This window comes from Lactuca virosa, chromosome 9 (genome assembly GCF_052849685.1).
Source record: "Lactuca virosa cultivar CGN04683 chromosome 9, Lactuca_virosa_CGN04683_v6, whole genome shotgun sequence".
Lineage (NCBI taxonomy): Eukaryota > Viridiplantae > Streptophyta > Magnoliopsida > Asterales > Asteraceae > Lactuca > Lactuca virosa.
Window position 1 is genome coordinate 75,242,516 of NC_136434.1, and position 72,089 is coordinate 75,314,604.

A 72,089-nucleotide genomic window follows, 5' to 3' on the forward strand; every position below is an offset into this window, starting at 1 on the left:
TTTGATATAAATTACATGCTATGTGTGCATATTGTCTGTATACTTGCCGTCTGTGCTGGGTGAAAGATTTTTATACATGTTTTAAATGATTTAAACTGTATATGTATTTTATATCTACAAAATGTGTTGGGTAAAACATGGGTAGATGAAATAGTTGCTGTGTGACAAAAATAAAATGATGAAAAGTGATATAGACCATGAGATAAGGGTGAGAGGTAAACCATGAGAGAAGCCTTTTACCCATGTGTTGGCCCCGTCATTCAGCAGAGTATGGATGACAACCACAGACTATTCTAGACAGTCCAGTGGACACTAGCAGGCTCGCAACCTGTAGGTGTTTTGAACTGTGTATTCACCAGATGTACTCTAAAAACCCATTGACATGTATTGCGAGTGGATTCTCGGAAACGATACTGTCGATAAACGAGATAAAAACCCATTGACATGTATTGCGAGTGGATTCTCGGAAACGATACTGTTGATAAATGAAATAGCCCTGGCAGCTATGGATTTAGTGCATGTTGAGCAAACCCTGCCAACTATGGATTTAGTGCCCGTTGAGTAAACCCTGATAACGATGGATTTCATGCCTATTACTTAGGATGATCCTTAGGAACGAATGAACAAGAAATAGTTGATTCTTAGGGTAGATCCTTAAGAGTAAATAAGATAATGGGGATGAGTAATTGGGTTAATTGTTTGATGATTAAACATACTAACTATATTATTGTGGGTTGAAAACCCTATGTACTCGCCAGGTTTCCCAACCTGACCCACTCAGTTTATTTGTATCACAGGTGTCGATATGAAGTTACATTATACTGAGAGATTTAAAAGAGATGTAGATCACTAGTGTAAATGAATGTAAGTTTTGTTTATGCTTATGTTTCTGTATTGACGATGACATCCCAATGTTTTAAAATGAATAAAAATAAATTTCTTCGGAAATGCTTTGATAACGTATTTATCATGTTTTTCTGGGAACAAATTCCGCAACATTTTCATTAAAAGAGGTACTCTGATTTTTATAAAGCATAAACAAAATCGGCATTTTCTGGCCGTGAAAATGGGGATGTCACAACAATAAATTTGAAGTTGAGTGACTATGATTCAGATGCGAGGTATTAGATTTGATTCAAAACTAACTGATAGTCATTACCTTTAATTATATACTAGTGATTCAAAATCCAGGTATTAGATGTGATTCAAAACTAACTGATAGTCAATACCTTTAATTATATACAAGTGTTTGGTAAAAGATAGTTTGAAGCTTTTAAAATATACAAAATTACATCTTTGTAAAATATAAAATAGAAACATATTTAAAAAAAGGTAATTAAGTAAATTCACAAAATTATTTAAAAAAAATTTTAAACGCTATTAAATAGTTTTCAGATTTGAAGTTTTTTGTTTAAGCTAAAAACGTACTTGTCATGTACCTTTTTGGGAGCTTTTAGTTTTAGCAAAAAAAAAAAAAAAAAAAAAAAAAAAAACTTCATCCGCTAGCACAAGCTTTTAACTTTTAGCCTAAAAAAATTTCAAATCCAAAAGTTGCTTCAAATAACATTTAATAAATAATAATAATAATAATAATAATAACTTCTGCTTATTATCACAAAAGCACTAAATTGCCTTCAAGAAAGTTGTAGGCGTATTTTATATTTTATAAAGATATCATTTTATGTAACTTTATTTGTTTTAAAAATTTTCAACTATTTTTTCCAAATACCATATACAAATAAAATTTACAACTTTCACTTAGTTTGCCAATATATGCACTAAAAGTTTAAAATTCTTGCTCCCGAACGAAACTTTTTTGAACTTTTTCTTAAAAGCTAAATCTCCTAAAAACTACATGTCGAAAACGCCAACCGAAACTCAAAGACAATGAGTTTTGAATTAATGATCCTGATCAGATTAAGCAAGTAGCAATCAAGCATTTCTTTGAAAGATTCACTAAGCCAAATCGATCAAGGCCTAAGTTCATCAGACCTAACTTCAAGAAATTACCCCCTCACATGGCCAAATTTCTTGAGGGTCCGTTCACTATAGATGAAATCAAATCGGCTATATGGGCATGTGGTTCGGATAGGGCACCTGACCCCGACGGGTTTTCTTTTGTCATGTTAAAGAAACACTGGGAGGTGGTTGGAAGTGTCTCACCCCCGACCGGCGGCGGAAACGTCGGGTTGTGCAAACGTGGAAAAATTGGATCGAGACATATATATATATATATATATATATATATATATATATATATATATATATATATATATATATATATATATATATATACAGAGAGAGAGAGAGAGAACATAACACAATAGTATAACACAATTTTTTTTTATTTATTATAAATTATTTGAGGATTACATTGTTAAAAAGTCAAGCATACAACCTAAACATTACTAGAAATGAGAAACAGACGGAACTAAACTTCAGCAAGCTTCCTTGAAGACCTCCTCCTCCTTGACACAACTATCCTACACACTAATCTCCCTGAGAATACATGTATTTTTGAAAACGTCAACATAATATTGGTGAGTGCACATGTTTTATAGTTTTCGGCTTTTATTTGGTTGTATTAATTTAAGAATCATTTTTCTTTTACAAAACATTTCCTAATGTATTTTATCAACCCTAACTTACTATCTTTTTAGGATATCTAACGATTTTATCTTATTATCTTTTTAAGATATTTTATAAATCCTAATTTATTATCTTTGTAGGATATCTAACAACCCTAACATATTTTATCTACCACTCCAAGGCGTCCCTGATGGTAGTCGGATATCTAAGGTTTTTGTAATGTATTACCATGAGCCCCTATAATCGATGTTGTTTGACTAATAATTTGCTTCGCCACGACGCTTCATCAGACGTTGAATAGTGAATAATAAGAAAGTTATCATGTTGGGATTGTAGCTAGCAATCGCAGGTGGGGGTTTCAATCTCTGTATAGATCTATACATATCTTCCTAATTCTCGCAAGATTAACGATTATAAGTGTCGGGGAAGCTGAATTTAATCAATGCCTTTGGATGAATGTTAATAGCTCATTAATGCATTAAACTTAGATATTTATCTTCTATCTTTTATCTTTCCTATAACTATCACAATATAAATCTTTTACCTTATATCTGATAATTATAACCTTTTGATCTAATAATTATTTGTTGTGTGTGTGTGTATATATATATATATATACACACACACACACACCATAATTAAGGTTATTTGAAAACAGGATATTTGGGCAGAGTAACATTTAGGTACGGTGCATATCCTTATATTTGACCAACATAACTTCTAGGTACCACGTTATCCTAGGGATTTTGTCATTATAACATCTAGGTATTATCTCTTCCTAGACTATCAGACATCATAATTCTTAGGCATAATATCATAGCTTACAACTAGGAAAAGTTTCTATAGCTACATGATCCTAGGGTTTTAAGCTTTATAAAATGATTTGATATTTATAGATATAAATATATTTTGATAAAACCATTGTCGTGAACTCACCCTAGTCGTGTGAAACTTTTGATGTAGGGTTGAATCGGGCTCGGGACTCCGGGGACCGCTCCAAGGGAAGAAGCTTTCGAAAATGCATACACAGTGATGGTTGAAGGTGTGCATAAGTGTTTCACAGAGCCTTCTATTTATAGTCATGGATTTGGAGTGCATGCGACACAAATATCTGTGCGCATCGGGCATGATGAACGTGGCTCCATCCAGATAATGTCACATGTCATTTCCCAAATTGGCCACGACACTAGCAATCTGCTTGAATTCGGTGTGACGTGCGCGGCGTGCAGAGACACGCACCTCGTGCGCATGAAAATATTTTGTAAAAATCACAACTTCTTCGTGCGAGCTCCGATCTAAGCCCTCTCTATATCTATCTGATGATCTCAATGGGTACTACAAATCTCCTTTAGGTTGTTTTAACTAGTTTTGACTTTTATTTTTGTGCCTAACGGGGGTAAAAATAAATGATTTTATGAAAATCATATCTCTCTCTTACGGATCCCATTTTCGGCAAACTATGTCTTAAAGTTTATATCTCACGGAATACTACTAAACTCCTTTTTGAACTTTTAGTCAAAATTCAACTGTCACACCCCCAAACCGGAACGGCGGAAACGTTCGGGGGCGGAGGACGTCATGTATAGTATCACAACAATTGAATAATAGTAATCGAAGCAACAACAATCATTATATTAATATTATAGTGTTTACATTACATTTGAATCATACACGATTGAATCCAAAAGTAAATAACAAGTAAAGACTCGAACTACTATGCTCCGTTTTCTTGAACCTGGTGCGTGTACCTGTCTACTAATGTCCTGAGAATACAAGTAGGTTTTGAAAGAGTATCAGCATAAAGCTGGTGAGTTCATAAGCGTTTTGTTTTAGGAAAACCGTTCTTTGTTCTTTGTTGAAGTACGTTATGTTCCTCCAGAAAACCTTATATTTTCTGATGTATTGAATGTTAAGTAAAAATGATTCTAACTAGTTCCTCCTGCAAGTACTTAGTGCATAAAAATCATGTACAATCCATATCGAACAAACAATCGACTGTGTGGTTCCGCCCCAAGCCCACAACCAAACAAGGAACATGAAAAGAGGCGGAGGCCACACGTTCCACTGGTTGTTGGATCCTCATGTACATAATCCTGAAGTATTCACTAGTTACTTACCAAGTTAATTGTATCTGATGAAAGTGTTCCTCAAGAAAATCCAATATTTTCTTATGAAAAGCGTGATTAAACCCATTCTTTCTATAACTTCTTGGTTCATACTAGTTACGCATAAACCAATATCGAATAGACAGTTAATTGTGTGGATCTGCCCTAAACCCACAACCAAACAAGGAACAGGGAATGAGGCGGAAACCACACAATCCACAGTCTATCGGATATTCTTCATACGTAACCCGGATGCATAAACTAAGGAATTATAGAATTAATAATGAATATTCGTTAATTGAATAATTAACCGATTGTTTGTAAAGTACTGGTGTTTACCCTAGAAAATCCTATATTTTCCCTATATATACGTTATTAAATTATCAGTTTCAAAATCGTAGAGTACAAGTATCTACCATACTTATCTTGTTTGAGCATTGTTCTGTTTGAAAACCCTTGTATGAAAACCTTTGTATGAAAACCCTTGTATGAAAACCTTTGTATGAAAACCTTTGTATGAAAACCCTTGTATGAAAACCCTGGCTACCACCAGTGATGTATTAGTCTTATTACATAAATAAAACTAATTGAAAACGTAGTGTTCTGTATCCTGAAAGTGTTGTTAATACCCTCCTGTAATCACCTAGTACATACGAGTTATAGAAATCTAGATCGAACAAACAGTCGATTGGGTGATTTTGCCCTAAGCCCACAACCAAACAAGGAACAGGAAATGAGGTGGAGATCACACATCCCACTGCAAGTCGGATGTTAATTTCATATTACCCTAATGTACATACTAAGTCATCACATAGTTACTAACCCTGTTGACTGGTTGTTAGGTTTATTATTACGTGAACGAGTCGTTGTTTCACCTGTGGATTCTTATAACCATACTATAGACGCTCAATAATACGACATACTCGGACGTACGTCGATAAAAATGACGTTTGTCACCCTCGGTTGACTGTAGTTAATAGTCAGGGTGCGGGATTGTCACTCCCGTATACATCTATACACAAACTCACGCTCTCCCTCCAAGAGACTCTGGTTACAAGGCGTCTCACACTGTAGTTCTCTCAACGAATTCACTAATAATACTATGAAAACCCTTTTATGTTATTAATATGAATCCTTATAAAATAATATCTTTTATTTCATAATTCATAATTTTTTTTCCTTTGTTTCTGAAAACTGTTTTCACCATATTTGTATCTTAATATGTTTTGTAAAAATGATTTCAAGTCTAGTAGTAACTATGTTCATCATGTTTAGTAAATTCTATGTTCAATGTATACTATCGATAGGAAAATATAATAAACCAATTTATATTTTTAACACAAGATTACTTGTGCTTTTACTTGTATCCCCCCCCCCCCTGAAAACATTAAAAACTCGGAAAAATGTAGGGGTATGAACTCACCGTTAATTGGGTGCAAGCGTCGAGTCAATGAACTGGAAATGAAGACCCTCGAGTTGTTGTATGCGACACTTAACGGAATCCTAATAATAGTTAAATACATATATATATCTAAATTAGCGATTTCGTTAGATAAAGTGTTGGAAAAACACTTGCTTTCGGTTAAGGAATGTTACCGGGACTTGATCGAATCGAGGGAACGGGTTTTTCACCACTTAGGAGGCGTGTACGGACGTGAACAAGGGTTTACGGCTGTGAAGAGTGGTTTACGGCCGACAGGCAGTTTACGGCCATGAACATGGTTTACGGCCTTTGAAGATTCGATGAGTGTACGACCGTAAACTCAAGAACAGGGTTTACGGCCTTTGAAGATTTGAAGATATGAAGTGTGTACGGCCGTAAACTCAAGAACAATGACGTTGGATTTCGATGTAAATGCATTCTAAATGTTCCGAAATGACTCCCAATGGTGATTCTCGATGATTTACTGAAGAATAAGGGCGTTTTAGGTGTTTACGGTCAAGGGTTTAGAAAGAGAAGGAGAGAGTTTTCGGCCAGCAAGCTCTAAATGAAGGGTAGGGACACGTATTTATAGGGGGTTTTCGTGGTCGGTGGTGGCATCCACCTGGCATTGACCGCAAACGAGTTTACGGCCGTAAACAGGTTTACGGCCGTGAACTCCAGTCAGGCCGTGATTTGTTGTATTGTTCGAAGGAAAACTCGAATTTCATGCGGTTTTGGTCCCTACTCGCATATAAAGTTCAATTATATAAGTAATTGATTTTCCAAACCGAAGGAATTTGACGAGACTCAATAAAAATTCGAATTTTTATTAACGGAAGTTGATTAGCGGTAACGGAAAAAGTTTCGGGTTGTCACATCATCCCCCGTTAGAGGAAATTTCGTCCCGAAATTCCGACACTGAATATGAATCATGAACGTGGAAATAGATGTGGGGTATCACAAGTGTCTCATCGGATAGCCACCTTTCTAGGATCGGTAGGGTACTTGGGTTTCATAAAACCCTCGCGTTCTCCAGTGAATTCAGATCCTCGCTGGTTGTTTCAGCGGATCATCACTGCTGTTTCTGATGTTTTGGTCTGTGAATGGTGTGTAGATTTAGCTTGCTCAACCATGTTCATCCAACTGATACAATTACCTTTTTGTGGTCCTGAGCAGCCTTTGTCCTGAAGTTCATGGTAGGACTCATACCTGGTTCATCTATCATTGTCTCGTGTACACAAGTCGTATATAATTTAAGATTGACAAGACGGTCGGATGGGTGGCTCTGCCCCAGGTCCACAACCAGACAAGGAACAGGAGATAGGGCGGAAACACACATCCTAAGTCAGTAGAATTTTAATTATATACCACCCTCACGTGTACATTTAACATTGATAGGCTAATCGTATCTGTCCCTAGCCTCTGTGCTTGAACTTGACTTGCTGCGCGTGTGGTATTTCCAAAATGATCTGCTGAGGGTGCTTAAGGAAGGTTACGGGTGGATACCATACTCTTCGCATGAGTATTTTTGGGGGTTGAAGCGAGATGAAATTTCGAGGTTCACATCTAGTTTGTCTTTAGGAGTGACGAGAGTTTTGTTATTCGGTCGGTTTAAGGTAAAGGGTCTCCTTGGTGACACATAGGTTTGGCATCGCGTGGACTCAGTTAGACTAGGTGGGATGACATCGTCGGATCGCGAGTTAAGTTCGTTCGGAGAGAGTGTTTCGTTAGAATATCGGTGCATCTGAGTGTATGTTTTTGGTGCTTTCTGTTTTGATCCTGATATTACTACTTCGATAGTTTTGTATTGACTTACGTGTGTATTAACTGTAAGATTGTTCTAGTGACTGATACTTGATATTATCTTCCCTATCTGGTCCCTCTATAATCGCTTGGTGTCTACAAGTTATATATAATTAAGATTGACAAGACGGTCGACTGAGTGACTCTGCCCTAAACCCACAACCAGACAAGGAACAGGAAATAAGGCGGAATCACGCACTCTAAGTCTGTGGGTTCTTAATTATATATGGCCCTAACGTTTACACCAAGTCATTATAGCTTACCAGAAAAGTATTTAGTTTCTATATAAACTATGTGCCTAGTTTAGACGAGGAAGAAACTATTATAGTTATGATTTGGTTGGGAAACGTACCGCTGTCCTCATATGGTTCCGGGGTGGACTCTCCTGCGGTGATCATTAGCACTCTTCCTTCTTCACCAGGGTTCCTGGCCAATGGACAATTTCTCCTGAAGTGTCCCGTTTCACCACATTCGTGGTAGGTCTGACTCACTTCGTCAAATGGAACCTGAGAAATTGGTTGTGTCGGTTCCCTACAGAAGCGGATGGCGTGTCCTCTTCGGAGGCAGTTCTTGCAATACAAATTCTGACACCTTCCGGTATGATAGAAGTTACACTTATTGCATTTAGGAAGGGTTTCGGCGTAACGATTGCCGGGTGCGGCTGGGGCTGGGGTCGGGGTCGTAGCAGTATAGGTTGTGTCTGTCTGTTGTTCCTCGGAGGGTTCTTGTGTTGATTGCCTCTTCTTTCTGCTCTCGGACCTTTGATTATCATCGCCTCCTTTGGTTGGCCCATGAACGGGGTCCATTATGCCTTGACGGATCCCATAGTCCACCAAGGTTCGAGTCAGGTGTTTGGCACTGTCGAATGTAAGAGGTTTTGCTGCTAATACGTTTCCTTGGATTGGAGAAGGTAGTCCCCAAATGAATCTTTCTACCTTCTTACTCTCCGGGGTAACCATCCCCGGGCATAGTATAGCTAAGTCGCTGAATCTGTCGGTGTAGTCTTCTATGTTTGAACCTGCCATGGTGAGATTCCATAACTCACGCTCTAGTTTTTGCACTTCGCCCCTCGGGCAGTACTCTTCCAGCATCATTTGTTTTAGATTCTCCCAACCCATTGCGTTTGCTATCGGGAGAGTAAATGACTTAACATGGCTATTCCACCATGTAAGGGCTCTGTCAGAGAAGGTGCAGGCAACAAACTTCACTTTGCTCCCTTCTGGGCACTCGCATAATTCGAAAATCGATTCCGTCTTTTCGAACCATCGCATTAGGGCGATAACTCCCCCATTTCCATAGAAGGACTTGGGTCCACAAATCATGAAGTCTTTGGACGAGCACACCTTCGTGTATCCGTCGTTAGAGTTGTTGGTACCACTACCCGATCCTCCGGTATCACTTGCGCGGATTTGAGTCATGACAGCTGTCACTGCGGCTGTTACTGCCGCCTGAAAGACAATCGGGTCATACTGAGGAGGTGGCGGTGAAGGTGCGTTTTTTTTGTTTTTGTTCGACTTCTTTGGCGGCATATTGCTGCCAAAAGATTTAAAAGATGACACGAGGGTAAGTCCTTGGATGTTACGAATCGAGTGTATTCTGAATCGAAGTTATCTTAGTTCTGAGTGTTTCATGTTCTGACGTTTGAAGCAATTCATAATAGAGGTCTATGCAACATAGACTTATGAATTTGATAGTGACTACCCTCTTAGTGAAGTTATGGAATCTGGTTTACTGTTACTTAACTGATATGATAAAGGCAATAAGCCTGACACATGGTGTGAGCAGTGTAATCACTAACTCACTAGATCATATTAGTTAGTTAATTAATAGTTATGACGTGTATGGTGCTCTACCACCTTGCGCGCCTCGGGAGGGGTTTCTGTCCTAGTTATGATGGTCCTGAATTCAGCTGTGAGGGTTTGTTGTTTCTGGGCTTTCTTATGGTTATCCTATTCACTGTAGAGCATGCTTCGGGTTTTACCATAGATCTCCATCACTTCCTGATGGGAGATTTGCATCCTCGTATGATTTCCTCTAGGAACCCTCTTTATGAATCCTCTCTAGTTCCTCCTTGATTCCTCTGTTGATGATCGTAGGGATGTGGTTGTCTAGGTGGTTCGTGCGAGAATGGGAATGTCTAAAGAATCCTATGAGATTAAGTAAACATTTCTCCTTATAGTTATTAATGATCCAGACTGGGTCCTCCTATAGTCAAGCAGTCCATGCGGGTTGTATATAACCAAGATTAAATAGACATTCGAATAGGTGATCCTACTCCAAAACCACAACCAAACAAGGAACAGGTAGTAGAGCGTAGATCACCAATTCTAAGTCTATAAGATGCCAATTATATATAACCCTGGAAGCATGCACTTCGCAACTATAGACATGCCAGTAAAGGTCTTTTAGTTCTCATTCAAGTTCGTTATAGTGCCTAAAATACTCCTATAGTATTTTATCTTTATGTTTTGTTCTAAGGATACTTTTGTATATGGGGTTAGGTAAGTTTTAGACTCGTTGCAACACCACCATCACTCTCAAACACATGTTGGTCATATCTCAAATAAATATAGTTGATAAGGTTATATTTATTCCAGATATGATTACATAACTGCTCAGGTTTAACTGTATCTGATGAAAGTGTTCCTCAATAAAATCCAATATTTTCTTATGAAAAGCGTGATTAAACCCATTCTTTCTATAACTTCTTGGTTCATACTAGTTACGCATAAACCAATATCGAATAGACAGTTAATTGTGTGGATCTGCCCTAAACCCACAACCAAACAAGGAACAGGGAATAAGGCGGAAACCACACAATCCATAGTCTATCAGATATTCTTCATACGTAACCCGGATGCATAAACTAAGGAATTATAGAATTAATAATGAATATTCGTTAATTGAATAATTAACCGATTGTTTGTAAAGTACTGATGTTTACCCTGGAAAATCCTATATTTTCTCTATGTATACGTTATTAAATTATCTGTTTCAAAATCGTAGATGTGACATCCCCTAATTTCTCGGCCAGAAAAGACCGATTTATTTTATGCTTTTTTAAAACAAAATCAGAGAAATCTTTTTAAAAGATGTTGCGGAATTGGTCCCCAAAACAATACATGATAAAAGTTTATCAAAACCCTTCTTTAAGAAGGTATATATTTTCCATATATATATCAAAACCTCGGGATGTCATGTTCCGATACAGATCAAAAGCATAAACAAGACATTATAAGCCTTACTACAATTATTTACAACTACTGGCCTATAATAAAAAATCTCTCATCGTCCTCCGACTATGCTCGGGGTCCACTACCTGTAATCATAAAAAGCTGAGTGGGTCAGGCTTGGGAGCCTGGTGAGCATATAGGGTTTTCAACCCACATTAATAATAACTTATTAAGTTCACCAATCAACAATAACCCTGATTACCCATTCCCGTTGTCCTCACTTTACGTCCCTAAACACCTAACACAAGGGACTTAGCCTAAGGAATATCATCGGGTTGGACACTACTGCTAAGGGGACTCCTCAGCCATACATGTCCTAAAGGCAACCATGAGGAGGATTGGAGTACGCCAATGAACATTTTGTTCATTAACACCTACAAGTTGTGAACCTGCTAGTGTGCCACTGGACTGTCTAGAAAAGTCTGTGGTCGTCATCTATACTCAGTTAGACGACTTCGCCAACAACAACAACAACAGCAACACCGACACCGAGGCCTCTCACCATTTTAACACACACCGACTATTTTGTCTACCCATGTTCTACCCAACATATTTGTAGATAAAATACATATACAGTTTAAAACTTGTATAAAACATCTGTTCAACAGTCACCTCAAATAAACAATTAATATATTTACGCATAACACGTATTTTAAGGTAAATACTTCATATCTATGTGTAAAGTGAAAGTAACTACATACTCACATGTTTTGATGAAAATCGGGCAGCAATTTGTTTCCTAAAACGACCGTTTTTAATAAAACTGGGAGTTTTATTGAGAAACCGGGCTCTGCGAAGGTCGGGCTTCGAAACCGAAAAGATAAATTTTTCGGGCTTCTCAAGCACTTCGTAGCGTATTCCGTGGGTTATATTTGATACTGGGGCTTTGGGGGATGATAAAATGAAAGAAATATGGGTTTAGGGGCTAAAATTGACAAGTTTTCAAAATATACCCGGGAGGTCTCGCACCTTCCTATTTATAGGAGCGAGCCTCCTGATCCAACGGCTGAGAAGGCTCCAGGTGGTGCAGATCCAAGGGCTCGCATGGAAGGCTCGCACGTGGGCTCACACATGGTTGCGCATGCGAAGGGGCTGCTGTCCTCTTGTGATTGGACCGAGGTCTAGGTCCGAAGTAGGAGGGTTTCGTGGCTTTATGCGAGGGTTCGGACATGTGATAGAGGGCACGCGTCGCCTTCTCACTGGACCGCTTCGGATCAGCTCTCCGGTTCGGATGACTCAGCAGCATTTCGGACACGTGGCTCGCATGACTCACCAATTTCGGACACGTGGCACGTTCTAAGCGAAGGTGACGTGGCCGAAGCCACCTATGCCAAATTTCTCGGTTTTCGCGCCAAAACTTCTAAAATCCATAACTTTCGCATACGAGCTCCGTTTTTGACGTTCTTTATATGCACGCGTAGGTAAAATTACGCTCTACAACTTTCGTTTAGACTTTGTCGGCTAATTTTGACTTTAATTTTTATATTATTATTTTTAACAGACCGGGACAGGAAATCCGTTAAAAATTCATAACTTCTTCATCCGACGTCCGTTTTCGTCAGACTTTTTACCGTTGTGCTACTAATGATGAGACCTTCGATTCTCGTTTAGGTCGTGTCGGCTAAAAATCACTCGATCTAAAATTCAAGTTTTTAGCTGTCTACTGTTAAGCTGAAACTTCGAAAAATCATAACTTCCTCATACGAAGTCAGATTTGGGCGCTCTTTTTATACCTACTCTCGGTTTAACGAACACTACGAGTTTCGTTTAGATCACTAAGGCTAAAAAGTAGTTTATCAAAAACTCACTTTTTACGACATTCAGCACCGTGCCGGTTTTGTCGTGAAACTTCGACAGGTCATAACTTCTTCGTTACAACTCGGATTTCGGCATTCTTTATATATATGTAATCATTGTCACGACCACTACAATTTTCTTAATAGATATCGGCTTTATCTAATATTTATTTTCGACACTCATTTTTATTCTTAATTAATTAACTCCTAGTAATTAAGCATAAAACACATAAAACACATAATATTCACATAATTCCTTTTCATTTCTTCAAAATGAGTTACAAAGGTTAACCTAGACTATCACCTCAATATTAATGCCTAGGCTAGAAACACGAGTGTTACAGTAGAGTACAAGTATCTACCATACTTATGTTGTTTGAGCATTGTTCTGTTTGAAAACCCTTGTATGAAAACCTTTGTATGAAAACCTTTGTATGAAAACCCTGGCTACCACCAGTGATGTATTAGTCTTATTACATAAATAAAACTAATTGAAAACATAGTGTTCTGTATCCTGAAAGTGTTGTTATTACCCTCCTGTAATCACCTAGTACATACGAGTTATAGAAATCTAGATCGAACAAAGAGTCGATTGGGTGATTCTTCCCTAAGCCCACAACCAAACAAGGAACAAGAAATGAGGTGAAGATCACACATCCCACTGCAAGTCGGATGTTAATTTCATATTACCCTAATGTACATACTAAGTCATCACATAGTTACTAACCCTGTTGACTGGTTGTTAGGTTTATTATTACGTGAACGAGTCGTTGTTTCACCTGTGGATTCTTATAACCATATCATGGACGCTCAATAATAAGACGTACTCGGACGTAGGTCGATAAAAATGACGTTTGTCACCCTCGGTTGACTGTAGCTAATAGTCAGGGTGCGGGATTGTCACTCCCGTATAGATCTATACACAAACTCACGCTCTCCCTCCAGGAGACTCTGGTTACAAGGCGTCTCACACTGTAGTTCTCTCAACGAATTCACTAATAATACTATGAAAACCCTTTTATGTTATTAATATGAATCCTTATAAAATAATATCTTTTATTTTATAATTCATAAGTTTGTTTCCTTTGTTTCTGAAAACTGTTTTCACCATATTTGTATCTTAATATGTTTTGTAAAACTGATTTCAAGTCTAGTAGTAACTATGTTCATCATGTTTAGTAAATTCTATGTTCAATGTATACTATTGATAGGAAAATATAATAAACTAATTTATATTTTTAACACAAGATTACTTGTGCTTTTACTTGTATCCCCCCCCCCCTGAAAACATTAAAAACTCGGAAAAATATAGGGGTATGAACTCACCGTTAATTGGGTGCAAGCGTCAAGTCAATGAACTGGAAATGAAGACCCTCGAGTTGTTGTATGCAACACTTAACGAAATCCTAATAACAGTTAAATAAATATATGTATCTAAATTAACGATTTCGTTAGATAAAGTGTTGGAAAAACACTTGCTTTCGGTTAAGGATTGTTACCGGGACTTGATCGAATCGAGGGAACGGGTTTTTCACCAATTAGGAGGCGTGTACGACCGTGAACAAGGGTTTGCGGCCGTGAAGAGTGGTTTACGGCCGACAGGCAGTTTACGGCCGTGAACAGAGTTTACGGCCTTTGAAGATTCGATGAGTGTACGACCGTAAACTCAAGAACAGGGTTTACGGCCTTTGAAGATTTGAAGATATGAAGTGTGTACGACCGTAAACTTAAGAACAGTGACGTTGGATTTCGATGTAAATGCGTTCTAAATGTTCCGAAATGACTCCTAATGGTGATTCTCGATGATTTCCTGAAGAATAAGGGCGTTTTAGGTGTTTACGGTCAAAGGTTTAGAGAGAGAATGAGAGAGTTTTCGGCCAGCAAGCTCTAAATGAAGGATAGGGACACGTATTTATAAGGGGTTTTCGTGGTCGGTGGTGGAGTCCACCTGGCATTGACCGCAAACGCGTTTACGTCCGTAAACAGGTTTACGGCCGTGAACTCCGGCCGTGATCTGCTGTATTGTTCGAAGGAAAACTCGAATTTCTCGCGGTTTTGGTCCCTGCTAGCATATAAAGTTCAATTATATAACTAATTGATTTTCCAAACGGAAGGAATTTGACAAGAATCAATAAAAATTCAAATTTTTATTAACGAAAGTTGATTAGCGGTAACGGAAAAAGTTTCGGGTTGTCACATCAACCAATCTCTAAGTACCGTTTTGACTTAATTAATTTTAATTACGCGGTTGATTTCTATTTTTATAAAATTCATAACTCTTTCCTTTGGAGTCGGGTTTTTGGGAATCTTATATCCTTGAGATCACGCTAACGAGTACTATCCAAGTATGTTAACCAGCTTCGGAAACGGAACAACTTTTCAGACGCTAATTGTTTAGCCTAATGGACCTTTTAACAAATAAATGTAATGGCACATTTGATTTTCATTATCAAAAAAATCAAATATTACAATAATACTAAGCTATTACATCTATTTTCCTACTATTTTCTAATGGTGATCAGTGACGGAAACCTCTATGTTGTCACAGGAAGTGATTCTATTTTGCATAAAAACATTTTGAATCTATTGTATATATTGACAATGGAGCAACTCATCTTTTATCACCCTCAATCCCAAGATCCAGGACCCGATCACTTAAGTGATTTCTGACCCATCAATTTAATTAGTTGCTTGTATAAAACAATCTCTAAGATCATGGCAGGGAGACTAAAGAAGGTGTTGCACTTGGTGGTCAGTCCAGTACAAACTGCTTTTATCAAAAACTGTTTTATCCTCGACGGACCTCTTATACTAAACGAAGTGATCGCATGGATAAGAAAGAGTAAGAAGAAGGCTTTTACTTTCAAAGTTAATTTTGAGAAGGCGTTTGACAGCCTCAGTTGGGAAAATCTAGACTCAATCCTACAATAGATGGACTTCGGAGCTAAATGGCGATCATGGATACATGGTTGTCTATCGTCAACAAGGGTATCAATTCTCATCAATGGGCCTGCGACATCAGAATTTTGTATGGAGTGTGGAATCAGACAAGGCGACCCACTATCACCCTTCTTATATATCATCATGGCAGAAGGATTACATATCACGATGGAGATGACAATAGAAAAGGGAATTTTTGAAGGTATTTAACTACCTTGTCAAGGTCCGATCATTTCACATCTACAATACGCAGATGATGTTATATTCATGGGTACTTGGTCAATTGAAAATGTGAAGAACTTGATCAGAATTTTAAGGTGCTTCAAATTATCATCAGGCCTCAAGGTGATAGTATATGGGTTGAGGTGATAAAATCCATATATGCTACAGACATTGGCTTCTCTAGACCCTCGCTAGCAAAGAGAAGGAAATGATGTTGGGGAATAATTGTCAATATACCTAAAATATTAGTGAAAGAAAACGTGACATTTTTAGACCATTTCCAATTGTCATCTAATGCCAATGGATCTGGTCACTTGATACATCGGGGGCATATTCGGTTGCATCTTTCAGAAACCACATTGATAACTCAATCCTTCCTCTAAGTGGACGGGGCATATTCGGTTGCATCTTTCAGAAACCACATTGATAACTCAATCCTTCCTCTAAGTGGATTGTCCTGGAATTCACTAATCCATGGAAATTTGAATATTTTAGCTTGGCGAATCTATCATGACAAACTTCTCTCTATGGCTAACCTCTTTAAATTCGGTATCAGCTTATCTAACTTATGCAGGATCTGTAATGGAGCCCCAGAAACAGAGCAGCATGTTTTTGTGGATTGTACAGTAACACATTAAGTCTGACAGCAAGTTTGTAAATGATGGCGTTTGTTGGATTTTCCTCTCAATTCGATTCGGGATCTATTAGATTGTAAAGCAAGGCTCGGGGGCAACCATAGACTGTCAAAGATTCACGAAGCTATAGTGTTGGTGTTTATTTGGGTGATTTGGAGATACAAAAATTTCAAAGCTCATTCTCCAAATCCAAATTCAAAATTGCATACGGTGCTAATTTATGAGGTACAAACACTTCTCTTGTTTGGATCAAAAGGGCATAATCTAATATGGTGGTTTGAATGGGGTCGTGATCCGATTTTAGAATGCTATAGCAAGCTATAAATTCATTTTCCTCCTTTATTTTTTGTTTTTGTTGTATTCTCTCTTTTTTCTATTTTGTACCTCCTAGCCCCTGGCTAGTTTTGTTTCAATATAAACACTTTGCCATTCAAAAAAAAATCTTTCTCATTGAACTCTATATTTCATTGAACTTGTGTAAAGTTCAATGAACTGCGAGAGTTAATGACAAAGTTAATACGAAAAAATGAATGTTGATGTATTGATAATGATTAATGACATCAACTCTTTGGACCATCGACCTTTTGTATCCAAATTCCAATTCTCTAATTTTCTTTTCATCTTACACAATTACAAGTATAGAAGTCAAAAAGAAAATAAACCAATCTGAAGGGTGAAAACTGAATGTAGGTTTATAATCACTTTTGAAAATGGCATTTAATTTTGCCGGATAATATAACATATGCAAATATCATCAAAAAACCATATAACATTTGAACTCTTTAAACAAGATTAACTGCAATTACCCGTAGTTAACATCAATTTACAGTTAACAATTCATGATTCTTTTGAATATGTTCAAATGATTCTCATACTTAATTGAAATAGCCATAGATAGTATAGTGACTTTTATTCTTTTAAAAACCTACATTCAGTTTTCACCCTTCAGATACAATACAAAAGATCCCAAATTAACACACAGAATCCATAAAAACTCAAAGATAAAGTCATTGTTGAGTCAAAGTTGTAACAATTTTACTAGTGAACACAGTATTAAGAAATTTACTGTGCACGAAGAACTTCAATCTCAAAAACCAAAGTTGAGTTAGGCTGGATGCCCCATGCAGGAAATCCACCAGCACCATAAGCATAATCAGGCGAACACTGAAATCATCAAATCAAAATGATCAAATTATTCTCTTTGTGGTAATAATTAATAAATCAAAATGTGATTTTTGAAACAAAAAAAGAATATATGAAATGTGTATGTGGTACCCTTAGCCGAGCAACTTCTCCCAATTGCATTCCCAAAACACCTTCATCCCAACCTGCAAATGTAAAAAGCAATTCAATTCAATAAATAAAAAAAAGTGTAAATTATTTGTGGATTATGTGAGATTTATAAGAATTACAACTTTTATATGATATCAAAAAGAAGATATGAATTTCTTATAATTGCAAGCAACAAGCTTTTTTAAACCAACTACTGTTTTTATACTTTGATTTCACAAGGGAAATCTTTGAAGATGTTCGTTTTATCCCTAAAATAACCCCAAAACTAGAAGCAAAAAGAACTTTTGATGATCATGAATTTAAGTTTCAGCATTAAATTACCTTTAATAACTTGGCCTTGACCAATTTTGAAGGTGAACGGCTCCTGCCCTGGATCTTTTGTGCTAAAATTACCAAGAACAAATCGTTAAACACACCTAAATCAAGAACAATTACAGAATAATATGGATACAAACAGTTCTAACCTCCAGAATTTCTGAGAAAGATCGCCGTTTTTCCCTGAAAACCACCATTAAAATTGAAAATTCAACAAAATCAGAATCAACCAGAATGTACATATACAAACTTGTAAACGAAATAAATTTAGGCATATGAACAGCTCCTTTACATCAGTTTAAACATATAAACATAAAATCTAGTAGTAATTTTTTATATTTTGAGAAAGACTGCGGATTTTTTCAAAACCTAAATTGACAAACATGGGCATACAACTAGACAAAATTTTCGATGCAGATCTACAGTTTTCCTGATCCAACGAACGACAGTTAAAGTTCACAAGATCGTAACGAGCATGAAAATACGAAATCGACTATGAATTAGACTGTTCGTGTGTGCGTGAATTAGGGTTTTACAGTTGGTGAGGATGGAGAGATCGAAGTTTACCGAATCCAGTACAGTGAACGGTGACATTTTGGCCGGGGGAGGGCTTCGGACCGTTTCCGGGTCGGACTACTTCCTTCTCCACTCCCATCTTCGGATCTCTTTTGCTGTGTTTCGAGGGTTTTGTTGTACTGACAATCGACGACTGAGAGGTTATTTATATATAGCAGGGGACGATGAGAGTGCACAATCGACGACTGAGAGGTTATTTATATATAGCAGGGGACGATGAGAGTGCACGCGCTCGCTGTTGAAAATAAGACTAACCGGAGTGGTTATACAAACCGAAGCAATTTGAGATGATGTGTTCGGAACGCGTGTACATCGCCCTTAAAGTCGGAGTGGGTATACAAACCCAATTTGAGATGATGTGTTCGGGACGCGTGAACATCGCCCTTAAAGTCGGAGTGGGTATACAAACCCAAGCACGGGTCGTGCTTCATGCGCGTACTCCGAGGAAAAAGTTTTGTTTTTGGGAGTTTGCTTCATTTAATACTCTATCTTGGCCTCTCAACATGGGCGGTGCTACCCAAACACGGGCCGTGCTTCTCGTCAGAGCCTTTATTTTCTATCAGGCCCGCTATATAAATGAGGGTTTTCTTCTCAGTCGAACCCTAAGCAACTGCAAATGATTTTTCTGGGGATTTTCTGAAGTTTTCGGCAGACTTTCCAGATCTGAAGATTGTGGTTTGACTGGTTCATCTAGTTTAGTAAGAATTGTGATTCAAGACTTGATTTTTATTGTTTGTACTTCGATTTTAGCCATATCAAGCTAAAAATCTTAGATTTCGGTTTCGCAAACGACTCGACTTTTTGTGCAAGTAATCATTAGACACGATTATTGACTGTCTTTATTGTTTAGTTTGATCAGTTTTACAATCAATTGAATGTTTGATTTTGATTCAGTTTTTGTTGGCCACTTTAATTGTTTAAAAATCATTCCAGTTATCTGATTTGTCTAGATCCCTATTTGTCTTGATTAATCAGTAAAAGTAACAAATGTTAGATTAATTCTGGGTTTTGGGTTAACTCTAACATAAATTGATCCAACAAGCCTTTTTACACTTACGAGCTTGTGAGAAGTATTGGATTTTATTGAGAATTTTACACTATGCTTAATGTTACTTTTCTAAATTAATTAAGAGCTTATTTGGTTAATTCAGTAAAAAGTAAAGTTTAATTCAAAGAGCTTGTTTTGATTAAACATTTTTGTAAAATAAAATTGTTAGACTTATTAATGGTTTTCAGTACCAGTTTAAACAATACACAATTTATATATCTTGTTGAAAGTTACTTGTATGATTAGAAGAGTTACCGCAAAACTGAAATTGTCTTTACCTTCTGAAATTTATTATAATATTTAAATTGCGTTTCTCTTTTATAAATTTCTGTCAAAATTAGTTTTAATCAGTTAACAAATTCCCCCCATTTTAATTTTTGTTAACTTAGTGAGTGCATTACGCAAGAGAGACATAGACTTTAGGACGTGTCTTTGTGGATTCGACTCTCCTTTCCTGTATTACCCCTTAGTGCATTAGAGTAGCATTTTTATTTACATTATTTGTTTGTTAGGCATGCGACACGCTGTTAACAGCTGGCTTCTCCTTGTACAGTTATGAAACGTGTAATGTCTTTTATTTTGCTAGCTCTGGGTAGCCTTGATGTGTTTTAAATTTTAACGAGTGGCTCTTGGAACCTCAAAATCTCCTTTTCATCGAGTTCAATCTCGACATGCGCATCAGACGACTAAATATGCGTTGTTACAGAAGTTTTGGTTCTTTTAGAAGAACCACCCGTGAATGTTTCAGACGTTTCGATGTCTTCCCATTTTTTGACATCTTCACGACATTCCAAACATGCAGAAATTTGAAATTTGTCCCTTTCTGACTCTGGTATAGTGCAAGAGCTTTTTGCAAAATTGTTTCGTCATTTGCACCACTTTGTTGTTATCGTTTGACAGACGAAAACACCGCATTAAACTTCATCACAACTTTGTTGACGTTTCTCCACTTTGAGTAAATTTGGTCTTTTTTCCTGTAGTCTACAAGATTCATTTCCACGAGAAAACGCCTAGTAATTTTCCGGAAAAAAAACCTAGGACAGTCTTGGTTCTTTCCGATCTTCGGATCTTCAAAAACATTTACTCACGCACGAGACAACACCGTTTCTTCGTCCATAGTTCATTGCCTTGGAGCCTCCATTCCACTTTTTTGGGTTGTGGTCGAATCTCTTTCGGCTCCGAAAAAACGTTTCGGGGACGACTTCGGGTTGTGTTTGAGTTTGGAATTGAGTTTGGGTATGGATTGGGGAGTCGGGAAGATGGTCAAATGGGTTGAAGTCATTTTCCATTTGTAATTGGAGTTAGGATGAGAAGTTCATTTGAGGTTGGTTTTAGAATTGTGGTTGATTTTTAAATTGTCGTTAGTTTTGAAATTGATATAGGTTTTGCAATTGAGGTTGGTTTTAGACATGATATAAGTAGTAAACACCACCATAGTGTAAATTTAGAGGTGAATAAATAGGCCGATCACTTTGATTTTGGACGAAAATAAGTGAAGAATCTAATCTTAATAAAAGAATCCCTAAACCACCACATGTCACTATTTTAAGCCACCTTCTTGCCACGTGTCACTACCACAGCTCGATTTTGACTGTTTTTCCCGCCTATTGCATTTTGATCCCAAAACCCAAATACCCTTATCTTATGATTTGAATTCAAAGATCATGAATCCCGTTAAATCAGCCACAATCTTTTCCAAACTGAATCGGATACCCTATGCTTCTTTCTACTTTATATATACGTCCAAATGCATTGATTACAATTTCATCTACAACCAAGGTAATCGGCAAAGTATACCCGATTGTTTGTCCCTTGATTCCAAAATACCTTGATTCGCTCTGATTTGGATTTCAAAATCCCTAATTCACTCCTTTCAGTTGTAAAATCAATATAACCCACCGATTGATTATGAAAAATCGGAAACCATGTCTCCAACATATCGATGCTCCACCATGCTTATGATCTCTCGATTTAGGTATGTTAATTTAGGTTTTACTCTTTTCTTTTCTACTCAAACGTTTCTGGTTCGTCTATCTAGGTTTTCTTTAAGCATCGTTCTCATGGATACTTTTTTTTATTAAAAGGTTATCGGTTTGAAGCTTTAAGTTCTATTTTTTTTCATCCAAAGGTTATCTCGATTTAGGCATTTGTTTCTTAGGAAACTAAATGTTTATGAAGTTGTCATATTTTCTTTCTATCCATGGATTTGATTTTTTTGCAGGTCAAATCTCACAGATATTGACTATTGGAGCGTGACGTAATGATCAGACAAATTTTTGGAGCCCCAAGTAATAGAAGACTATGAAAAGGTTTTTTAGTTTTCTTTTGATGTTGATATTTATGAATTTCTGTTTGGTATTGAAGTTGGCTGGACAAGCTGGAAAAAAGGATTAACAATGATGAATGATGAAGAATAGAGTAATTTGTTGTGCTTTAATAATAAGTCAGATAGTGAAACATTCTGCAAGATCAGATCTATTCCTATTTGGTATGTTTACCTTACGATATATGGAAATCACAAACCAATTCCGTTGTTGTAGATCTGCCCCAATTCATCTTCCCATTGATCATATTCACATTAATTTTTGGTACGAGGTTAGGTTTTGAAATTTTGATGTGGTGTTTTATGATATGACAGGTAAACTATATTTTGGTTGTTTGATCTTGGTGGTAGTACATTTGATGTTTAAAGTGCTATGTGACGCTACTAACCTTGGCAGCCCTCACATTTAATCTTTTTGTTTTTTAAAGCAAAAAGTGATTTGAATACTTAACTTAATGAATAAACTTATGGGTTATTTGAGTTTATTAAGCTAAGTGATTGAATTGTGAGTTTCATTCATCAAATTCTTATGTTAATATTTTTGTACCAGGTTCGATTTGTATGGCAAGTAAAGCTTTCAGATACTCAAAATTCTAGCGAAGATTGATTGGTTTCAGGTAACAATCATATTTTGTTTTAAATTTATTAGTAACATGTTGGGTTTACATTTTCAAATTTTATTTTGGTCTCTCAAATGTATGAGTATAAGCTCATGTTTGCAACTTGCAGGTATTGTAGTAAATGGCCTACAATGTATTTTTTTTACTGCAAGTACCATTCACGGGTTTATATACGATTTTGATATTTAGGTTGATTAAAATATGCAAGATGCTTGATTTGGACATATTATTGTAAAATGGTCGTTATCTTAAAAAATTAGGAATGAGGTAAGTATGCTTAAGTCTTGACATATAATGATATTTGATGGGTGTAGCTCAAACTCCTGCTCTTTCAAAGAACATTGCCCAAATGGATGGTCATAAGAAAGTTTGTTGTTATTAATGTTACTTTTAAGGTGTGATTATTTGCTAATATTGTGAAATTCGTTAATGGTCTCGAAAATATATTGTTATTTTCCATGTAATTTTAGTTGCAAACATAAATTATATTACCCTTAAAGTACATTTCTATGGAAAGTTAACAACATAAGTTATTTTGCTCTTAAAAACAGTAGAAAGAAAGTTAATTATTATTTTTGATTCTCATGTTAACGATAAGAAATTAAAAAAAAACACATAAAGTATATTGCTCTTAAAGTGCATTGCAATCGAAACTTAACAAGATGTTACCTTTACATGTATTTGACAACATCTTGCTTTTGGCTAATTACAAGAAATAGCAAGGTACTTACATTTTAACGTTGATTTTACAATCTTAGTTGCATTTTATGGTTTTTCTCTGATAATTGCAAGAAAAAGCATCTTACCTGCAGATAAACACACACTAGGTGTGACAAAAAACCAAAACCGAATAACTGAACCGGACCAAATGATGTTTGGTTTATTTGGTTCGGGTTATTTGGTTATTCGGTTAATTCGGTTTGGTTAACCGAATAATGATACCTTATTTGGTTTGGTTTTGGTTAAATTTTCATGACTTTGGTTAAACCGAATAAACTACTTAATTGTTATATATTTTTATAGTTTATATATAAATTAACATTTTATATTTAAATTGATAGATGGTTACTAAAAAAAAATTTCATAACTCATTATTTAGTTATTAACCATTATAAATTTATAATTGTTTGTATATTGTATTAAAGAGCAACAACTAAATAGCCAAATGTCAATTAACCTTCGTTCATTTCTTTCCTCTTCATATATGTCTAAAGCTATATTAACACATCTACAACTTGTGTGACTACATCGATACCTTAAGACAACATATCATAAAAGACTAAATATAATATGTTGTGTATTAGTGCTTTTTATTCATTTGGTAAAACTTCAGTAAGTTTTTTTTTTCTTTTAGTTTAATATTTGTTTTTACGTACAAAATTTTATTTGGTTTAACCGGTAAACCAAACCGAATTAACCAAAACCGATTAAACTGAACCTTATTTGGTTTGGTTATGGTTAGTTTTAAGATGTAAAAAAACCGATAAAACCGAACCGTATAAACCGAAAACCAAAAAAAACCGACCGAATAACACCCCTAACTACAGATAGCTCTTTCAAAAAAAAGAAAAACACTACAGATAGTGTATATACATAGACACAATGTTTAGTGACCAATTTTACATCTCTTTAATTTTTTTTTTTGTTTTTTTGTAGTGATCATTAAGAGAACAATAGATTACTAAAATGTCATCATTATTAATTGTTTAATCTAATTTTTTGTAGTGGACTGACTTTTGTGCATGTAATGGGTAGTATTAGTCCGTTTGCAGCATGTTCTACTTAATAATATCTTTTAATGATGACACCATTTGTACTGACCATGTCCCCCTTAATGGTTCCTTTTTTTAAATTACTGCAAATCAACCCTTATTTTGTCATCTTAATAGTTTAAAAAAAACATAAAATAAAGTACATTGCTATATTTTCTCAAAATAACATCTTTAATGGTCATTATTTTGAATTTCTACAAATCACATGAAAGTACATTCTTGTATTCTGTAATAACAGTCTTTTGAGTGCAAGTGGTAAAATTTAATGTTAGTTTAAACTTTATCAATGAAGACTTGGTGAAGACCTTTTTTTATGTAAAATGAATGTTTGTAAAAATGATGACCATTATAAGTCTAGACAAAGCGAGTATTTGTCAACTTTGACTCTTGGATTGGTGTTTGCTTATTAGTCATATGAACCTTTGTATATGTAGTTATTATTAGTCACTTTGATAACCTTACCTAGGTATGTAGATTTATATATAGATTTTTTTTTTGTTAATATGCTATTTTTTAAAAATTGTGGTTTGGTTTCTAACTTTAGGTAAAACTCCCTTCATTCCTCCATCATACATTGTTATCATGATATTTGTATATAAAAAAATTTGATTTATAAATATTTTGAACAATTTTATTATTTATATTTATATTTTTTATTAGTATATGACCATTACTTCACCATTTAAATATATAACTATTTTCTTTTTTGTAGTTATTTATCTTATATTACAATATAGTTTAAATTTCATATAATGTCATTTCCATGAATATTTCCCTTTTTAAAACTATATTCATAATTTTATTGTATTATACAAAATCATAATTTTTTAACGTATCTACAAATACAAATTCTCGATCGGATATTCAAACCATTATGATTTCGTAGTTTCAACCTATCATTATATCATTATCAAATTACAGACAAAATAAGTATATTTATAAATTACTTAATTTTTTATTACAATTGGTCAATAGTTAACTTATAATTTAATTAAAATTAACTTTATATTTCTTACCCGTGGTGTCCACGAGTTATAACCTAGTATAATATTAGGTTTGTGTTTTGGGTATTCTTTTTAGAGTTTTTATGTTGGAATGGAAAACCATTTTTCACAAAAATAAGATTTTTAAGTGAAAAATTGAAGAAGGTAAAGGGATCCGAAATGTAGTATGTAGCAATATTATTATAGGATTGAAAGCGGGTAAATTTTGATTTTTTATTTTATTAGGCCGGACGGAGTGATGCGGGAACAGTGTGCGGGACTCATTCCTGCTCGGAGGAACACCGCACCGGCGGTGCGTGATAGGAGGAGCGAGGAGGAGGTGAGGGGAGGGGTTGCCGCACTCTCTCTCTTCTTGTGAGTGGTTGAAATTTGTTTTTTTTTTTTTTTTTTTTTTTTTGAGTTGCAGGTTTTAATGAGGAAGAAGATGAAAGTTTCTGGAAATGACATATTTGGCCCCTATGTTTTGGTCTTATGGCAGAATACACCCAGTTTTAAATTCTCTTCACAAAAATAGTTTTCGAAAATTACAAAATAGACCCTATATTTTTAATTTTCTACTAATTTAAATATTAGATTTAATGTAATTTTTATTTTAATTAATTGAATGCTTTTTATTTTAATTAAATTTATTGGTTGTTTTTAATTTAAAAATTATAAATTATAAATATCAATTAATTTTATTTAAAAAAAAACAAAATAGTGAGGGAAGTTTCTCACTCATTCCTTGGGTTTTAGGTGAGGGAAAGGAAAGTGAGGGAAATAGTGGTGTGACCCACAAAAAGTGAAGGAAACTCTCCTCCCATATACCCTCCGGTCTTATTATTATTTTTTTTTAAAAAGGGTAAAAAATAAGGCAAAAAACGGCTAAAATTTCAAATCCTCAAACACCACACATTCTCTCTCAACAGTGCATTTCTACCAATCGCCGAACCGAGCTCGGCTCGCCGAGTACGTGGACGGGTGTTCACCGAGCACACGTCGGATTTGCTGAAGCCTCACACTGAACCACTTCATCAACTCAAGCCTTATCAAAAAAGAAACCAAACATTATTTTAAGAAAATTATACCGTGGGGTTTCAAAAAAAAAAAAAAAAAAAAAAAGATCGACTTTCCTATCACAATATAACAAAATTCCTAAATATCCGAATGAAAAAACGGATGGATTTCGAAGGATCGCTTATTAATCCTTCAACATCAGACGAATATCTTCAAGGGTCTCTCACGTAGCCTCCATCATCAGAGAACTCTTGCGCAGCTTCTCTCGATTCAGGTTCTCTTATTTCTCTCTCGTCTTTTCTCTCTTGGCTATTCCTTCTCGTTCCATGTATGACATTGATTATTCTGCTCTTTTTTTCTTTCTCGTCTCCATACATCCATGACTAATTCCATCATTGCATGTCGCAAATGTGCAGGACTAATAAAAAATTCGGAGCAGATTTGACATGGCCAAGTTTAAGGTTTTTACAATCCCTATGCTTAATGTGATGCGTAATGCACTCAAACCTTGTTATCTAACACTAATATCCAAACCCAGAAATCATCAAAAATACTAAATCAGTCATGCACAGCCTCGGTTTCAGTTTCTTTGCGCAGCATCTTCAACTTCTATTTCACAAAAAGCTAAAATTGAACTACAGTTTCATCCCTTACTTGAAATAAAAAAGACAAAAAAGATCGCCGCCACAGTTTAATGTTACTTGTTGATCATATATCAAAACAAAGAAACACAAAAAAAGTAAAAATCTCTAAAGATTCGAACAAATCAATTTGAACAGAAATTTCGTTTTCGGATTATAAAGTTTTTTCAATTTGGGTTAAATTTCTGTCATCTTGTATTATTTTGTATAAAGGCCATTTGGATTTTAAGGGCATGGTCTGTCTTGTTCTACCATATACCAAATTGCATTCCAGATTAGTTGTTGATTGTGTTGGATTTGTGTTTCTCTGTATTGTGAGATTGTGAGCCTTTGCTTTATTAGATTATCTCAGATTCATGTTAGCTTTCATTCTGCATTTTTGTTGAATTAGGATTTTGTATCAAGAAAAGTCCGTGAAAAGAGCATGAGGTTTGAAGTAGTAAATAACAAGATGTGGAGTTTGAAGTTTGTTAGACAACAGGTAACTTTTTTCTTTTCTCCCTATCTATGCATTATACTCGATGTGTGTGTTTAATCTGATTTTTATTGTTGCATTTAATCATTTTCATCGGAACTGTTTTTATACTTTCACCGAATAAAAGTTACGTTTCTATTGCCAGTTAATGCTTCAAATTGGTTGACAGGGTAGTTCAATACTTATCAACTTGTCAACTTTGGATGACGTTATCTTGCAAATAAAACCAACATATCGATTTAAATTATAGGTGACCTGGAACATTAGTTTTGAGGCATCACAAAGAACTCACTTCTTCTTAAACAACTCTCCATAGATACCTAATGCATAACATATTTGTGGTTATAGCATAACATACTTGATGGTGCTCTAGTTGTAAACGAGATGATTACTTTGGGAGAATAAACTCAAAAAAACTTAGTTTTGTTCGAAGTGGACTTTGATAAAGCCTTTGTTTTGCTAAGTTGGACCTTCTTGGATGATGTCATTTGGCTAAATGGTATTCGGTTTTGCTTGGAAAACTTGGGATTCGGTCTTTACTTTCCTTGTCTAAGGTGTCAGTTCTTGTAAACGAGGTGATCCCTTCTTATATCTTGGAATGATGGGTGGGTATTCAACACTAGATTTTCAACTTGGTTGCCCCTTGATAAATTTCAGAAAGAACTTTCTCTTTGGAAAGCTACATTTATTTCTATGGGAAGCCGTTTAACCCTCATTAGGTCAGTGCTTGGAAGTCTTGGGACGTATCTCTTTTTTTCTTTACAAGCTTCCTAACAATGTCATAAACAAGCTTGAAAGTATTCATAATGGGGTTTTTTGGGGGGTAATTCTACGGGCTATAAGAGCATCACTTGGGTTGCGTGATCAATTTTTTGGCTTTCAATGGCTTAAGAACCGATCTATATGGGGTAGGGGAAAACCTCTTCTTTGTTAACTTGTATAATCACGATGTAACCATAATTGCTCTTCCTTTTCAATAAAGTCTTGCTGTTAAAGAGAAAAAAAAAAAAAAAAAACTAAGATAGAATGAACTTCCATAAAATTCCAGACTATTAATAAAACTGTAATTATAACTATCACTACTTTATGAAAATGAGATAAGACACGCATAATATTTTTTTTCTAACTCTTTTGCATATATGATCCTCATTGTGAAAGAGCATGATTATATTAAAACTCAAATAAGGTGGGCAGGCAAGATATATACTAAGTGTATGCATTTTAAGATTACCTTTATTACAAAGTTTTATGTCTTGCGCTACAAGCAACAACTTTCTTTTCTTGAAACCAAAAGGAGCTTCAAGTTTGCTAAGTAAGTGTAATATTGTAGGTTTTGTCTTCTATATCTTAGTTAGTATTTGAAGTATTGAACTGAATTCGTAACAATAGTTTACTATAATACCATGATTATATCTCTATGGTCTAAAATTATTATTATATGATAATAATTTATCTTTTTTTATTGTTATTATTATATGATAATTTATCTTCTTTTTTTTTTATCTTTTTATTATATGATTATATCTCTATGGTCTAAAATTGTTATTATATGATAATTTATCTTTCATAATCGTTAAGTGACGATGAGAGTGCTTCAACTGCATAAAATCTACTTTCGAGATTATATTTGATGGTTGAAATATCATGTGACCAATTGGTTCTCACATGTTCTCATGATTTGAATTAAGTAGGTCGTTTTTCTACATATCAATCATTATTGTGGATCAATATATAAGGATTTCTTTAGTTAGTTTCATGCGACCAAAAGCAGGGAGGTGTAAGAAATAGTTATACATAATTTTCTTCTTAAAATATTTCTCATCAAGCAAGTATGGCTGATAATGGATATTTTAGTATATCTCATTCTTATTTGGATTTTATAGATTATATATGTTGGAGTTGTGTGAGGCTGTGTTACTCTGCTCTCTTTTTCTGCTTATTAAGTGGTTGTAGCTCTGAATTTTATTTTTTAATGATCTTTAGATCTATCTTACTTGAAGTATTGGATACTATATTTTGTTGTAACTACATATGATTTGAATTCTGATACCTTTTTATTGCTTATCTAGATCGATGAAAGACTTAAAACAGTGAATCAGAAAATCAAGCACTTTAATGAAGAATTTGCTCGCTATAAAAGCCAGATCAATAGGACTTGTCCTGGTCGAGTTCAAGATAGTTTGAAAGTTCAGGCAAAAAGATTTATCAAGGAGAGAAGATGGTATATAATTACTTTATAATAAGACACCCATATAATGTGAACAAATATAGTAGCAATATACTTACTTGATCAGTTCATCTTTAAAAAGTGTTATATCTGTCAGAAAATTAAGGTATTGACAGTTTTTCCATTTATTCACGCATCTCAAAAATGATAATTAGCGGATTAGGACAGTTTGAGAACACCATTTCCTTTTTGGATATTTAAAACTCCAAGATTACTTCAGTTAATAGCTTTTGATTTCATATTGGCTATTTTCTTGAATTTAATTTATGCGGCTAAATATTAATCGACTACCTTTCTTCATTCTTGTTAGGTACGAAGGACAGCTTGACATGCTACATAACCAAGCTTTTGATCTAGATCGAGTAATATTTACTTCAGATGGTATTACAGATGCTCAGCGAACAGTATGTTTCAAAAGTTTAAATTTATTATTATTATTATTACACTAAGATTTTTATCTTCTAATTAATCATGCTTTGCTCAATAATTCGTTATATTAGTTGCTGCATTCCTCCATGAGATAGGGGATTCTAGGAATAAAATTTTCCTAAATATTCTTTTGATTTTGAGTCAAATATTCTTGTTTCAATTAAGCCAACTCAAAATTCTAGTTACCTACTTCGTATTTTTTAGGTGTCGATACTAAAATCTGTGGAAAAGTTGTCTCCAAAATTAGCAAGTGGCAAATAGTTCAGGGGTTATTTCAGTAACTTATCATTTACTATTCATAGTTTGACTATGAATAGTAATATATATATATGTGAATTTGAATAATTGGACGGCACATTTTGGACGCCTACAATTTGACTATGAATAGTAATGTAATGTTTGAACGGCGAACTTTTTGGTCAAATGTTAGACGCCTAACATTACCTAACATTGCCTACAATTGGACGGCATTTTTTTCCTTTCATATGATATTCTTTTTGGCTATAAATAGCCTGAGCCAGAGAGATTTAACAAAATCATCCAAGTATATATAAAAAAGCATTACATATATATATACTGATACACCACCGTGTATTTTAGCTCTCCCACTCTATTTTGTAATCTCTTTCATAATCCCTGTAAACACTGCAAATTATAGTGAATTGTTTCTCGGCTTCCTCCGCCCGTGGTTTTTTCCCGATTTGGGTTTCCACGTAAATTCCTGTGTCTCTATTCTATTTATTTTATTTGTATTACGTTGTGATTATTACGCTTTGATAATTTTTGATCCCATTCCGCATTGAGCTAATATTATTTAAGTCAATTTGGATCCGTCGTATTTTACAACAATTGGTATCAGAGCAGGTTGTGATATTAGCTCGTTGGGATCATTTTATCAAGTAATTAATCATGTCTTCGGTAAAATACGATATTCCACTACTGGATCGTAACACCCGATTTCCGTTGTGGCAAGTAAAGATGAGAGACATTCTCATTCAGATGGATTTACACAAGGCGCTCTTGGGTTTCAATATGATGCCCGATACATGGACCGAAGAAGAAAAGGAGATGAAAGATCTGAAGGCTTTATCCCAAATTCGTTTGCACTTGTCAAACGATGTTTTGCAAGATGTTCTAAAAGAAACGTCAGCGGCTTCTTTATGGCTAAAGTTGGAGCAACTGTTGATGACCAAGAGCTTACCAAACAAGTTGCATTTGAAGCAACGGTTGTTCAATCTCAAGATGATTGAAGGAGGCTCTTTAGCTGAACATATATCCACATTTAAAGAGTTAGTAAATAACTTAGAGAATATGGATGTTCAGTATGAAGATGAAGACTTGGCTCTATTCTTACTATCGTCGTTGCCAGAATCCTATAGCCATTTTCGTGATACTATTATCTATAGCCGTGACACTCTAGTTTTAGATGAAGTCTATACAGCTTTGGATTCCAAAGAGAAGATGAAGCATATTACTGGTGGTGGTTCAAGTGATGCTAAAGCCGAAGGTTTGAATGCCAGAGGAAGAACAACAGAGAGAAGTAGAACTTCTCAATCTTCCAACAGAACCAGATCCAAGTCAAAAGGCAAACGAAAGTTTTGCAACTATTGTCACAAGAAGGGACATGTGCTTGAAGAATGCTTCAAGTTGAAGAATAAAGAAAAAGAGAAGACGGCAGCAAATGGCAAACAAGCTAGCACTTCGGGTGAAGCCGATGTAGCTGAGGTTGAAGGTATTGGAGAACTTTTGACAGTTTATTCAGATAAAATGGATTCCACTGGTGATTGGATACTTGACTCTGGTTGTACTTTTCATATGTGTCACAACAAAAGTTGGTTTTACACATTTGAAAAGGCTAACCAGTGCTATGTGTTGATGGGTAACAATACTACATGTCCAGTTCTTAGACATGGTTCAGTCAGGATCCGTATGTTTGACGGAGTTATTCGAACCATGGGGGATGTTAGATATGTTCCTGACCTCAGAAGAAACTTGTTATCTCTCAGTTCCTTTGACAAAAAGGGATACGAGTTTGCTGGTAAAGGTGGAGTTCTCAGGGTATTCAAAGACTGTTCCGACAAACTGAGAGCCAAACGAAAAACCTCAGATCTTTACTTTCTTGACGGGCAAACAATTTCGAGTGATGCTGCTGTTGTTTCAAAGTCTCTTTCTGATCCAGATCAGTCCCGTCTTTGGCACCTTCGACTCGGCCATATGAGTTTTCAAGGCATGTTAGAATTGAGTCGAAGAGGTTTACTTGGTCAACAAAAGATTGTTGATTTGGATTTCTGTGAAGACTGTGTATATGGCAAGGCAAAACGAGTAAGGTTTGCAAGTGGTATCCATACAACGAAAGGACCACTTGATTATGTTCACTCGGATTTGTGGGGACCGGCTCGAGTTGCTTCAAAAGGTGGAGCTATTTATATGCTCACTATTATTGATGATTTCTCCAGGAAGGTGTGGTCTTTCTTCTTAAAACATAAAGGAGACGTTTTCTCTACCTTCAGAAATTGGAAAGTTCAGGTTGAAAAGCAATCAGGTCTGGTGTTAAAGTATCTTCGTACGGATAATGGACTTGAGTTTTGCTCAGAAGAGTTTAATGTCTATTGTCAAAAGGAAGGCATTACTCGACATCGCACAGTAGTCCATTCACCTCAACAAAATGGTGTAGCTGAAAGGATGAATCGCACCATTATGGAGAAGGTCCGGTGTATGCTTTCTAATTCCAAATTGCCAAAGTCTTTTTGGGCGGAGGCTGCTTCGACTGCTTGCTATGTTATCAACCGATCACCGTCACGAGCAATCGAGAAGAAAACTCCGTTTGAGTTATGGTCCGGTAAACCTGCCAATTATTCAGATTTAAAACCATTCGGATGTCCAACGTATGCACGAGTTGACAATGGGAAGCTAGAACCAAGAGCAATCAAATGCGTTTTTCTTGGGTACAATCAAGGTGTAAAGGGTTACAAGTTATGGAGCTTTGATTTGAAGAAAATTATCATCTCAAGAGATGTTACTTTTGATGAGTCTGCTATAATTCAACCAGTTGCTGACTCTTCTAAAAGAACAGATGCATCAGATGTATCATCCGAAGCAAATAAAGAGAATGCTCAAATGGAGGTGGAGCTTCCTACTTCACCTACCACTAATCAGAGTACAAATCAGCATCAAGATTCTTCTTCGTCGGATGAGCATGTTGTTGGTGAAGATTCAACACCTTCACAACCACAAGCTACTACTCCAAGCATTGCAAGAGATAGACCGAGAAGACAGATTATTCCTCCGAAGAGGTATGCTGAATCTGATTTGGTTGCCTATGCTTTTATTGTTGCTGATAATATTGAGTCCGCAACGGAGCCTGCGAATTATGACGAGGCTATCAAATCTGAAGACTCAAATGATTGGATGCTCGCTATGCAAAATGAGATGGAATCCTTGCAGCGAAACAGTACTTGGAATTTAGTTCCTATTCCGAAAGGGAAGAGACCAGTTAAATGCAAGTGGGTCTACAAGCTCAAGGAACCTGTCAACCCAAATGATAAACCAAGATACAAAGCTCGGTTAGTAGCTAAAGGCTACAGTCAGATTCCTGGTATTGATTACACTGACATTTATTCCCCAGTTGTCAAACATACTTCCATTCGTGTATTGTTGGGGTTGGTTGCTTCTAATGATTTTGAGTTAGAACAACTTGATGTCACTACAGCTTTCCTAAATGGTGAGCTTGAGGAAGAGATTTTTATGCAACAACCTGAAGGTTTTGTAGTTCCTAGAAAGGAGAACTACGTATGCAAGTTGAACAAATCTCTTTATGGCCTCAAGCAGTCTCCTAGACAATGGTACAAGAGGTTCGATTCTTTCATGACCAGTCACAAATTCAGCAGGTGCACCTATGATAGCTGCGTTTATTTCAAGAAAGGTGACAATGGTTCAAAGATCTACTTACTCTTGTACGTGGATGACATGTTGATTGCAGCGAAAGATATGAAGGAGATTCAGAAGTTAAAAGACCAGTTGAAAGCTGAATTTGAAATGAAGGACTTAGGAGCTGCCAAAAAGATTTTAGGTATGGAAATTATTCGTGACAGGAAGTCTAGGATCTTGCATCTTTCTCAGAAAAGTTATATTGAGAAAGTCCTAAGACGCTTCAGTATGCACGAAGCAAAGTCTGTCAACACACCTTTTGCAGCTCATTTCAAGCTATCATCCGCTTTGAGTCCTACTAATGAGACTGATATGGCTTACATGGCACGTGTTCCATACTCTAGTGCTGTTGGATCTTTGATGTATGCTATGATCTGCACGCGCCCTGATTTGGTTTATGCTGTTAGCATGGTTAGTAGATACATGGCGAACCCAGGGAAAGAACACTGGAAAGCAGTACAGTGGATTTTTCGTTATTTACGCGGTACGTCTTCTATGTGTTTACGTTTTGGTAAATCTAACACTGGGGTGTTCGGATATGTTGATTCAGATTATGGCAAAGATTTGGATAAACGAAGATCAATTACAGGGTATGTGTTTACTCTAAATGGTTGTGCTGTTAGTTGGAAAGCCCAGTTACAGTCTACAGTTGCCCTGTCTTCTACCGAGGCAGAGTACATGGCGATTACAGAAGCAGTTAAGAAAGATATCTGGTTGAAGGGGTTATTTGGAGAACTCGATGATAGAATAAAGGTGACCACAGTTTTCTGTGACAACCAAAGTGCTATCTTCTTGAGTAAAGATCAAATGTTTCATGACCGAACAAAGCATATTGATATTCGTTATCATTTTGTGCGGGATATCATTGAAAAAGGTGATTGTGTTGTGGACAAGATTCATACAGATTATAATCCCGCTGATATGTTCACTAAAAGTCTTCATATAGCCAAGTTCAAATTATGTTTGGACATGGTGGGTGTTTCTGATCGCAGTTGAGCCTGAAGGCTCGTGGTGGAGGAAGTATTATTTATTTTTCGGAAACAATTTTTTCTCTATATAAAATTTGCAGGTTCTTATGGAAGTTTTAGAGTTTGGTGAGCTATAGGTTTTGACTAATCGTAAAGCATGACTTGCTTAATTTTGATGTCAAGGTGGAGATTGTGGAAAAGTTGCCTCTAAATATAGCAAGTGGCAAATAGTTCAGGGGTTATTTCAGTAACTTATCATTTACTATTCATAGTTTGACTATGAATAGTAATATATATGTGAATTTGAATAATTGGACGGCACATTTTGGACGCCTACAATTTGACTATGAATAGTAATGTAATGTTTGAACGGCGAACTTTTTGGTCAAATGTTAGGCGCCTAACATTACCTAACATTGTCTACAATTGGACGCACAAAGTTGGACGGCATTTTTTCCTTTCATATGATATTCTTTTTGGCTATAAATAGCCTGAGCCAGAGAGATTTAACAAAATCATCCAAGTATATATAAAAAAGCATTACATATATATATACTGATACACCACCGTGTATTTTAGCTCTCCCACTCTATTTTGTAATCTCTTTCATAATCCCTGTAAACACTGCAAATTATAGTGAATTGTTTCTCGGCTTCCTCTGCCCGTGGTTTTTTCCCGATTTGGGTTTCCACGTAAATTCCTGTGTCTCTATTCTATTTATTTTATTCGTATTACGTTGTGATTATTACGCTTTGATAATTTTTGATCCCATTCCGCATTGAGCTAATATTATTTAAGTTAATTTGGATCCGTTGTATTTTACAAAAATCAGTGAAATCAGCAACAACAAATAAAAAGATGAAAGGAGTGATGAAGAAGTTGCAAGATGAAAGGATGGATATTAGCAATAAAATAGTAGAGTGTCTTGGTGGAACCTACAGTATGCCTGATGATAGTGACGAAGATCTTATGAGTGGTAATTAATTCTAACATATATATAGCCGCTTGTCACTTTCCTTTTTCTTTTAAATCTCAACTAACTTGGATAGAGAATATATTAGTTGGTTATTTATTATAGTTTATACTAGTGACAGAAAAATAAAGAAATCTTGCAACCAAAATTAAAGTTACCAATATAATTAAGTAATGATGTTAACCATTGAGCAGATCGAATTATTTTTATCGTGGTAAGAAAAAACCCAAATTGCTACCAAAACATAAGCTTTTGATTGAATGCATAGCAGACATTAACCCAAGCGAAGTGGGATCTCCATATCTTCAAGGAAAGGTTCCAGTTACCAGCCACAAAGTAAAAGATGAGGTCAAGTTCACAATATTCTTATCATACATTCTAAGTATGAATTTTCGTCTATAATGATAATGTTTATTTACCTTAGCTTTTCTTTATTGCTTTACAGGCTGCGGATCCGGCTGTTGGAGTCTCTTTCCAAGGGGGAAGGAATCATGTTGCCATGACCTCACGTGGTTTGGCAAGGGCTCGCTTGTTATCAGGACGTAACAAATCCAACCATTCCTAGTAATGGCAGGAGCTTTAGGACTATTTACTCAACCTATTTACTTTTTAGCATAAATATTTGGGGAGGTTGTATGCATTAAAAGTGCACTTTAGGTGATTTTTCACATGTTTACTTCTTAGCATGATATTTTATTTTACTTCTTTGACTTGTTAGACATAATGCAAAACCTTAATCGATTCTACTCATAGGTAAAAGATTTTAAATTGGTACCTACACTACAGTCTACAGTCGTGACATACATTGCAAAAATGCGTAGGAAAGCAATTACATGGTTAAAGTATGTTAGAATTTACAATGTCACTATTTGTTTTTGATATTTTTCAAATTGTTATTAGTAATTTTTTTAAACACATTTGTCAATGAAAGTGGGCAAACAACAATAAAGTAATATTTTGAGTAATGTGTTGGATCGTAACTGAAGACTGGATGTTATATATTAATATTTAGGCGAAGATCATAAAATTGGTACCTTTTATAGAAAACTTGTACAAAAAATTACTTTGTAATGAAGTAAACAAAATTACATTGCAATACCATAAAAATTTGAATACGTCGTTTGTTTATGTTATATTGCAATAGAAGGTAATAAAGTTCCAATCAAATCTAGAAGATGTTCCGGTTAAGACTTGAATAATGATAACCAAAATGTATTGAATGCAATAATTGTAAAGCAAGAATAAATGACTTAGATTTAAATGTAAAGCACAAAGAGGATGTGTGAGAGAACAATGGTTGGTGTATCATGAGGATAATAACTAAAGGTGTATGCAATACTGTGACATCCTCTAATTTTCAAAACCAATTAAAACTTTTATTTACGCTTTTAAAATCATTTATTTATTTTTGCGGAAAATCCTAGTACAAAAGATCAATTTGATTACAAATGTTTGTTTCCAAAATGTTAAAACCCTAAGGATGTCATAATCAACACATATACACAAGTTGCAGCATAAAGACCTAATGATCCCGAATACTATTATATGTTGTCTCTTAATCACTCAACATCCTAATCAAGTTCTAGTAGCTTAAGTCTTGATACATGTGATACATATAAAATGAGTGGGTCAGGTTGTGAAACCTGATGAGATACATAGGGATTTCAATCACACATTATTGATATGATAATATTCCTTAATTATCAGACCTACAAAACCAACTATTTACCATTCTATATCCATATAGGATTACTGTAACATCCTATTTTTCCAGTAGCTTCAAACTCATCCCTCGGATTTTAATCAGGGCATTTTGGCCTTTGGTTTAGAAGGAAGTGGCAAAAGAAGGCCCTTGTGGCGAAATGGTAAGTTTGGAAGTTTAAGTAGTACGTTGAGCGTACATGTGGTACACTAAGCGTACTAGGGCACGCCCTAGTACGCTGGGCGTACGTATGCCAGGATGGAACCCTAATTTTTAGGGTTTGTGGAGTATTTAAGCACCTTATGGACCATTCCCTCTCATCTCTTTCAGCCTCCACACCTCCCTTAGCCGTCTTGAGAGAACCCTAGCCTCCTAGTGATCATTCTTGAGCTTATAAGTGTGTTTTTGGTGCTTTCAAGAAGGAGCTTGTGCATCAAGGAGCCAAGGAGAGAAGATTGGGTTGTAGATCTTGGTTCATCATCTGTTTTGGGAGCTCCAGAAGGTAAAAAGCTTGGAACTTTATTCTTGTATGAGATAGATCTAGTCATTTTAGCTTTATGGAAGAATTCTTGTCCCAAAAGTCCCAAAATGGTGCATATTATGATTTGGACGAAATGAGTTGTCCTTTCAGACCTTAGAAGAGGCCCTAAGTGATAAAAATGGTGTCCCAATAGCTAGATTTGTCTCATGCATGAAGTAGGAAGGTCTTAATGGATTAAGACCATGTGTTAAGAACTTTCTGGACGTCCAAGGTGATAAAGTTCGAGACTTTATAGTCCTATGACACATTTGGTCGATGGATCTGGAGTTTGGGCTTAAGTGCTTAAGCCATTAAGCACTTATTAGGGTTTTGGTGAAACCCCGCGTACGCCCAGCGTAAATCCAGTACGCCCTGCATACTGGGTCAACCACCCCGATGGTGGTCAACATCAGGACGAGTACGCCCCGCGTACCAGATGAGTACGCCCCGCGTACGTCCTCTGTTGGGCCTTTGGCAATTGGGCTTCGGGTTTGGGCTGTTTATGGACTAGTTGGATTTGGGCCTTTACTGGACCTTATGAATATTATGTTTTAGGCCAAGTCTTGATAGTGGATCTTGGAATTAGGCCCAATTAGGGAGTTGGGCCCAATTTGGTAAATTGGGCCAATAATGGGCTTTGCATAAGGACTTTCAAGGTTATGGAATTGGTATTGGGCCTTGGCCCAATAAAGAGAATGGACATGATGGATTGTGTGGACCCTTAGTCAAGATTGTTATGTTGTGTAATGACTTGGTATTTATTATGTGATAGTTCGGGATTTCCGGTGAGATGGCGGGTCGGGAGTTCGTTTCTTCAGTGCAGATCGGCCTTGCGAGGTGAGTTATCCTCACTATATCGACAGGGTCTAAGGCACCAAGGTCGGCCCTTTATCGGATTTGTATCCTGGTATCTGCTTGATATGTTTATTGATCTGTTAGATTTGCATCCTGGTAGTTAGGATGGTATTATGTTAGTGACCTGGTTAGGTCGGTATCCTGGTATATAGGATTATGCTATGCTAGTGACCTGGGTTAGGTCGGTATCCTGGTATATAGGATGATGCTATGTTAGTGACCGGATAGGTCGGTATCCTGGTTATAGGATGATTGTTGTGTTAGTGATCTGTTAGATCGATATGATTATTTGTTATATACATGCTAGCGTATGATATTATGTGCACATGATGGTTTGATTGGTATGGGGGTTGGGTTGAGGTGGGTCCTGCTTCATGTTATAGGCCAACATACCCAGGGCGGACCGGATAGACTGCAGACCCAGGAGGGCACCTAGTCAGGCCGAAGGCCCGGCGAGCGGTCCAGATAGGCTGAAGGCCCCGAGAGGGCGGTCCAGATGTGTCGAGGCTCGAAGAGTGGGCCAGACAGACTAAAGGCCCGGTGTGGGCGGTCCAGTCATACTGTAGACTCAGAGAGTAGACCAGGTGGACTGAAGGCCCGGTGCGGGCAGACCAGTCACACTGTAGACTCGAGATGCATGGTTGTCCTGTTTGCTTACATGTTATATGATATGGTTATATCGGTATGGCGTTGGTATTTTGGGGGTAAATCACTAAGCCTTCGAGCTTACAGTTTCAGTTTATTGTTTCAGGTGCAGCGGATGACCGCAGGAAGGCGAAGGCGTGACCGTACACTTCCTCGATTGATGAATATGATTTCTGGGAACTTTGATGTTTAAAATATTTTGAAAAAAAAATTGTAATAATTGAATGGTTTTGAACGATTTAAAAAGTTTTAAATTGGCTCGAATTTTATGGATGTTACAATTACATTCCTACATATCTATCCCTACCGATCCTCAAAGATCCTAGGTCATGATTATCAGGAGAAAATTATCTTTGCTAATGAACCGTTAAAAGATTGACTACACAGCTAGGGGCTTCCCTGGCCTGTGTAAGTCATAAAGAATATGCAGACACACAATTATAATTGTCTGATCAGGACCTACCATTTCTAGTTATCCAATAATTTGCAAACATACCATTACAGTTGTCTGATCTGGACCCACTACTCCTGGTCACCCAATAGAATAAGCATACATACCATTACAGTTGTCTGATCTGGACCTACCATTTATGGTTATCCAAAAAGGAATAAAATTTGTACTCGGGTACGTATTTTGTACCATCAACACCTGAAAGTGTCAAGGAACATAATTTTACTCTCTGTTCCTAGCCTACACACGCATATATCAAATGAGACTACCCGATATCAAACTTAATTAAACTATATATCTATAATAAGTTTTATCTTTATTAGCAGGCATAACTACTAAACTCCCAACCATTTTGTGTCACGTGTCAGCCTCTCTGTGGTCCAAGTTTTCACCTTCTAGAAGCACGCGTCGCGCACCGCCTGCTACCCAAAACACAGATTTTTTAAATTCCATAACGTCTTCATAAGAGCTTTGTTTTCGATGTTATTTATATCCCCAGAAAGCTCTCGACGAGATCTACGACTTTCTTTTAGACTCCATCGGCAAATTCTGGCTTTATTTTTTGTCCCTATTTTTTATATGATTAAATGATTTTGCTAAAATCATAACTCTCTCGTACGGACTCCGTTTTTTACATTCTTTTTTCTCAAAATACGTATCTTAAAGAGTACTACGATTTTGTTTTTGGTGACATTAGCTAAAAGTCAAGCATTCTCGTTGTAGCTTTTTACATCACATTTTGCTTGTGTGCGGTTGACTTTTATATCTTTTAAAAATCATATATAATTCATATGGAGTCGGATTTCTACGAAATTTTTATTTTCGGGATCGGGACAACGTGTACTTTCTAAATATATAATAATATACATGTTTTGGATCACTTATTTTTACGATTTATGGGTGATTTGGCTGATTTTTCCTATATTTCATTAATACGAAACTTGTATTATATAGTCTGCAGCGCGTATGACTATAGATTATCCTATTCAAGGATTTTAATTTTAATAATTATTACTTATTATGTATAGCGTGAATTTTCGGACGTTATAAATACAATGGTTGACTTGTCTATTTATAGACAAGTAAAGTGAAGTAAAGACAAGGGAACAAATGAGACAAAAGTAAAACTACCGATCAACAAAAAGTACATCTGAGAAAAGATTTATGTTGATCTTGTTCCCTATTTTACAATACACATAAAATAAAACAATCAGACTTTTTCTTAGATGACCAAGCTTCTCGGAAACACTTCTATTTCGGAATAGTGGGTAACTCGGGTGAGTAGTTACTTCAGATATTCTCTTGTTCGAATTAACACTTATGCTCGGATAGTCTAAGGATCACTTTTCTTGAATTATCAATATCCCCCTAAGTGACCTTAGCTGTCCCTTCATCTTTCACTATTCTTCATCAAATTCAAACACATAAGCTTTCTGTAGCCACGTTCAAACTTTGATCCACTAACTGATTTGTCCAATAAACTCCCTCTTCACCTGCTCAGAAGCTTGGGACTTGGCTGATATTGAAATAGACTTTTGAAGCACTTAAGAGTGAACCAAGTGCTTTTTCCTTTCCAGGAAGAATTGTTTTTCTTTCTAATCCTTCTTCTTTAAGATGTATTCAAACTTGGGGTTCATCAATCGGACCAATAGGAAAATCATCAATTCCTTCAAGATCTGCATTGATCGAGGAGGAGTTCTTCTAGTCTTGAATAGGGTGAACAGTTCAACATCAGTTCTTCCAAATTCAGCAAAATAGTCCTTCAAAAAACTTATAGCAGTTTGGAAAGCACTTTTCACAAGTGAGGTGGTTTGTTTGTGCTAAAACCGGAATGCAATGATGATAATGTTGTTTGGGTTCATCTTCGTAAAGTCAACATCCAAAATTTTGATTTTGTTGAAATCATTTTAGACGATGTAGTAGAAGTGCATATGAAGCTTTACTCCAAAATTGTTGATCAGTTTCTTATCACAACCTTCGATTGAAGAAATCTTCTTGGTAGACCAGGTGCCCTTTATCGGCAACACATGAGTTACAGAAAATGTTTTAAGTCTTTCCTTTTCAGTTTGGACTTGAATTGTAACGTTTGCATTTTTCGTTAAACATGTCGCTGATAGATCCCCTCATATGTTGACGAATTAATGTAAATTATATTATAAATACACAAATGAGAATTTTTCTTACATGTTGTGTGTTTACAAAGTGTTTTTTGTATATAGTAATTTGCGTATGTTATACGGATAAATATTATGGTTGCATAATATTTGTATAAAATAAAGTTATAAACGTAACGAAAAGTGATAAATATCAATTATAAATAAAATATTTTTCAAGTTAAATAATCTTAACAAAAGTTGTAGTAATTGTAATTACAAAGTTGTGAGTATAAAGAACTCCAAAATCTGACTTCGTATGTGGAAGTTATGATTTTTCGAAGTTCTGCGTTGGATACGGTACAAAAATATGTGACACGGAATACGAAAAGAAAATCATTTACTCAATAACCAAAACAATATAAAAGAGAGTTGATGTCCTCATAAATACGAATTCGTCGATATAAAGAACGTCGAGAACGGAACATGTATGAAGAAGTTATGAATTTCACAGTCTTTTACAGTATAACATTTATAGACTGTAAAATAAAAATAGAATGTGAATTAGATGTTGAGATCTAAAGGAAAGTTGTAGTACTCATCGATACAAAACCAATGATATAAAGAACATAGAAAATGAAGTTTGTATACGAAATATATGATTTTCAAAGACTCAAGAATTTACCCGGAACTGATGACGTGGACCACCCACAGCACGCCACATGGCAGGCTGGCGGCCATCCTCTCCCATAGACAAGATGATGTGGACCAATGAGGTTCAGACACATGGCACGAATTGATCTTTACCACCACCCTAAGCCGCGGCGCGCCTTAGACCACAACGCAACGCGCCCCGTTTGCCACCCTATATATAGATGTCGAGTCTAGCTCATTTCTCACACAAAATCTTTGCTTTCTCAATGGAGACTTCCCCCACCACGAGGCTCGATCTTCCCGAGTTTTCGGCCACTTTAGCGAAGCGCTAAGACATTAGAAAGCCCGATAAATATAAGTTTTCAAAGTCGAAGTTCTGCCCGTGACTTTCCAAACTTTTGCTAGAAATTCATGTAAGTTAAGCTGCACTTACTAAATTTTTAAGTGTAACTTATATTTATGTTCATAGTTCTTATTATGAACTTATGAATAAGATTTATCAGTGATTCTAATCATTACACTAATCGATCTACTTACAGGAGTGATGTCTAGGCAAGGTCTTGGTGAGGTGTTTAAAATGGATTTTCCAAACAGTATATTTAAATACCAAACGGATCCTACCTCGAATATGATCTTACATATGGTCATTCCTTATCTAATAGAACTCAGTATTCATTTGGGATTAGTGATGAATCTAAAATATTGTTATTTTAGTCGCAAATAATATAAACGATAATTGAAATTTAGTGATATATATATATATATATATATATATATATATATATATATATATATATATATATATATATATATATGTCTTTAAAAAGCATAACCTAAAGTGATAGACGAAGCATTGACCTAACCACAAGTCTTTCACCTACAATCAGTTGAGTGCATAGTTACTTTCAAGAATATAATGTTCATTAAATGTATCTATTACTTAAAAGATTTAGCATTTATATACATTAAATGCTAATTAATTGTTCTATTATATCCCGAATTATGATTGTATTGAATGAATAAGAGACTGTATTTAAAGTTGTTTACTTATATTTTAGTCTGGTTTAGTTATAAACTAAGGCTTGCAAATGATGCTTAGTTCAAAGTAAGTTATAATAAGTGAATAGTCTTATTTGGGGTAATGCGTGAGATTCAAGCGGAGTGTAGTATTCCTTCTGTTTCTGGATAGTCAGAAATGGTAGGTATGTATCGGACAATCGGTAGGTATGTCTGAGTCATCTCCCAGAGTAAGATGCCAACACTTAATTATTCTAGACGGTCTTGAGAATTATGTTGCTAGTGTGGACTTATAACCCACAAACATAGATAAAATGGGTGTGACACTTGTTTTACTAAAGTAAATTATAATTTCTGACTAAGCAAAAGTGTAAAATGTTGTATGTTAATATGTTAAAGTGAGTAATTTCATAATAGAAATGTTTATACCAAAAAGGGTATTTTGGTCATTTTGAGTAAATAATGAAATTGAAGAAATTAGTGAAATGTTTGTTGTTATAAATAAATGTGATGTTTGTAATGAAATAGTGGTATTTTATATATATATATATATATATATATATATATACTAAAAGTTAGATAAAAATGTTAGTAAAAGTAATTAGACCAAAAAGGGTATTTTGGTCATTATGTGTAAATTGTGAATTCGAGTGGATATGTGGGTGATAAATGAATGATACAATTTTGAAGTGTAAATAAGTTCTTAATGGAAAGGACTTAATGCAATGGGAGTGTGATATGGTGAATAAGGGTAAAACAAGTAAATTCTGAAGAATTGTTGAATTCCAGTATTTACGACGTAACGGAAGTGGTGCCACAACGTGAAGACAAAGCGGTAATCTGGTTGGCGTAAGGTGAATAGTGAGGGCAATGTACTTTTCAATTTCCACGACATGGCGAAGATAGGCCACAACGTGAGAAAGAAGAATGTTATCTTCTTTCGTGACAAAAAACTTTTAGTGACGAAACAAGAGTGTCATAAATAAAAGGAAAACGATGATGTGGTGAGCTAATTATCTCACGACATGACAAAGGTATCGTCACGACGTGGTGATGCGACAAATCAAATCATATAAAAGGGACGAGAGTTCCTTTTTCAGCTATCATTCTTTCAAGTTTCGTTCCGGAATAGAAAAACTCGAGACATAAGAGCTATTTGTCAAATTTTAAAGGAGGAATTAGAAGAGATTAAAGAGGAGCTACCAAGGTATTTATTTCTACTTCAAGTATCAAGAGTGAGTATTATATGTTAGTTAATTTGTGAAAATGGGCAAACTCGAGTTTAGGGTTTAATAACCCTAATCATAACAATCGATTTCTTTACTGAAATTTTGATGAGTGATAGAAGTAAAAGTAGTAATTACATGATTCTATGTGTATAGAGTAACACCAACAATCAATTCTATGAATTTGTGGATGAATTGCTATGAACCCTAAAAATTTAAATTAGTAATTTTGATGTCTTGAGTTTATAATATATCTAATAAGGGTATATAAAGGATTAATTTGAAGTGTAAGAATGAATTGGGTATTTGAAACTTGTGTTACACCTAATCGAGTATTATGGAGATACAATGTGGTGTTATTGATTTTGAATAAGTCATAACACTTAAGAATGGTGTTTTTAACTAGGTTTTGGTGAAGCAAGAGTTGGGACGGGATCTCACGGGATAGGGACAAGTTCTCATCGACCTAATCAATGTGAGTAGTTTAACTTTAAAAAGTACTATGAATTGTGTTATATGATTTGGAGTTCTATCGTTATGTTATGTTGTTAGAAAATGATTTTTTTAAGATATTAATATGAGCATTGCAGTAAGACTTATAGAAAGTATAATTCTATTATGTTGAGAGTATACCGACAGAAGAGTATTGTATTGGTGGAGTAGTATATGAGTCTCCATGATAAATTCTTTCAAAACATCATAAGCCTCCTAATGAGTTATAGGTTGGTATCATGATAAATAATATAAAACTTTGAAAATAGCAAATGTGATTATATGCTAAGCGTTATAAATAAACTATTCACTAAGCTTATGCTTATTTTATGAGTATGGTTTGTGTTAAGCATGAAATGTTAACCAAGGCAAAGGAAAGGCAGCATTGGAAAAGTAATAGTTTGCTTATATACGACTATTATCTTTTGTATAAAACTTTGTGACACCAGATAGATCTTGGGTGTGGTTTTAGAATGTATTGTGTAGATTACTTATGTTTGTAATTACTTAACAAAATCTAAAGTTTTGATGTATGATATTTGGAAAAAGTTTGTGTATTTTGTGAATAATGTGTGATGAGAAATCTGGTTTTTACAATAGGATACCATATGTATCAAATACTCTAAACATCAGTTGCCTTTAAATGACTGACACTAGCCAAGGAATCCCCTAGTTATGTAGTCAAACAGTTGTTCAAATGATTCATCATGTAAGGTGATTCTTCCAGATGATCGTTGAATTAGGATTTGTGAGAATCAGTTTGGATGAGCATGTAAGGGTAGAAGGTATTATAGATTTCTACATTGGATTAATTATTTATATTGTCTGGTATATTTGTTTTGCAGGATTATTGTATATGATTATTTATCATTAAAAATATTATGGTCTTGAAAACCCTAGGTATCTCACTAGGTTTTCCAACCTGACTCATTCAATTTATATGCATTCACAAGTAGTGGTATTATGGTTGTTGGGAACTAAATAGGATGTCACCGGTGAAATAAGAGACAAACATGTAATAGTATTCAGGATCTTATGTGTAACGCACCGATTCTCAGGTATTAATATTATGGCTTTAATTTTCAAGTTTCAAGGTCTACTCGACGAGTTGGATGCCCTGACTCGTCGAGTAGCAGCGGGTTTGGGGCCATGTGTTTAAGTGACCAACTCGCCGAGTCGGAAGAGTGACTCGACGAGTTGGAGCTGGAGGGTGAAACCCTAATTTCCGAGGTTTTGCACCCTATTTAAAGGATCATTTGCCTCCCTTAGCCTTCCCTTACAGCCCCTGTGAGTCCAGAAACCCTAAATCTCTATTTTCTCTCCATACTTGTGTGTTTAAGCTTGAAAGGTGGATCTTGGTGAGGAAAGGCTTGAAGATCAAGAAGCTTTGAGCAAGGAACAGTTGGGGATCTAAAGTCTACCTCAGTTTATCATCATTTGAAGGTATCAAGTCATCACCTTGAGCTTCTTCTAGCTAGATCTCTTTTATATTTGAGTTTTGGGACCATTTTGGGCATTTAGTGTTGCATTTCAAGTGATGAATCAAGATCTGAAGTTGCAACTTCAGATCTAGGCTCATCTTGGCTCTTATCATCATAAAGTCTCAGGCTTTAGCATGTTGGTGAAGCTCTTTTGCCTAGAACCTCTTCTTTAGCTTGATTTAAGTTATTAGCACCTTGCATGCACGTAAAGTTTGCAACTTTACGTGATAAACATGCCCTAGGAGCTTGGATCTGCAGTTTGGAGCCTTAGCATGGCTTAAAAAGCATCTGTATAGATGAAGGACTGAAGGGACTCAACGAGTCGTATGAACGACTCGGCGAGTCCGATGAAGATTGTCGTAGACTCGGCGAGTCCGATGAAGATTGCCTTGGGCTCGGCGTGTCAGACGAGCGACTCGGCGAGTTGGCAAGTTATGCAAGTAACTCGGCGAGTAGATAAGGGTACTCGACGAGTTGAGGTCAACATGGACTGTTGACCGTGACAGTTGACTTTGACTTTGACCAAGGGTTGACCAGTTGACTTCTGAGGGTATTTTGGTAAATTGAATATTGATAGCAAAGGACATTGGTGAATATAGGTGTTTGAGTCTGAGCTACATCTGAAGGAGTTTGACACTACCTTCCGAGCTACTTGCGAGGTGAGTTATCCCCATTATACTCAAGGGTCTAAGGCACCAAGGCCGGCCCTTTGGATTGTTATCTGGTTATGTTATGCTAGTATGATCTATTAGATCGGTATCCTAGAGGGTAAGATAATATTACGTGGTATGTGGTATTATCTGTTAGATCGGTATCCTAGAGGGTAGGATAATATTATATGGTATGTGGTATGATCTGTTCGATCGGTATCCTGGTAGATAGGATGGTATTATGTGCTATGTGGTATGATCCATTAGATCAGTTGTTATCTATAGACTGTTATGTGATTATCTGTTATATATGTGCACATGTTTGTTTGGCGGTTGAGGCTTATCTGTTTGTGCGGAGACCAATAGACCTGGACATTCCAACCTGTTGGTTGTGGGCCGTGAGTATTCCATCCCGGTGATGATTGGACTCATAGTATGTGGGCATTCCAACCTGTTGGTTATGGGCCTGGGGTATTCCATCCCAAGGATGATTGGACCCATAGTATGTTGGCATTCCAACCTGTTGGTTGTGGGCCTGGGGTATTCCAACCCGATGTTTGACTGGACCCATAGTATGTTGTCTATGATTATATGTGTATTGTTGTGGTATGGGTATTTTGGGGGAACTCACTAAGTTTTCGAGCTTACAGTTTCAGTTTATTGTTTCAAGTACATCAGGGTATCGCGGCAAGGCAAAGGCGTGATCGTACCGCTCCTCACCTTTTATGACTTTGTTTCTGGGATACTCTGATATGATACATTTTGAAAACAAGTTTTGTAATGGTTAATGGTTTTGGAAATGTTTTAAAAGTTTTAAATTGGCTTGAATTTTTTTGGGTGTTACATTATGTCTTTACGTTGTAACCTACGTTGGATATTAATTATGACATCTTTAGTGTTTTAATATTTTGAAACAACAATTGTTATCTCAAAATTTTTATTTAAACTGAGATTTTCCACAAAAAGACAACATGAATTTTAAAGTGTAAAGAAAAAATAATTATTTGGCTCTGAAAAATAAGAGATGTCTTAATTGGTATCAGAGTATTGGTTAAAACGAACTAGAAATTTTGATAATTTCTAGCCGTAAACTTAAAAGATAAGTGTTAATTGTGAAGTGTCAGTCAGCATATTTTAGGATAAATACATAAATTATATAGATGAACAACATAATTTGATGCCCAAAAAACACATACATATTTTTTTCAAATTCGTTTTACACATGATGGGAGCATGGTAATTTTTTGAATTCAAGATCAATTATCGAATTGATTTTTTGAATCCTGAAGATGTTTTCTGATTTCGGACTAAATTTGTTCAAAAATATATGCAATGTCAATTTTAGGGTCCTTCTATTTCGTTAAATTTCATGTTCGATTACTATTGTCATAACAACTCACCTCATCCCTCCTTATCCCACATAACAACCCACCTCATCCCTCCTTATCCGACATCCACCCCCACCCACATAACATGTATCCCTCCTTATCCCACATAACATGTATGTCCTTGGAGATTCACAAAGGCCCAACTCTGAGGTCAAATTTTTTAGTGTTGCATGTTATATGGTTATTTTTATAATTGAACACAAAGAAGATATTAAATCACATTTAAGTTGATGGGACAACCTTTTTTAAGATCTCCATACCTTGACAAGATGCATAAATATATAAAAATGTCATTACCAAAGTACAATCAACACAATTTCAAGCACATAAACTATGAACATAAAACCCACCTAATCAGCCAAAAGTCCACAATGATATCTCATCATATACCCTACTAAAAAAACCAAATTACCAAATCATCCACAAACATATAATTGTCATCACCAAGTAGCAACGCAACCAAATAAAAAAAAATATGATCTTCAAAGAAAGTAAAATCAAAGTTAGAAGAAACAATACCTACTACACCAATGCAATGCTACTCTCGCCACCTGGCGGCTTGCGAACGCCACCTAGATAGTCTCTAGATTCCGCTTTCCCATCAGCAAAAATATCACTCCCACTCATCTCCCTAAGCTTAGCTGAACTCAATGACTTTTCATTACTTGCAGGAGCTTCATCTCCTTTGAAAATATTGTTTCCAGAAAGTTCTGTAAACTTTTGGGATGGAATCTTCTTTGCTGTTTTCACCACGGAATCTTCAGGGTTTGGGGCAGATTCACCTATGCTTATGGTTTCTCTTAGGGCAAGTGCCCGGGCAGCTAACGGGCGGGGTTGGATTTCAGGTGGTGGTGCAAATATGTTATGGCCACTCAGCTCTTTGTTTTTTGCATCTGAGATTTGTTTTTTCAATCTTGCTTCTGATTCACTGTCTAGTGTTCCTGTTAGTTCACGCTGTTTGGCTTCAGAAAGAGCTTTTTTGGGAGACACTGAATCTTCTTCTCCGAATGATATGTGGCTGATTCCAGCAACTGTTTGCTGTTTAAAAGAAAAAAAGTAAGAATCTGTGATTTTTGAGGGATTGAGAGTGTAAATTTTAAAAAAGTGAAATAGTTTTACCTGATACATTCGTAATCCGGTTTTATTAGTTGGAGTTGGGTTTGATGGATCTGTTTCTTCAATGTTATTCTCTCCACCAGCTGCAAATATGCCACTTCCTGTTATCTCCTTCAGCTTGTATCCTGAAACAGGTTTCCTGTAATGAAAATGAGAAATGGAATTTAGTAAACCTTCAAGACGAAAAAACTTCTGAAATTGACAATGGATAGAAAATATTTGGACAGTGTAATTGTCAAAGATCCTTTCACATCCAATCAATCAATTCATATAAAAGAAGTTAAAAAGGCAAAATCACGAGTTATCTTAGCACTTTAAATTTCAAATCTTGCATTAAATATGGTGTTTGGGTTTCCATTTCGATCTGACATGATATCCAATTATAGAAGCATTACAATTAAAAAATTACAGAGATTCATTGTTGAAAGTTTGAAGGTTTAACAGTGAGACAAATTAAGATCTACTGTGAATTCTTCGGTTGCAGATCTTAATAGGTAGCAAGGGGATTACGAGAATCGGTCATATGGATCATAAGAGATAAATAACCTAATGATTTACAGAAATAAGTATCGTTGGAATCGTTGAGAATTTGTTTGACGAATTTCGATTACTGCAATAAAAATTTATAAATAAACAAGGCTTTTTCAAACAAAAATGATTCGAAACAGGAACAAATAGATCTCGTACCTTTTGTTCAAACTCTCGACTTCTTCATCTGTAACCTGACCCCCAAACACAACCTTACTGATCCCATCTGAAGGCTGTAGTTCATTTAATCAGAATTTTTTTTTCCAAAATAAACTTAGAAAACATATAATCGTGAAACGGAAACATTTTTACAGTAATTTGTGTATACCTGATGAGACCGAGCGGAGGAGCGGGCAGCTGAGGCAGCGGAGCCGGTAGCCGGTGAATCAGCGGCGGGATTTTCCGACCAGGTTAACAGATCTGCCGTTGAAGTGTGAGGTTTTCTCACCGGCGTGTTCCTCTCCATTTCCCTTTGCCTAATTCGAGATTGTTCTACACAGTTCTTCCTGTTTCTCCAACAAATGCACTTCAAAAACACCAAAAAGTGAAAGATCCGATTCTTCAATGCGACGTCGTGGTGCTATATACACAATATGATATATCTATTTGTGTGTGTGTGTGTGTGTTTTGGAACTTGAAAGCTACGATTACAAAGTAGCAGTGGTGGCAAAGTGAGCTGCCCTGTTCTTTAAAACCCGTTCGAGTGGATTCGAAGTCTCTCTCTTTCTCTCTCTAAAACAAACTTTCCATCTCATACCCTATCTCTAATTAAGAAGTCAAAATTGTATCCTTTTGGTCCCTAAAGTTTCCATTATTTTATTTTCGGTACCTGAATATTATTCACACTTATGTAGAAAAGAGAGAATGATATATTTCATATCTAACATTAACAAAGCCTTTTTCTACCAAGTAAGTTTTTAATATGCTATAAAAAATTATCAATTTATTTATGTATTTATAAATCGGTTAAATATTCATTTTATTGCATATATTAGTAAAAATTTGATAACAAACATGGTTTTATAGACTGGTAATAAATTAATAATCACTCCTATATATGAATTGATCAAAACTTATAACTTGAATTCATATTTTGTTAACATTTTTATAAGTGTATGTAATTATTACATAATAAGAGATAAAGGAGTACTTATAAGTTATAACTCGAAACTTTACTTAAAAGAAACAACATAATTCATGTGTGATATCTTATGAAGATTTTGCAAAATATTCGTAGATTGTTGGTTTGTTAACTTAGTGGCTTAATTTATACCATGATTGTGTAGGTTTTTTCTTGAAGTGTATAGAAAATGTGACAAGAAATGAAACTTCGGGGGCATTTATTTAAAGTGTAGAACTTTAAGGGATCATAAATGAAATTACTAAATTATCTAGTTTTGATTCATATATACGAAGAACTAAATTTGAATTTTGTTCCGCCTCTAATGGGGCTTACGGGGGAAGCATGTGCGTCTCATTGGAGTGGCACGTGCCTGTGCCAGATTTGTGTGCCCACCACCAATGTAAAATAAAATATTAATTTTATATTTCTTATAGCGCCCTTAAAGTTAAACTTCTTGAATTAAATCAAAAGAAATCAATGATTTTTTTTTTATATATATTTGTAGTTAATTGTCTTCAAATATTAAGTCGCAAATAAACTTTTAAGGTAATTCAAGATTATATTTTGGCTTACATGTGAGACTTTATTTAGTTTGACAAGAAAAAAATGAGTTTGAAATATAATGAGTCAAAATTTTAAGATTATGCTTTCATGATACTTATGGTTTTTCCGATGAGTGCATGTTCGGTATCATTAACAATGAAGTACTTGTCATTTGTCCGAGTTAAAAGGCTTGAAATTCACCTGAAAAGTTGCATTCTTGTCCGGGTTAAAGGGTTTGAAATTCACCTGAAAAGTTGTATTTTGGGAGGAGATCCCAAGAATACGATATAAATGCCTAAGTGAGTAGGGATTTGAAAAAGAAATTCAATGTATATTGAGAGTGGGAAATTGCGTATTGTATGCATTACATGGAGGTTGGTTAATGAGAGAAACAAGATGGTGGTTGCCAAGCTACGACATGTCTTGTGGTGTCATTAAGACAACTTTTATCACAATATTAGATTGCCCTGGCCGCGCATGGGCATTGTGGTCGTATCAAAGGTCTAAGGTCTGAGGTACCTCGATGTCCATACCATTTTCTTTGTGTGGGCTTTAATGGCGTCTTTTGCGCAATTGAACTCTATGTACTTAAATAACAGGTATGAAAGGGAGGGTATCTCCATTAACCATACACATCTTCTAATTTTGTAACCTGACAAAAAAATCAAACGAAAAAATAAAGCCTAGTCTTATGGTTTTAATTTATTTTTTTAGAATTGAAGATTTGTCATTAAAATAACAAGATGCTAGACTAAAAAAAACATATTACAGAGCAATATAATTTTAATCGAAAAAATACCCAAAATATAAGATCTTTCTAAGCATTGACCCTAAAATGAGGGGGTGTTTGGCTTAGCTTTTCACAGCCAAAAGTTCTTTTTGGAAAAGAAAAAAAGCAAAAGATGTTTGGCAAAACTAGTTTTAAAAGCTACTTTTGGAGTTTTGATACAAGGAAAATGAACTTTTTGAAAAAGTCAGAAAACCTGACTTTTTGTAACTTTTTCAAAAAGGACTTTTGGGCTGTGAAAAGCTAAGCCAAACACCGCCTGAATGCGAAAACAACTAAAGAAATTAGAACAAAAACACACTCCAAGTATACGTCCTTCCATGTAATTATTATTGAGAAATCACAATGTTTGTAGTAACATTTCATGTTCTTTCTTAGATATATATACTTTCATGTTCAAGGATCTAGAATATAAAAATGCCCGGAAACTAATATTGCGCCATGTTAAATCGAACAATAAGATAGAAATTAGAAATAAGGACTTGATTAAGATAAAGTAGTTGTGATTTTGGTTTTAATATAATTTAACTGGTTTTTGGACTAATTGAAGTGTAACTTAATGTCAAAAACTATAGGGATCGATTGCCAAACTAGTAATTTGTTGGTTTCGAAAGTTTGACTAGACTAATACACTAATACACACCTTTACTATACATGGTCTAAAACACAACACGAGGTTATTACCACATGACCTTCTTTACAAATTCTCCCGTTATATTTAATGTTTTAATGATTCCAACGACCCCGCTAAAATTGTACTATTTTCTTGTCTACGACATTTAGAGAATCATACATTATCATTGATGATTGATCTACAACAAAACTTGTAGCAATAATTCAATATAAAACCTACCCAAATTGTCGACGTGGACTCTTGTTATAGACTTATGTCACATTATATGTTGCCAAAAGTTTCAACAAAGACATGTAAGTTAGTTACTTGTCAACATTTGCCACCACTTCAAAATATTTCATTTTCTTTCCTTCGATATTTAAGTGACACTTGGTCAAAAAATGTAAGGACACAATAGTAAAAGGGGAATTCATATCGTAACTTGTTTTCTATTTTCATATCTTGTATAGTCTAAGGTCTTTTATGTAAATATTATATCTTTATATTATTTAAAGCAACGTGATACAAGACAAAACCCCAACGGGCATTTTCACAATCAAACATGATATCGAGTCATACTTCCTAGGGTTGGGCGTCACGTCTATGATTCCCGCCAACATATATTTTCGAACAATTTTTTCTGACTTGTCAACCTTCTACAGCTCATCGACCTCCGGCTCATTTTTGTCAATCACAATATGTATCTCCACCGCTGACTGCTTTTCTACATCATCGATTGTCTACTTCTAACGTGATCATTCTAACATCATATCGATCATCATTGTTGCTGACTCATCTCTCGTCGAGTTAGGATGGTCTAAATTTTACAATCCATTTAGCTTTTTTAGTACCAATTTAGTTTTTATTACTCTTATTTTTCATTTTTCCCATCAAACCCCTATCTACACCCGTCACCGCCTCCACTATTGTGTCATCACCTCATAACTCGAGTGTGCCTTAACAAATGTCAATTGCCAATTTAGTTTCAAACTGATGGTTGATGGGTCAAAGTACAAACTATGATGTTGACTATTTTGGATATTAGGTAAATATGCAAAAGTATCCAATCATATAAACGGGAAGTCAAACCCGTTTGGGGTCGATAATGATGATTGAAAATCTATTGATGCCTCAAATCTTGGTCCCACTCCACTTGTGAACCCAGTTTACTTCAAATTATCTCTTCTGTTAATTGTAATGTCAATGACTTATGTGATAAGTATGATGATTTTTTTTCTAACAACAAGATTTCAAGAATGTTGCAACTCTAAGATCGGTTCTGAAACATCAAAAAGGACATTAACTCCCTCACCGAATTTTGTCGCACTCTCAAGAATTTAGCCAATGCTTTATAAAATGTAGATTCATTAATAGCTGAAGTTGAACTTGTCATGCAAATTCTCCACCGTAGTAGCTCATATTCGGCTTTCGGATCCGTTACTAACAATATAAGAACTCTTGGTTCTACTACTCACGATTCAGTTACAACCCACTATAAACCGCCTATGAACCTCGGTGTACAACGACTTCTTCAACGACCCTTCCAACTACCATTCCTTGCTAGACAATATGGAGAACCTTCTTAAGGTGGTTCATGGACTAAAAATTAAGCCTCTAATCAACCCACAAATGCTTCCTAATGGTGGGTATGTAGCAATCCCAAATAAGTCTCAACAGTTTACCAATCTTGCTTTAGGTTTTCAGTTGGTACCAGTTCAATCTCCTCAAGACCATAACTACTACGAGGACTCTAGGGCTAGCTCATACATGTTGTTCAAGCTAAGTAACATTGTAACACCCGAATTTTTTATAAAACAAAATACTATGGTTTTAAAATGTTTTATGGCATTAAGCCACATCTATCAAAATGTGTCCCAAAAATTTCCATTGCAAAACAATTTGTATTATTTTACAAAAGACGTTATTTGTGTATTACTAACGATGCAGATAAAACCATAGTAAGCAGTGAATATACATACAATAAATAAACTATGTCCATTTTTTGGCTGTGTTTGGCGCGCCACGGCTAGCTTATTTTTCGAGCTTTTTTATGTTGTCGTGTTTGGTAAGCCAAAAAGTAGCTAATAAGCTAGCTTATGAGCTAGCTTTTTGAAAAGCTACTTAGACTAGCTTTTTAGGATATTTTTTAAAATTTTCCACATACACCACTTAATTAATTATAGAAACACATACTCTTACATGTCCTTTTATGTAATTTTATATATTTCAACTAGCTTTTCAGCTAGTTTTACTAAACGTAATTTTTTATCAGTTAGCTTTTTAATTATCAACTAGCTTTTAATTTAACAGCTAGCTTTTCAGCTACCAGCTAGCTTTTCAGCTAGTACGCCAAACATAGCCTTTATCATTCAAGGGTTAACTGTTATTAGTATAATCACAGTCTTCTAAAACATCATATATGAACCTGGGATACATGACATTTAAACCATACATACATAAGAAAAAAAAATTATCTTGTGACCTAGTTAGGTTTAGACACAAAAGTATTATCAAGGCATTTGATAAAATCATTCATTTCAATCTAAATCATGAAATGTAACATTTATAAAATGCATGATCACCGTCAAACAAAACTTTACGAGCATTCCCATATCATGCCTTATTATTAAGATACAGTTCTTCGGTTATGTACCGATCTAAACCTTAGGGTTAATCTTAGACCCTCTAACCCTTACCAAATTAGGAATAACAAATCAACTTATTAAGGTATCCCTCGATATCTACATCGCAAATCATATATATGGTCCTAATAGAGTCGTCCTTTATCTTGTTCTTGGGATATAAAAATTGTAAGGACATTAGATTATATTATGCAATCACATTCCATATATAAATGATCACCACTTTTCTTTTGAGACTCAATCGCATAAATATGTCATTCCCTATCAATAAAATAATAATTTTCATAATATATACAATTTATCACATCAAAGCACTGTCAAATTTAAAATACTTAGGATAAGCTTATATCATAATTTTATTTTTCAAAATCACATATAACAAAATACATTTTCTTACAAAGAGTTCATTTATTCAAATTACATATTATTCAAAACTTTAACCTACTTTTTTGAAAAGCGTTCATTTACTCATCAACCACTACCTTTCTCTTTCAAACTATTTTATATACTACTTACTCTTTTGTAGGCCCAATTGATCAAAACCATTATACCAAAACCACATTAAAAGCATTTAGTACTTATGACTTGAGTTATTATTTTATCTTTTATATATCATTTAAGGACATCAAAATATTATTTCCAAATAATTCGTAGAGTTAAAACTCACAATTAAGACATATATCCTATTAGGAAAAAGTCACATGCACTCACCTTGCTAATTATGTGAAAACTAACCATCACCCTTGTATTTAATGGTGCTTTTTTACCAAGTTACCTTAACCAAATCTCCTTGCTAAGACCTATTTAAATAACACATTAAGCTCATATAAAAATGTCTTATTCCATAAAGAGCTTAATCTAAATCCATATCAAAATGATCATTCACTTGATCACATAAATCTTATATTTCAACTTTTTGTATCTAAATCAATTAATCTCCACAAATATCTTATCTATATGTATTAATTCATTAAGACATCATCTTAATTTCTAATTTCCAACACTTTCATCATGTAAGGTTTATTACCTTGACTTCTAAATTCAATGTGTAACGTACCAAAAGTAAAAGCATTTGTTCTAAATCCAACTTCAAAGATCTAAATAAGACCATTTTTTCAAACATTGATAAGAGTATTAACATAAAAGCCATTAAGTGCAGAAATCCCCAATGGATGTGATACAATCAAGTCGTGCCCTTCCCCTTGCAACCAGGACAACCTGAAACAATTTAAACTTAAAATCGTAAGCATAAAGCTTAGTGAGTTCTCCAAGATACCACATACAACCATACATATAACAACGAGTATGCTTAAACCCAACATCCTATTTCAGCCAACGGGTCTATTTCTACCCAACGGGCTATTTTAGCCAATGGGTATGTTTCAACCCAATGGCCTATTTCAGCTAACGGGTCTGTTTCAACGTAACATATCTATTTCAACTGAACACACACACACACAGACACACACACACATATATATATATATATATATATATATATATATATATATATATATATATATATATATATATATATATATATATATATATATATATATAATACAAGGAGACAAACAAGAGTCACAAAGACAACAAGCATATAATGACACCTACTGTCTTATAGTATAGTGAGAAGACTCACCTCACAGTCAAGCAGAAAAACATCACTACTCACATGAAATGTAAAAGTTGGTACTATAAACTACTTAAATATTAATTAAATGTCAGATTTCAATTTATAGCCTTAACCACTAAAGTTTTACCCAAGGTCAAACTTGGTCAAAAAGTTAATATGTCAACATTTTGGTAAAAAAGCGTGCAACTCTTTCTTCTGGGCGCCCAACGCCCACAAAAGGACAAAACAATCGAGATCATTAACTTAAATCCAGCGTGGCTGAGAAACCCTAAAAATGTGACGCGCTTAAGAGGGGCACCACACATAGTCTTATTTCAAAAGGTAATATGACGTAATCCATGAATTCAATCCTTCAAACTTCCAGATCTGGTCCCATACCATGCATTAATGGATAAAGTTTCCAACTTTATCCATTTAAACACTTCTAACCAACAAGATCTAAACTTTAAACATCTAAATGATCTAAAACGCCAACACCACCTGCATGGCTCAAATATTATGCACAAGATATCAAATTTCAAGATCTAAATGGTCCAAATAACAACCTAAGTGCCTAGAAGGAGTTATAGTCACCTCAACTCCAAGCTCACCACCAAAATGGGACCAAAAGTGCATAAAAGGGACCATAAGCAAGATCTAGCAAACTGGAAGGAAAATTTGGAGCTTTTTCCTTACAAAATTCCAATAAAGATGTGAACTTTATGGATCTACTCTTTAAACCACCATCTATGCAACCAAAGAAACCTTATTGATCTTCAAGTTTCACTAAAATACCCAAATAAGCACCAAAAATGGTTCAAGGACAGAGAATATGCTCATAATACTCAAAGGAGGCTAGGGTTTCACTCAAGTAACATTCTAGGGTAAGTGGGGGTTGATAAATGACAAGACCTAAGAGTTAAAGGCCTTTAAATACTCCAAAACCTATAAAAAGGGATAGTCAACCAGGCCAGAAGCGCTCCGCTCCCATTTAAGAAGCGCTCCACGCTTTTCTGGATAATTCCAGATTTTCAGCTTTCAACTTCGAATAATTAAAAGTTGTTCATTCTAAACCCATTTTCAGTGATCTTTATATGCACACAAAGGTATTGACAAGTCCGAAAATTCTATACAATTACTTTTAACTTAATTCATACATAACTTAATTCATTAATACATGCAAAAAGTCCAAAATATCACTTTTCTCATTTTATCCCTTTTTGGCTACAATACACAATCTAGGGGCTTAAATCACTTAACCAACACCATCAACATATAATAAGGTCCAAACTTTATCCTTTGAATCCCGAGACCTGATCTTTATTGAATTAAAGTCTACTATTCCGAAATAAGAACCTTCCCAAAACTGGATGTTACAATTCTACCTCACTTAAACTAGATTTTGTCGTCGAAATTTACCTTGACTAAAATTGTAGAAGATAACTCCTTGCGTCATCTGTATGACTCCTCCAATACCCTCATTAACTAATGCATCCTAAAAAGGGGTTTACTAGATCTTTCGGAACCTGACCAACACCACCAAAATGAACCCAATCACTTGAAATTACTCATCTGTAACAACTATCTTACTTATCACGGACAGTCTGATCACTCTCCAAGTGGAACCACAAAAACCAAGAACTCCTAAAACACTTTGATAAAAAAAAATCAACCAATCCCAGATTCGGAAATTCATGCCCAAAAAACCTCAAATAAACACTTGAATTTCTGACAAATCATCGTTATCCCACCGCTCCCACAAGCGTAATAACGGTCATTCCAAAATATCGCATGGCATACAAACTTCCATATCAGCTCAGGTGCACAACCACCTAGTAAATCACCCAAGAAATCTACAACAAACTTCCTGATCCGAAGTTCCAGAACCAATACCCAACACTGGTAACCAAACTCTTAGTAATTAGCCCACAAAAGCAATAGGGGCCCATGAATGTAAACACTCAACTAACAACCTTCGATGCAAATAAGACTTCCAATAAAACAACATTCCACCAAACGCATGATCAAAAACCAATTGGTCATTGAGCCTCTAATTGTCCATTAATGCTCTAACACCTAACCAGGACAATCACAGACTACGAACAGATACCTAAGAGTCTCAAACACATAACTATCGGGTCCAACCCACATTAGCCATAAACTCTCTAGTTCACGATATATCATGAAACCATTTAATCATTGGTATGAAAAGCTCACAGTTCCATACCGTTCTTTCCATCATCCCTCTACGGGCCTGAAGACTCACGACCATCACCTCAATAGACCTATAGTCACTCGACCATCATCACACCGACATGTAGGAACCCAGTCAACATCCCCTACTACCACTGGTAATTGGTCAAACACATCCTAGCAACTATCCAATACATCTTGAAAACTAGGCAGTTACCGAGGACCGACCATATCCTTACTCACGTATTTCATTGCTTCTCACGTCTCCTCAAAGTATCTCACAAAGAGGATATACTAGTCTCCATGACTCTCAACATTCCATACCTTTCCACTCTACTCGGAGAGTGAAGTACGCCGCAAACTGATACCTTAGTGCATCTAATGAGTAACAATTCTTCTCGCAACATTCAGTTGGAGTCTAGTATGACATAACCATCGAATCCAATTAACTGAAGAACATCAAACCAATAATTCCAACACTGAAGTTCATGAAAAAACAAGACCACACATACAAAAATTGACAAACGTCGTTCTGACCTATGAGCTTCAATTACCTCATACCCACAACCGAACACTAAGTGATAGAAAAATCAGTACCACAATCAAACAATCAAGTACACACTCCCCTCGAAGTCTAGATAACATAACTGATCCACATGGAAATAATTGGATACCTTACCAGAACCTTCATTAATTCCCACTACATATTCCAAACTTCCTCAGATGATGAAGAATATTACAACAAATCGATTGATAACGAGCCAACCATTAAAAGTCCATAATCTAAAAGTTATTGGCATCTGTAATCCCGAAATGTGTTACTTCCACATTTAACAACCATAACCTATCCTGATGGTTACATTCGCAACAACACTTTTTTATACTTTCACAATGATGATATCCTAAATGAAACTAAATAAAGACATCACCCATACCACACTCATAACTGCTCAATCGATGTTAATCCTTGATAACAGATAACCAATATCCTTTTTGAGCTAAACGCTCCCTCTAAATCTGATACTCTACCTGAGTGATCCAAATGTTTTCTCATGAACATTTATGATGCTTCCAAAGGAACTACTTGCCACATCGAATTCCCTATCCAACATCCCCTACAACGAGGAAAACTTATGTTTTCCTGAAGAAATCAACCTGATGGCTACCCATGTCATACCTGCGACCTAACCAATCTTAAATTCTTCTAGTTATACAAAGGGAAAAATCGACTGATATCGACGAAACCTTATCAAGAAAACTTTGTTGTAACATCCCCATTTTCATGGCCATTTTAAAACTTTTTATTTATGCTTATTTAAAACAAAGTTTATTTATAAATGATGAATTTGGTCTCGTAAAAGTGTTTCCGAAGAAATGTTTTCATTGATTTATAAAATCTCGGGATGTCATAATTGATACAAAACATAAGCATAAACATGCCTTATAATATCTTAGACTAACAATCTAGATCTCCTTGAATCTCTCATCGTACATGTATCACTGTACCACTACCTGTGATACAAAGAAGTTGAGTGGGTCAGTTTCGGAAACCTGGTATGTACATAGGGTTTTCAACCCACAATAATATAGTTAATTATGGTTAATTATCAAACAATTAACCTGATTACCAATCCCCATTTTCTTCATTATTCTTCCATAAGGATCTATCATAAGGTTTATTTTTAATCATCATTTTTGACAGTACTGTTACAAGGATTTCTCCGCAATACATGTCATTAGGCTGCATTCTTATTTTCATTCCTAAGGGTTTGTCCTAAGGAATAAGCACAAAGTCCATCGTTTCTAGTGTTTATCTAATAGACATGAAGTCCATCGTTGCTTGTCTTTATCGAATAGGCATGAAGTCCATCGCTACCTACGTTTATCTAATAGACATGAAGTCCATCGTTGCCTGTGTTTATCTAATAAGCACAAATTCCATCGCTGACTGTGTTTATCTAATAGGCACGAAGTCCATCGCTTCTTGTGTTTATCTAATAGGCAAGAAGTCTATCGCTGCATGTGTTTGTCTAATAGGCACGGAGTCCATTGTTGCATGTGTTTATCTAATAGGCACGAAGTCCATCACTACATGTGTTCTACGGGACTTTCATCAATTAGTCTGGTAGTTGTCACCTATACTCTACTAAGTGACTACATCGTCGGTACACTAGTACCATTCCTGAAGTCGTAGCATCCTATCTTTGCCTACATAATTCATCATACTATGGCATCTTTCACCACCCTTCATTACCCAATGCATTATATTTATAAAATACATATACAGTATATATCATATAAGATCTATCTTTATAATATGTCATCTAACACATAACATATTTGCACATAATCACATATACCATTCAATTATCTAAATAGTTTGTATTTATGTGTAAGATGAAAGTAACTATGCACTCACTTGATAATAGTGGATACCTCAGAATTTTGGCAGAACTTCACCTTGGTACTTTATCTTTTCCTCTGACGTGACCTAGGTTAACATTACTAAGTCTTAGTCTTATATTCCTGGCAACTATTGATATTATAGATTCGCCACTAATCCTAATGTATACATCAAAACAACCAGGTAGGATCATATCGGAGGTAGGGTCTATTTGGAAATTCCACTTTAAACACATCACCAAATCCAACGTAGACATCATCCCCATAAGTAGATCAATCAGTATAATGACTTGGAATTACTGATAAATCTTATTTATAGGTTCATAATAACGACTTATAACTATAAATATAAGTTACACTAAAATGTCTAGAGCGTAGCTTAACTTACAGAGATCTTCATGACCAAAGTCTGGAAATTGCACCGTCAGTGCTTCTACTTGATAGCTACTACTACTTTAGGGATCGCAGGGCTTCGCCGAAGCCTAAAAATGATGGGTTTTGAGAATTATAAAACGAAACTAATAGGGTTCAGATTTTACCTTTCTTGTTATCTAGTAATAACAAGTAATCCTTCTTCAATTCCTTGACCTTCGAAAGCCTAGTTCCCCAAGCGTTGCACCTCTAATGGAGTCACAAACACCACAAGAAAAGAATGTGAGAGAAGGAGGTAGAAATCGGCTAGGGGTTCTCTTGGAAGAAGGTAGGCCGATTTATAAAGGTTGGGGTTCCTTTTATAGTTGAGGCTGCTAGGGTTTTCAGCTGGAAACCCTAATTTCCTTGCTTAGGCCCTAAGCAGTCTATGGACCCCCATATGATAGGCCTTGGACGAAAACTCTATGGGGCTTGCCATAGATTTCCGTCCACTCCCTTTCAATAGAGTCCATCAGCCCAAAACTGCAACTATTACTGATTTACATAATCAGTTCCTTTAACCACTAAATTAATTCCAAATTAATTTATGATTAAACACTAATTAAATAATATTATTACTGATTAATATATTATTCTTATAATATATTAATAAATCATTTATTAACCTCTTTCTCCAAACTCATCCTGTCCAGTTGCTATGGTCAAGGCAAGCTAAGAGGACCATGCTCTAATCAAATCAAGTACATACCAAATATAGTTATGGGCTTAGACACCTAATCCAACAGTCTCCCACTTGGATAAGTCTAATAACTATAATTGCAAGTATGACTTCAGAATCTGATCAGCAATTGTAGCTTTCAAAAGCCACTATCAAGCTATGACCTAGTCAATGACGCGTCCTTTAGATAAGGGATCATATAATCCACCGTTCTACAAGATATCATGTGGACATAGACATGGAACAAAATCATTCTCAATGTCCAACAATTTGTTTCTCGATTTCAGATTTGTTTGACAACGAAATTAATTGAACACATCAATTCAGTCCTGACCGGCCCGGCACATAAGTCAACACAAAATCATCGAGGGCCCAAGATATTGCTTTTACCCCTTGAGATAAAAGGAACAGATAAACTTTGGCTTATATGCGTGTACAATTTGCTCATCAAATCGTACATAACAATGCATTTTATAACATCAAGTTACTGATGCGTTTACGCATTATCAATGCACAACTAACTCGTAAACAACAAGTCATATATCTCGGCTTAAAGATTATACGATATTATTGGCTCTCAATCACTCGTGATAAATTCCATGAAGTGATTCAAATGAGCATGGGTTTAATCCAATACACAAATCCTATTTCAGGAGTACTCATGAACGTTGTAGCAAACCTTTGCTATGTCTAAGCACTTAGACAATCTACAAGCCAATTCATGACAGTCTTCATTCAATACTTACTTCCAAAGTATGATCGCCTGTGGATAGTTTGAATAATCTTATTATTCAGGAAGTAAGTCATGCAAAGGTGAAACAATAGCAAACAATTGACACAAGATAGTAAACTTTACTCATAAATAAATCTTACATTACTTAATCATCAAATGTCAATCACATTTATCTATTACAAGTTTCTAACTATCTATCTAATCACTAAAACTAATATCGTCCTTTAGACCAATGCTCCTTGCATGCTGAACGTGCTTAATCCTACTCAGACCCTTTGTGATGGGATATGCAGTATTTTCTTCTGACGATACCCTCTTGACGACGAGGAGTCCTTCTTCTACCTGATGTCTGATGAAGTGGTATTTTCTGTCGATGTGTCTGGATCTGCCATGGTCCCTTGGTTCCTTGGTTAAGGAAACCGCTCCTACGTTATCATATAAAATATCCATGGGCTCCTTTATAGATGGTACAACTCCAAGGTCTCCAATGAAGTTCTTCAACCATATAGCCTCCTTCGACGCTTCACTCGCTGCTATATACTCTGATTCGCATGTTGAATCAGCCACGGTATCCTGCTTGGAACTTTTCCAAGCAACTGCTTCTCCATTAATGGTAAACCCCCAGCCCGACTGAGAGCGGAAGTTATCTCTGTCGCTCTAAAAGTTGGCGTCACTATACCCTGTCATCTCAAGTATTTACTTCCACCAAGTACAAGGAGCCAGTCCTTAGTCCTTCGTAGATACTTAAGAATGTTGTTAATTGTTGTCCAGTGAGCTCTACCAGGGTTGCCTTGATATCGACTAACCATGCTCAACGCAAAAGCCACATCAGGGCGAGTACATTTCATAGCATACATGATCGATCCAATGACATAAGCATATGGCACTCGACTCATTTCCGCTATCTCCGCATCAGTACTCAAACTCTGAGTCTTACTCAGCTTGGTATTGCTCTGGATAGGTAGCTCCCCTTTCTTGGAATTCTCCATGCTAAAACGTTTTAGCACCTTATCTAAGTAAGTACTTTGACTAAGTCCTATTATTCTCTTACTCCTATTTTTCAAGATCCTTATCCCTAAAATATATGCAGCTTCCCTGTCACACCCCCAAACCAAGGATGGCGAAAACGTTCAGGGGTGGAGGACTTCATGTATAGTATCACAACAACGAGTATAATAGTGCGCATAGTAAATACAGCCATCATAAATATAATTGAAAAAGTTACACCATAGTATGAGTTTACATGTTTCAAAATCAATTACATTATGATGACAAAAATGTATAATTTGACGTTTGGCGTCCCATCCTCAAAAGCAACTGATTACCTGTTTCACTGGTTTCCTCAGAATACAAGTAGTTTTGAAAGAGTGTCAACAATTAAGTTGGTGAGTTCATAAGCTTTTGGGTGAAATGTTGGAAAAACCTTTATTGGTAAAATGTAATGTATACACAAGAAAAATCCAATATTTTCCTCATAAAATATCATGTAGTCTTAAATCCCTAGACCGAATGCATGAGTGTGTGTTCGTAATTTAAACGAAGAATGCAGTTTTAAATAGATAAAACCCCTTTTTGTTTTCCTTTTTAAAGTAGAATTTCCCGTAAACTTTAAGTTATGTTAACTCCCTATGTGAGTCGCTATAACCATACTACAACCGGATGACCTGTTACAACGTTTTTCAGACGTTAAAATTTGTTATGACTTTTGTCACGCGTAGACCTGTAGGTCCCGCTGTAGCTAGCAGCAAGGTGTGGGGTGTCAATCCCAATATAGATCTATACACAATTATCATGCTCTCCCTACAAGAGATTCTGGTTATAACTTACAGGAATTTCTAACCCGTACTCTAAGAGTACATTTGAAGAATTGTCTCACAACTTACATTAACGAGTTTACGTGTAGTGTTTGAGTAAGAACCTTTTCTGTGGTGGGAGTGAAATCCCCCTTTGTGTACCAAATTAGTGATGTGAATTTCCTAAACCATACCTATTATAGTTTATCGTGTAGTAGTTGAAAATCCGATAGTATTGTGGTGAGACCCTTCATGTGTATGTAATAGTTTAACCAATACATAACTATACTTATTATATTTCATCATGCATTATTTGTAATTACAAAGGACCCTTATACTTGATAGAGTATTTTCTGTTATATAAACATATCACAACAGATAAACACATGCAAAATTGTAACATCCCAAAAATACAGTCTAAAAATTTTGTTTTTAATTCATTGTGAAAACCCTAATAACCAATATCATAATAAAAACCATGAGTAGTATGTCTCAAAATATCATAACAATGTCACATATCAAATCTCGTGTCAAAATATCATATCCAAATATCAGAGTCTAACTCCCAGGCTGAAGACTGTGGTGTGTGCCATGCGATCATCCCGAGCCCTTCCCAGTGCTAGTGGAAGTACCTGAAACCAAAACTGAAAATCGTAAGCACGAAGCTTAGTGAGTCTCCCCAATCTACCACATACCATCTACACATAGCATGCAACTAGGAGATACGGGCCTCGCCCACACTCGTGGAGATACAGGCCTCGCCCATACTCCGCTAACTGGGAGATACGGGCCCCACCCACACTCCGCTATCTAGGAGATACGGGCCTCGCCCACACTCCACTGTCTAGGAGATACGGGCCTCGCCCACACTCCATTGTCTAGGAGATACGGGCCTCGCCCACACTCCATTATCTCTGAGGTACAGGCCTCGCCCATGCTCAGCTACTTTGAGATACGGGCCTCGCTCACACTCAGCTATGATGAGATACGGGCCTCGCCCACACTCAACTACCAAACCCAACATACAAGTATCACACAGACAACATGTATAGCTAACCTACTGTTCATACATCATAATCAATTACTACTATAAGATACGAGCCTCGCCCACACTCTGCTAAGATAGGATACAGGCCTCACCCACACTCTGCTACTATCATATCATACTACGGGTCGGCCTTGGTGCCGTAGACCCGTTCCTACTGAAGGAGAACTCACCTCGTATAACTGGCTGCTGATATCCCGAGTGAGAAATCCCTGCTTGCTGCTCCGACGACTCTCCCGCGACAATCACATAACATTCTGAATCAATTGATGATTCCTCATGGAGTAAATAACCAATTCACCCCCTGGTCAAAGTCAAAGTCCTGGTCAGAGTCAACTTCCAGGTTGACTATACTTGCCGAGTCCTACAATGGACTCGCCGAGTTCCCTAACTCACAATTCTCCAAATCGCGACTCGACTCGCCGAGTCGGGGCGTAGACTCGTCGAGTCCCTCTACTTCCAGATCCTTGTCCTAACTCACTGAGTCCTCTTCCACTCACTGATTCAACTCATAACTCTCAAATCGGAGAAATCGAGAGTTTGCGCTCCGACTCGCCGAGTCCAATGAACGACTCGTTGAATCCTATGCATGTCTTTCCTATACAGTTGATTCTAATCGATACCAGTGCATCCAATTCATATATCTGAGCTTCTAGGGCCGATATAACACATAAAGTTGCCAACTTTACGTACATTCATAGAGGTATGAAGCTAAAACACCAAAATAAGCTAGAAATGGGAACCTAGGGTTTGGAACAAGGCCTTGCTTTGCATAAAGGTAGCTACTTTGAGCTCCTGGAGCTCAATGGTGTCCAGATCTATAGTTCCATACCTTAAGGGAGCTCCACTCTCGAGTTTGGACCTTGAAATGTCCTAAAAGTGGCAAAACAAGCATATATGAAGATCTACTAGGAAAATGAACAAGGTAGAGGCTTTATTACCAGATGAAGTAGCAAAAGGAAACTAGCTTCTGGATCTCCTTCTTCTCCTTTGCACCTTCTCTCTTTCCTTCTCTTCTATACTTTCAAGGATACACCAAAACACTCAAAATCAAGAAGGAAACACTCAAACTCACCAATGGAGGGCTAGGGTTTTGAAGGGGAACGCTCTAGAGGTGCTGGAGGCTGGGATGGGGGCTATAAGGACGTTTAAATATGGTACAAACCCTAAGGATTAGGGTTTCATCCAGACTGGCCTACTCGTCGAGTCAAGACGCGGACTCGCCGAGTAGGTCACTTAAACCCGCGACCAATCCTGGCATCTACTCGACGAGTTAGGGCTACTACTCGTCGAGTAAGTCTTTATAAAAAAACATTTAATGAATTAATACGTACCAGGAATGGGGCATTACAAAAATACAAAATCATCAAAGGTTACACTTTGCTCAACATGTTACAAAGTGTTATGAATATTGTAATCTGTTAACTTGTTTTTAACTTTTCTACACTGTTTTAGAAAAGTCATAGAAAAATTATACGAAGTCAAAAACCAAATCCGTAAACTCTGAGAGTTTAGAAAATGTGTCTAGTTTATTCATAATTTTTATTATGATTTTTAGAAGTCTCTAACTTGTGTGAAAATGTTCATATTCATAGACTGGTCCGAATTCGTTTTTGAAATGATAGGCAGTTTTGTAAAAATCACCATAAATCGTAGAAAAATCGTATGGAGATTTGCAAGTAGTCATTTTAAAGGTAATAACCTAAAATATTTGCATATTAAACAGTTTTGAAAGATATTAAGTTTAAGATGGTCAAAACAGTTCGTGAATGGAACCAAACTTTCCTGTTGAAAGCTGATGTTTGAGTTTAGTTAAATTTTTGGTGTTTTAACTTGTATTCTCCCCCTAAAACTTGAAGAAAAACATGAAAATGTGGGGGGTATGAACTCACCTTGAGTTATTCCCTGAGATGAAGGTGGAAGAAGAAAGGTTTCCAAGTCAAGAACACTTGCGAGATACTTGAAGATTCGAAGATCCTAAGCACAAATATGACGATATTTGTATAAGAGATTCATGGTTTGAGTGAAGGAGTGTAGAGTATTCAAATTTAGGATGAATATAATTACCAAGACTGAAGTGAAAAGTTCAAGAACAGCCTTGAAATCTCGAGTTCTAGAGAGGGAAAGTGAGAGAGAGAGAGAGAGAGAGAGAGGTGTTTGCTTTTTGGTGAGAGAGAGTGAGTAAAGTGGAAGGAGATAGGAGACTTTTCAGCTTTTGATGAATCTTTGCAGTTGGCGGAGGGGTGTCAAAAGACAAATAGTTGACTAGGTAGGGAGGAATAGTGACTAAGGGTTGTCCTATGAGGGTATGGGTGTTAACTTGTGTCATACTCTAGCTAAAGTCAACACTCCAACACCATATCTTTCCTAAAAGATATTGTACTTAGTTTAGGATCCCCCTCCTCAAAATGTGATTAATATATGATAATATAGGGTCTCTTAAGTCAAAACACGAGTTTGGGTGAAAATCCCGCGTTAAAATCACGAAAAACGGGCTTAAAACGGAGTTGGGGTCGAAAACTGGGAAAAAGGGTGAAAATCCGAGATCACGCTGAAGGTTCGGTCCTTAGAAGCTTAGAACTGAAGGTTGGTTCGGTCCATGGCTAGGAACCGAGAGAGGTTGATCCGGGTAGTTTCGCATGCGAGAAGGGAAAAGGAGGCGAAATAGACCGAGAGGCCTGATCCGAACCGAAGGGTGAGTTCGGTCCCATATGCAGTTTCGGTCTTATGCAGGTTCGGTCCTCATGGTTCGGTTCTTAAGGCTATGTTCGGTTCTTATAGGAAGGTTTCGGCTCCTTAATAGGTTCGGCTCTATAAAGTTATTTTTCGCATAAACTTCTGTTTTCGAGTTGTTTTCGACTAAATTAAGGGTCGGGATGCCCCGGGTGATTATAAAAAGTTGAGAGAGATTTTGAGAGAGATTTGGGAGAGATTTCACATACTTGGAGAGATTTCTCATACTTAGAGAGATTTGGGAGAGATTTCACATACTTAGAGAGATTTGAGAGAGATTTCACATACTTGGAGAGATTTCTCATACTTAGAGAGATTTGGGAGAGATTTCACAGATTTAGAGAGATTTGGGAGAGATTTCACATACTTAGAGAGATTTGGGAGAGATTTCACAGATTTAGAGAGATTTGGGAGAGATTTCACATACTTAGAGAGATTTGGGAGAGATTTCACATACTTAGAGAGATTTGGGAGAGATTTCACAGATTTAGAGAGATTTGGGAGAGATTTCACATACTTAGAGAGATTTGGGAGAGATTTCACATACTTAGAGAGATTTGGGAGAGATTTCACATACTGATTTGGGAGAGATTTGAGGTAGAGAGAGATAGAGCGAGAGAGATTTGAGAGAGACTTCGTTTATGACCTTTTTCGATGCTTAGCTTTGCCATGCAAGGTTTGTAAACCTCGCTAAGCCTCGTTTTGAATGTTATACGCTCCCGAGGGGTACGGGATAGTGTTTTACCAAGTAGTCCCATCACTTACCCTGATTAGGGTTTGAGAATTCTGAACATATGAATTTTTCAAGTGATAACTTCTTATTAAAATAGCGAGTTGTACAGTAATAACATAATGTAAACCATAATATACAAGGTTAATTGAGTTGACCGGTTTGACTTGTTGACTTTATTTGACTTTGACTTGACCAGAATTTGACGGTTGTCACATCATCCCCCCGTTAGAAGGAATTTTGTCCCGAAATTAACGTTTTGACTGGGACTTCAAGAGTTGGGGAAAAGATGCGGGTATTTTTGTTTCATTTGATCATCGCGTTCCCAGGTGAATTCTGGTCCTCGTTTTACATTCCAACGGACCTTCACAATAGGAATACGACTTTGTTTCGTCCTCTTTATCTCTCGATCCATGATTTCTACCAGTTCTTCTATGAAGTGGAGACTCTCGTTGACCTCGATTTCCTCGAGTGGGATCACAAGAGTCTCGTCAGACAGACACTTATTTAAATTTGACACGTGGAAAGTCGGGTGTATGTTGTTAAGTTATTGGGGTAGCCGAAGTTTGTATGCTACTGGGCCAATCCTGGCAAGGATTTCGAACGGCCCGATATATCTTGGGTTTAGCTTACCATGTTTACCAAAACGTATCGTTCCTTTCCATGGCGAGACCTTCAGTAGCACTCGGTCCCCAACCTGGAATTCCAAGGGTTTGCGTCACTTATCGGCGTAGCTCTTTTGTCTATCTCGAGATGCTTTCAATCTTTCTCGAATTTGAAAAATCTTTTCCGTAGTTTCCCTTATGATTTCAAGGCCAGTGAGAGTGCTGTTAGGGACTTGCCCTTTTGCTAACTGTGTATCTCCCACTTCAGCCCAGCACAGTGGTGATATGCA

The 72,089-nt window shown here is 35.9% G+C and overlaps 4 protein-coding genes and 1 long non-coding RNA gene across 7 annotated transcripts; 3 read left to right on the top strand and 2 right to left on the bottom strand.

The window, feature by feature from the left end:
* Nucleotides 1–17,621: 17,621 nt before the first annotated feature.
* FKBP12 (FK506-binding protein 12) lies at nt 17,622–19,114 on the bottom strand. The gene is made up of 5 exons (XM_079074336.1): nt 18,922–19,114; nt 18,504–18,537; nt 18,361–18,422; nt 18,022–18,074; nt 17,622–17,910 (listed from the first exon to the last, which is right to left on the bottom strand). Exons 1-5 carry the CDS (start codon nt 19,007–19,009, stop codon nt 17,809–17,811), a joined length of 339 nt encoding a protein of 112 aa, XP_078930462.1. The 5' UTR covers nt 19,010–19,114; the 3' UTR covers nt 17,622–17,808.
* Nucleotides 19,115–21,769: 2,655 nt separating this feature from the next.
* LOC145135802 (uncharacterized) lies at nt 21,770–22,998 on the top strand. The gene is made up of 3 exons (XR_013720046.1): nt 21,770–21,953; nt 22,200–22,287; nt 22,852–22,998. It is a non-coding gene; the product is annotated as an uncharacterized LOC145135802 (long non-coding RNA).
* A 3,792-nt stretch (nt 22,999–26,790) lies between these two features.
* LOC145141000 (vacuolar protein sorting-associated protein 60.2-like) lies at nt 26,791–30,680 on the top strand. 2 transcript variants are annotated; one of them, XM_079074366.1, is made up of 5 exons: nt 26,791–26,967; nt 27,110–27,154; nt 27,726–27,815; nt 29,879–30,030; nt 30,347–30,680. In XM_079074366.1, exons 2-5 carry the CDS (start codon nt 27,140–27,142, stop codon nt 30,483–30,485), a joined length of 396 nt encoding a protein of 131 aa, XP_078930492.1. In that variant the 5' UTR covers nt 26,791–26,967; nt 27,110–27,139; the 3' UTR covers nt 30,486–30,680. The 2 variants fall into 2 exon arrangements, 1 of the variants encoding a protein (XP_078930492.1); XR_013722391.1 differs by lacking the exon at nt 27,110–27,154.
* A 5,506-nt stretch (nt 30,681–36,186) lies between these two features.
* On the top strand, nt 36,187–37,072 carry LOC145141302 (uncharacterized). 2 transcript variants are annotated; one of them, XM_079074593.1, is made up of 3 exons: nt 36,187–36,336; nt 36,602–36,681; nt 36,779–37,072. In XM_079074593.1, the coding sequence occupies exons 1-3, from the start codon at nt 36,219–36,221 to the stop codon at nt 36,896–36,898; spliced, it is 318 nt and encodes a 105-aa protein (XP_078930719.1). In that variant the 5' UTR covers nt 36,187–36,218; the 3' UTR covers nt 36,899–37,072. The 2 variants fall into 2 exon arrangements, with proteins under 2 accessions (XP_078930719.1, XP_078930720.1); XM_079074594.1 differs by having other exon boundaries at nt 36,605–36,681.
* A 12,696-nt stretch (nt 37,073–49,768) lies between these two features.
* Nucleotides 49,769–51,888, bottom strand: LOC145138231 (uncharacterized). The gene is made up of 4 exons (XM_079072346.1): nt 51,480–51,888; nt 51,311–51,384; nt 50,627–50,762; nt 49,769–50,545 (listed from the first exon to the last, which is right to left on the bottom strand). Exons 1-4 carry the CDS (start codon nt 51,615–51,617, stop codon nt 50,030–50,032), a joined length of 864 nt encoding a protein of 287 aa, XP_078928472.1. The 5' UTR covers nt 51,618–51,888; the 3' UTR covers nt 49,769–50,029.
* Nucleotides 51,889–72,089: the final 20,201 nt, after the last annotated feature.

Excerpts from the sequence above, each read along its gene's own strand:
- FKBP12 (XM_079074336.1), bottom strand. The coding sequence starts at position 19,009 with ATGGGAGTGGAGAAGGAAGTAGTCCGACCCGGAAACGGTCCGAAGCCC. Across the intron at positions 18,423-18,503 it reads CTTTCTCAGAAATTCTGGAG|CACAAAAGATCCAGGGCAGG; the intron begins GTTAGAACTGTT and ends TGGTAATTTTAG. Across the intron at positions 18,075-18,360 it reads TCAAGGCCAAGTTATTAAAG|GTTGGGATGAAGGTGTTTTG; the intron begins GTAATTTAATGC and ends TTACATTTGCAG.
- LOC145141000 (XM_079074366.1), top strand. Across the intron at positions 27,816-29,878 it reads TGAAGTTTGTTAGACAACAG|ATCGATGAAAGACTTAAAAC; the intron begins GTAACTTTTTTC and ends TTGCTTATCTAG. Across the intron at positions 30,031-30,346 it reads TTTATCAAGGAGAGAAGATG|GTACGAAGGACAGCTTGACA; the intron begins GTATATAATTAC and ends CATTCTTGTTAG.
- LOC145141302 (XM_079074593.1), top strand. The coding sequence starts at position 36,219 with ATGAAAGGAGTGATGAAGAAGTTGCAAGATGAAAGGATGGATATTAGC. Across the intron at positions 36,337-36,601 it reads TGACGAAGATCTTATGAGTG|CAGACATTAACCCAAGCGAA; the intron begins GTAATTAATTCT and ends TTGAATGCATAG. Across the intron at positions 36,682-36,778 it reads GCCACAAAGTAAAAGATGAG|GCTGCGGATCCGGCTGTTGG; the intron begins GTCAAGTTCACA and ends ATTGCTTTACAG.
- LOC145138231 (XM_079072346.1), bottom strand. The coding sequence starts at position 51,617 with ATGGAGAGGAACACGCCGGTGAGAAAACCTCACACTTCAACGGCAGAT. Across the intron at positions 50,763-51,310 it reads GTCGAGAGTTTGAACAAAAG|GAAACCTGTTTCAGGATACA; the intron begins GTACGAGATCTA and ends TTTTCATTACAG. Across the intron at positions 50,546-50,626 it reads CCGGATTACGAATGTATCAG|CAAACAGTTGCTGGAATCAG; the intron begins GTAAAACTATTT and ends TCTTTTAAACAG.